At 39.7% G+C, this 72,089-nt stretch overlaps 1 protein-coding gene across 1 annotated transcript; it reads left to right on the plus strand.

Moving 5' to 3' along the window:
• The first annotated feature begins 3,462 nt into the window (after positions 1-3,462).
• Positions 3,463-27,745, plus strand: STMND1 (stathmin domain containing 1). The gene is made up of 5 exons (XM_063096205.1): positions 3,463-3,549; positions 14,852-15,032; positions 19,818-19,969; positions 26,704-26,841; positions 27,464-27,745. The coding sequence occupies exons 1-5, from the start codon at positions 3,463-3,465 to the stop codon at positions 27,743-27,745; spliced, it is 840 nt and encodes a 279-aa protein (XP_062952275.1).
• The last annotated feature ends 44,344 nt before the right edge of the window (positions 27,746-72,089 follow it).

Consider the following 72,089-nt stretch of genomic DNA (forward strand, 5'->3'; position numbering starts at 1 on the left):
TTCATACAATTTGGTGCTCTCTTTTCTTTTTCCAGAAGCTACAATGCTCCTGTGCTGCATCTCAGATGCAAAACAGCAGAGCAGCACAGTGAAGTTTTGTTCTCCACTCTATGGCCCTCCCATTGAACAGAGTGCTCCAGCAAAGCATGGGAGGGTTTCATCAGCTGAATGAAGCCACTTAATGACATGTTTTACAGGCCTGAGAGTTCTGTTACTTAATGAGATACACTCCATCCCACCCCTGCCCCAGCAGCTATCCCCTAGGAGTTTTTTTGCCCTTCTGGAAGCAGCACAAACTCTTTCAGGCCATTAGGGTTCCATGTAGCTATTTAATACCCTTGTGGGAATTACTTTATCATTTTAAATCAAGGATCAGCAAACATTTTCCATAAAAGGCTAGATAATAAATATTTTAGGCTTTGCAGGCCTATGGTCTTTGTTGCAACTACTCAACTCTGTTGTTGTAACCCAAAAGCAGCCATAGAAAACATGTAAACAAACGAGAGCGTCTATGTTCCAATAAAACTTTATGAGCACTGAAATTTGAATTTCATATAACTTTCACTAATCCCTAAATAATATTGGTCTTTTTTTAAAAACCATTTAAAAATGTAAAATCGATTCTTAGTTCATGTCTCATATAAAGACAGGCAGCGGGTCAGATTTGGCCCATGGGTCATACTTTTCTAACCCTTGCTTTACACCAATAATGGACTGAGAAATACCAACACAGCCATCAGCTTCCCTCATTCACCTAAGCCTCAGCAAGCACTCAAAATGTTATCTTTTACTGTGATACTTAGTCCGTTGGGACATGTTTGGAAATGAAAGTCAGCACATAATTTTCCTGTTCATAGGAAAAAAAATCCTAGTAAACTCAGTGAATTTGGTATTGGGATCAGAACTGATTTCTCTGTGCGACTTTCCACTTCCTAGAAAAGCTCAAAATCTGAACTAAAACCAGAAAGGTATCAGTGTGGAATTTGAAACCCCTGGGCTATGTGCAACAGACCCTGCCCTAATATACTAATGCTCTGAGTGCTGCAGGGAGACGACCTCTGCTCCCCGGTCCACCCTCCATCCCACACAGGTTAACCTTGTATCAGAACAGAGAGTAAGGGGAAAACTGACTCCAGAGCTTGGGTGATGGCAAGTAAGGATTTTCTTTTCTCCTTCTCCCTGACCTACTAACTTACAAAAATGCCTTCTCTACCAGGAAAAGAGGATAAGCAGCTGGCATAGCATTGCGGATCCTAGCTGTAATTTTTTTTTTTTTTTTTTTTTGACTAGTCAAGTGAAGCATCAGGAGTGGAGAAGCAACAACAAAAAAAAATCTATAACTTGTTGTGATCAATTAGTTGTGAACACCACTGCACTCAGACCCAACTCCTAGCTGTAATTTCATGCTCAATGGTCTTCCTAGACTGAAAATACCTTGATAAAATGAGGCCAGTGTTTCTTTTCCTGTGCACTTGATGGTCTTATGAACATCATCCCACTTCTTCCCCATCTTTTTTCTCCTCACTTTTCTCCTTTCTCCCATTTTTCCTTTTAGCCTTGTCTTTTGAAGTCATGATTTAATATTCAGAGCTGTTCTATACTCTTGCTACTCAAAGTGTGTTTGTATTTATTAGCTTTGTTTTTAACACAATTAATTTAATTGTACGTTTATATAATTTAATTTTAATAATGGCTGTATTTAACAAATGGGTCCAAATATTCCTGATAATCAGCTCTCATGAGCTGGTACCAGCTAGACCTAGCATATCCCCAGAAAGAGGACATTTTCACAACTTCGGACTATAGTTTTAGGATGCTCCAAAAGATATCTGCACAGCACATTTGGGTACTGCTCCATTTATTCACAGAAAATCTCTGTTTGTGGATAGCCTTAAAAGAAAATTTAAAAAACAGAACTGTGGTTGGGTTAGCCAGAAATTGTTTAATGGACACAAGGAATGATTATGTTTTATAATGAAGAACATGCTAATTATCCTGATTTGATCATCACACATTGTACACAGATATTGGTATTCAATTCTGTACCCCACTAATGTTTAATTCATTATTGTTCAATTAGAAAAAAGTTGTGTGCAGAATTTCACTCTTACAGTTCTGCAAACATCTGTCAGACTTTCCCAAGAACATTTTAGAAGTGTCCTTTGTGTTGGATGACTCTAGTTGAGAATTTTCCAGTTTCTGGTAGGAACATTTCATGTTTCCTTATTACACCCATGAGTTAATTTTTTCAGAGATGTTTCCCAAACACCGTTTTAACTTTGTTTCAACTCTTCATTCATAAGTCTTTAATGTTTGTTGCTCCCTAATTATAATGCTTTGACTTGAGTTTCATCTCATCTTCTGTCTTGTTCCTCAATTTCAGTAAATGGAAGACTGTTAAGCAGCAACATCCAGCAGTCAGGGGCAGAAAGAGTGAAATAAATTGAAATGCTATCAAGTACATAATCAGCTTTCTATAACAAAGCTGACGACGAGTTTCCTTGGAAGGATTCAAGATTTTTACATTTCCGAGAATCCTTAGTTGTATTTTCCTGGTGTTGCGGATACATGGAGGGACTGAGTCAGGCCACCTGGTTCCTCCTCCCAGCTCCCGGTTGATCTTGGGAAAGCCATTCAAGTTCTCTGAGCCTAAATTTGCAGCCTGTAAAATGAAGGATTGGTCGAAGATCTCTAAGATCCCTTTCGGCTTCTTTTTTAAACCTCAAAAAATAAAAAATAGTAATTGAGAATAGCATAAAATTTAAAAATAATCCAGGAAAGACAAACCGGTTGCTCATTTGAGCCGTCTGCCTTTTTTGATGGATCACACCGTTTTCACTTAATTCTCTGATACCAATGCTCTTTCCTTAGGACACAGCTCATAAAAATGATTCGCACCACCCGTTTGGCGGCTGCTGAGCTGTTGATGGTCCTAAATGTCCGGGTGTCTTCCCTGGCGTGACCATCCTTTCCGAGGTCGCCCTGTGACACTGCCCTCTGGTGCTGTCCGGGCGCCTTCGCCGCACCCACCTGCCCTCCGGAGCGGTCTCCCGGGTCGCCTTCCACACGGTCGCCTTCGACACCGACCCCACAGCTCTGAAAACGACTCGAGTGCGTGGCCCCGGCACCAGGGGTGGGGGGCGTGTCTCACGGTTCCTCACAAAGGGAACAAGCCAGAGGTCCCCGCGATGCTTACGACTCCGGCACTTTTCAGACCAACTCCGCCAGGCAGCGGGGCCGTCACCAGCACTCGCTCTGGAGCGGGCTGTCATTTGCATCGCAGCTGTGACTTATGTACACGCCTCCAATTTTCGAGTTTGCATTTTCAAAAGGCCCCTCGCCGCCCAGGTCCCAGGACCTCGTGACGCGGCTTATTGTGGCAACCGCTCCCGGCAACTGCCCCGCAGCCGGCGCCTCCTGCCCAGCCCGGGAGTGCGGGCCGCGGGGCGGCTGCACCGGAGCATGGGCTGCGGCCCCTCCCAGCCCGCCGAACGCCAGCGACAGCGACGCGTCCCCGCGCCCAGGAAGGGCTGGCAAGAGGGAGGCGAGGTGAGTAAGTAGGTAAAGAAGTGGAAAAAGAAAAGAAAAAAGAACTAAAAAACAGACAGACAGACGTCAAACCTTTGGCCCGGAAGGCGTCACGATTCCCACGCTTGCGGGCGGCTGGAGCAGGGTCTTCCGAGGTCCGCAGCCCGCCTAGCAGGAGGGTAGCGGGGTGCACCCGGTGGGAACAGCTTTTTTTTCCTGCCAGCGTTTAACTGCTGTCTGCACCAGGACAGAGACAGGGACAGAGAAACAGAGGCAGGAAGAGAAGGTACGATGCATATACAAGTATAGAGTGAATAGCTTTTCTAGGAAGTGGAAAGTACACAGAGCAATCAGTTCTGATCCCAATACCAAATTCACTGTATATGTAGATGTTGCTATAGGTCCAAGTGTGAGAGCCGTTTGTTTAAGGAGCCTGGGAAGGTGGTCACCCCCCAGGGCAAAGGCGGGAGTGACGCATGAGCGGTGCGTTCTGCACGCAGCTGGTGTTGGCCTGATTCTCAGGGAAAGGTGACAGTTCCTGGGAACTGCCATGTATTATTGGCTTCTGGAAAATGGCTTCTTTTGTAGTTACTTAGAACTGGGAAAGATATCAGAAGCCACTTGGCAGCATCCTCTTGCTTCATAGATGAGGACCTTGAGGCCCAGAGGGGTGGACGCTTGCCCAGGCTGCACAGCTTGTTTGGGGCGGAGCTAGAGTAGGATCTGGTTTTCAAGAGTCTCATTCCAATACTCTTTCCACTATCCCTCAAGGTTCCACCCCTGTCATGCTTCTGGAGACATTAAGGGAATTTTTTTTCCAAAGCAGGACATGGAAGGATGAGTTGGTTGAAGCGGAAATGAGGTCCATGATTTCTTCCCATCCTTAAGATCTATACACAGAACTAGGAACCCTCAAGGGTCCATTCCAAAGGGTTGCCCTAAGAGAGAGGGCTACCATATAACTTATCATCAAAATCGTACTTGTAAGAGTGAATATTAGGTATACGTTTTCCCAGACAGTCTGGCTGAAGCCCAGCAAACTGGGACTGATGGCCATCTTTCCTAAAGGACATTTTTGGAGCTCCTCTTTGAAAAGCACACACTTTGTCTCAGCAGGCACTGTTCAAGACACTGTTAGGTGCCACTTACCGCACCTAGGACATGGGAGGCTCTTCTGCTGGGTTCTTGGGTACATTTGAAAAACAAACACAAATGTCCCCCCCCCCCCATCTTAACACTGTTTTCTGCTTTCTATTCCTAAACTGCCACTGTCTGCATTTAGGCCCCATTACCTGCCCGTCCTGTCACCACCCTAACTAGTGTACTCCCCACACTGCCACCTACCTTCCCAAGAAAAAAAGTCTTTGCAGTGTCCAAAACCCTTTGCAATTTGGTCCCATCCTTTCCTCTGATGTGTCCCTCTTCTCTCCGGCAGGCCCTCTCACTAGAGGACTGTTGAGTCTGCCGAACAAAATGACTGGGGTGCTCAGTTCTTCCCGGCTTCCTCCCACCTCCAGGCCTTTACCCCTGCCGTTCCTTCGTCCTGGAATGCCCTCCATGGGCCCCATCCCCAGTGGGCCTGGAGAACTGCTGTTGACCCTCAGTACTGAGCCCAGTACAACTACAATGATGCTCTCTTAGCACCGGGTAAAAGTTTGTTTAGAAGTCCTTTTCCCTTGTAGATTTATGGGCTTCTTGGGAACACTTTGGTCATCTTTGTTATTAGTCATTATTGCCTTGGGCTAATATATAGGAATGCATTTTACATAAATACTTTAATGTCATTTTTTTTTTTTTTTTTTTTTTTTTGTCCTTTTCGTGACGGGTACTCAGCCAGTGAGTGCACCAGCCATCCTTATATAGGATCCAAACCCGCGGTGGGAGCGTCGCTGCACTCCCAGCGCCGCACTCTCCCGAGTGCGCCACGGGCTCGGCCCTTTAATGTCATTTTAAAGTATTAATCCATTATTCTTTTTTCCTTTTTCGTACAAAAATCTTACTTTTATTTTGTATTTATTTTGTTGGCATGGTTACATATAAAACTTCAGTGGGAGAAATTTTTCACTATTTCTGTTTCTTTTTTGGACATTATCAACTATTCCATCAGGTGGCTCTTACCGAAAATAATTTTGTTGTATAGAGCAGGAGGAAGTGTTAAAAAGTAATTCTCTACAAGTGTCAAATCTGCTAGGTCCCTCTGGGTCATGTCACCTCAAGGCCTGGGTTTCTTCCTGAACTTCCTGGGTAAGATAGTCATTAGCTTTTGCTTGGATTTTTGTACAAGTCTTCTAACTGTTCTACCCTGATCTTTTCACCACTACCCGCTCCCACCTGCCCTCCTGGCTGTAATCTTCCACATGATCTCCAGAGTGATCTCTCTACAAGAAAACCCGATTATGTCAATCTTCTGTTGAAAAAAACTTCCCAACCCATTTGGTGGGCACATAAACCAATGATCAAGAATATGATAACCTGGGTTTGACTGTTGGATTCATTACTTATTAGCTGTGTGATCTTGGTTATTTAACCTCTCTGCGCCCTAATTTCCTTATCTGTAAAATGAGGGTCATAACAATATTTATTTCATAGAGTTGTTGTGAGGATTAAATTAATTTAGTTCATGTGAAGTACTCATACCAATGCCTGGCACAAAATATGTGCTTAATATAAATGATTACAATGATTACTATTGTAAGATAAAATCCCAAATCCTTAGCATGCCATCCTAGCTCATCCTTGAACTGACTCCTGCCAACTTCTGCAATTTCAACTCTCTCCACACTCATATTCTACCTTACTATTTGCTGCTTCTCAAGCTTATCTGTTTCTTTCTCTTTTGTACCTGCTTTTTTCTCTTTTCAGACTTTTCCTTCTCTCTCTCACATTTTTCAAGACCACTCAAGGCCACTCCTCTCTAAGCTCTTCCCACCCCCGGTGCTGCCACCATGCCAGCAGGGTTGCTCTTATATCTTCTCCTATAGTATTTCAAAACATTTTCTTGTATTTATGTTTCCATGTTTGCCTCCCTTCCTAAGCTGTTGCCTCCTTGAGAACAGGAACTGTTTGGGATCTTATATTTCAGTGCTTACCATATACCAGGCACTGATGAGTATTTCTTGAATGACTGCATGTCCCTCTGGTTCCCTGGCTTCCTTAGTGTCTTCTTGTCTCCTAGCAGCATAACTAGACTAATGACAGTCTGCAAGGAGAAAATTTGATATGAAAATAACCTGAAAATAGACTCAGAGTCGACTCACTCATATACCTTCTCTTTCTCTGCCCCAAGCACTTGACTTTGGAAATCTGATCTGTGAAAGGTATGATTATGATTAATTAAGCACCCTATAGCTATCAGAATAGTAATGCTTTCACTATTTCATAAATGCATCAGGCTGAGAGTTCAGTAGTTCAGCAGTGTCTTTCAAATGCAATGAACATGTTTGCTTGCATGAAATATTTATTTATTAGCGGTACAACTTTAAAATATTCTGAATTAAACTTCTTGAGACCTGTCTACAGACTTTCCACTTTTACCTTAGTCTAAAGTGGTGAGAAGACACTGTAATAAAATAATGCATAATAAAAAAAAAAAAAGTGTGGGAAGCTTTTCTTCGTTAGAGAAATGTTATATGAATAACTTGAGGATCCTTGCCTGTTACAAAGGGAAGAGGTGAGATCAGAATGGATGATCTCCAAGGACGCCTCACAGTTTTCCCCTAACATCTGATAAGATAATTCCTGTTGATTGTCAGTAAAAGGAACCAAATTACTTCTGAAAGTCCAACTTTTAAACAATCATATTTCTGAGTGTTTTTTGGAGAGCAGCTATTTTTTTACTATATTTATTCAAAATGAACTAGAAAAAACATCAAATTTTGAAGAACAAATTCTTCGTATATGTCTATAGACAAACATAAAAAAGAAGTTTTTAGCTCTTAGAGAGTCTGGACAAATTATTACCTCCAAGCTGTTTGGCAAATATGTTTCCCAAAAGCTTTAGAACACATGTAGTACCTCCAGACCAAAAAACAAAAAAACATTTAAAACACCCCCACAATAAACAAACAAAAAAATACCTGTCTATACTTAGAAGAAATACCTTTTTTGAGATGCTAATGATTCCCATTCATAACTGTTAGCTTGAAATGAACAACTTTTAAATTCTGTCTAAAATTGATATAATATTATCCTCAAGACACTGAGGTATAAAATACAGTTGATACAAAATGTAGAAACACATCAAGTCTGTTTTTCTGCTACAACTTCATCTCAAAGAAAAGATAAAACCTTCTGCCCACCACCCCCTCAGTATCATTACTTACGTAATGCAGATAGATTTCTTATTGGTAGGAAAATATGAACCCTGTGTGCATAGATAGAACAAGAACACTGTTTGCCATAGCCCTGAGAGGCACAGATCTAATTAATTTGTAAATATCTCTAGCCTTTGAACTATGTCTATTCTCAAGTCTAGATAATGAAATTGGGTTAAAATTTCCAAAATGTGTTGCACATAGATAAGATATTGGAAAGACGTTCTTAGTTTTCAAAAGAAAAGAGCTGTAAATTTCTACTCTGAAAATGGAAGGCTAGTATATGTTATTTTATGCTAAAAGGTTGTGTTTCATCTGCTACAATTTAAGTTTTGGTCACTAACAGTGCTCAAAGGCAGACTGTCTCTAAATAAGCACAAGTGGGTAGATCCTTGCTAAGGCCTGGATTCCAAATCCAAGTAGTTAGAGTGGCTTTAATGAAACAATTGTGAGGTAATTCAGGATTGTGGAATTTATATCTATTCCAAGATGTAGTTTATAGAATATTTTTGTGAAAGGCCAAATTTAGACTGAAAATATTCATATTTGCTCTCAGTTCCAACATGGGCATTTTGTTGTTGTTATTGCTACTGCTGTTAAATAAATTAATTTTTTCAGGATCTCCACTTGGAAATGTTAAATGACAAAATCAGTCCCTGTCTTTATAAGTCAGTGTTTAGCTAGATTTAAAAAATGATGGGTCTGCAAAACAAAAAGAGACTGTGAAAATGTTTGTCTTACTATCACCGCAGATATTGGTTTTTAATATTTTTAAAATATTTATTTGGAAAGTAGGGAAAGAATGCTCAATGTGATTTTTGCATCTTTACCCTCAGCATGAACTGCAAGCCCCTGAAAGAAAAGCATCAGAGATGGTCTCTTTTTCCTTTGTTATATGTAATAAATATCCTAGTATGTGCATATGTGTGTGTTATATGTTATATGTGAAGACTTTCTTCCTGGGTCCATTACTCTACGGAGACCTCATGGTCAATAGCCCTGTCTATGAAGAAAGAAAGATTCAGGGAGAAAGAAGCACATAGTTGCTTTCATGCTTTCTCCTTGTGCCAATAGCTATCCATTGAGTTTTGTTTGCTTATTTGTTTGTTTGTTTGGTTGGTTTTTCATATATTTTCCCATATAGTCTTGAGCCAAAGAACTCAAGTCAGTGTTTAGCTAGATTTATTTTATGCTCAAAGGTTGTGTTTTGTCTGCTACAATTTAAGTTTTGGTCACTAACAGCGCTCAAAGGCAGACTATCTCTAACTAAGCACAAGTGGGTAGATCCTTGCATCAAACCAATGAATGTTGGTTTAGTTGGAGTGATCATTTTATGTAAACACAGTGATGAAGAGCTATGAAAGTCTCCCTAAAAGCACCAAGATTCCCTAATTGAATTATAAGAACTTCAGTGTGACCAGCACCACCACAACCTAGCCATTGTGATTCCTAATTATCCTCTAAGGGACTTCAAACTTTGGAGTGTTTCCAGAAAGTGGTCAAATGTATATATATATATATATGTATATTAACTTGTATGACTTTTACTGTAAAAGTACCAAGAGTTTCATGCCTATGTCCTATTTTTAATTCAGTTTTCCTAAAGGAAAACTATATATTTTCTATATAGTTCCTAGTCATAATTTCAGAGGGAGAAGGGACCTCTCTCCTTCAGACTGAAGCTCTGTGAGGTCTGTATCTACCTTTCTCATATTTCTGGACCCACCTCTTTCCCCCATTTTCACTGCCAGTGTCCTACTCCACGTTGAATCAGATCTCACCTTGACAACTGCAATAATTGTAACTGGTTGCCCTGTCCTGTCCCTTCCTTTCTGTCTCTCCTGTCATTTGCACTAAGCCAAGAGTAATCTTTCCAAAAAACACACCTTATGATTTTATTGCTCTTACATGGATAAAAACCCTACAGAGGATTCCTACTGCATTCAAAATAAATCTATCTCCTTCACTTGTCACAAAAGACTTCCCTTTCCCACCTCAGTGCCTCCCACTCTCTACCCCAGTCTGTTTCTGCTGTGCTGTGGAGTAATTAATGTTCCTGGACACACAATAGAGTTTCTTATCCTGTCTTTGTACATGCCTTTCCCTCTGTCTAGAATGTCCTTCCTCCTTGCTCGCTGGAAACTTATGCAAGAGCCAATTCAGGCATCTTCTCCTCTTAAACACCTTTTGCTCCACCCAGCAAGACACAAACTTGTATCACAGTACAGTAGGCCCTTCAAAGGCTCAGGGGAAAGGTAGAGCACCCTTTAGGCCAAAAAAAAAAAAAAATATATATATATATATATATATATATATATATATATATATATATATATATATATATATATAAGAAGAATCATCAGAAGACAATACTCAGTGGAAGATGCTTCTGTTCTTATCTTTTCTGGGGACACTGGGGAGGCTTCCTCTGGTAGGTGTCTTAGATGGAGAAGAGGTTGATAATGTCCATTGAAATGAGAAGTGGGAAAGTTGCAAACCAAGCAATGAAAGAAGGTCCAGCCCTGAGAAAGAAGAGACATGGCAGTTAGAGGGGATGTGAGAAAATTTTTCCCGAACATATTATATTTAAAATACACTTACTCTCAAAATAAATGACAGCTCTTGAAACTGAATTAATTTAGCTTTATGGAAAACTCTGTACATTTTTCTTACTTTTTTTCTTTTGCTGTGGAACTATAAAAAATTTGACATGGACCAGCATTGTGCCATTAATAATTTACTAAATCATAGACCATATTTACAAGCAATGGAACTATGGTATGAAGAAATAGACAACCTTGAAAAGAGAAGGTAGGATTATAAATTAATGCAGTATTTGTGAAGGGCCCTCTGAAAACACATATTAATATCAAATGTGCATAGCTTTTGGCCCAGCACATTTACATCTAGGAATATTCTCTCATGAAATGATCAGATAGGTTTATGGTGATGTATATGAACAGATATTGTTCCAGCACCATTCATCATATCGAAAAGTTAGAAACAACCCAGATGTCCTTCAGTAGGAATTTATTAGATAAATTATGATATATAGTTGTCCCCACTTATCCACAGAGGTTAAGTTCCCAGAACCCTGGTAGATGCCTGAAACTGCAGCTCATACTGAACCCTGTATATACTATGCTTTTCCCATACATACCTACTTATAAGTTTAATTTATAAATTAGGCACAGTAAGAAATTAACAACAATAACTAATAATAAAATAGAATAATTATAACAATATGCTAGCATCACTACTCTTGTGCTTTGGGGCCATTATTAAGTAAAATCAGGGTTACTTGAATACAAGTACTGCAATACTGTAACAGTCAGTCTGAGAGCTGAGATGGCTACTAAGGGACTAACATGCAAGTGGTATCTACCGGACAAAGGGATGACAGAGTGGGACAGCACAAGATTTCATCACATGACTCAAATGACTAGCGATTTAGAACTTATGAATTGTTTATTTCTGGAATTTTCCACTTAATATTTTCAGACCAGAAAATATTAAATGGAAAAATAGCATTTTTAATATTAATATTTACCAGACAGTTGACTGCTGCTAACTGAAATTATGGAAAGCAAATCCACAGATAAGGGAGTTTACTGCAATTACACAATGTACTCCAATGTAATCTCTAAATAAACAACTACTCCTCACTTTTAAATAGAATGAGGTAGACCTATGTATGTGGACATAGGTAAACGTATTCAATATATTGTTAATGGAAAAAACAGGTTATAGAAATAAAGTCTCATTTAATAAATAATTGAATTTATTTTATATTTTAACCAGCTTTATTAAAATATCATTTGCATATCATATGATTCACTCATTGTCTTTGTTTGTGCTGCTATACCAGCATATCTGAGACTGGGTAATTTATACAGAACAGAAATTTTTCTCACAGTTCTAAAAGCTGGGAAGTTCAAGATCACGGCAACAGCAGGTTTGGTTGTCTGGAGAGGGCTGCTCTGCTGTGTCCTCACATGGCACAAGAACAGAAGGGCGAGCTAGCAAGAAATCTAAATGCTCCATCCCTTAACACTGTCACATTGGCAACATCTGAATTTTGGAGGGGACACATTCAAACCATAGCACCCATTTAAAATGTACAACTGACAATCATCACCACAATCTAATTTTAGAACATTTTTGTCTCCTCCCAAAAGAAACAACTGCTCAACAGCAGTCAAACCCCATTCCCCCCACCCCACCCCACTACCAAATCTATCTTCTGTTTCTATGTATTTGCCCATTCTGAACATGAATGGTTTTTGACTGGCTTTTTTCGCTCAGCGTAATGTTTTCAAGTGTCATCCATGTTGCAATATGTGTCAGTATTTAATTCCTTTTTATTGCTGAATAATATTCCGTTGCATGACTATACCACAATTTTATTTATCCATTCATCAGCTAATAGATGCTTGGTTTTTTTCTACATTTTGGACATTATAAATAATAAGTGAACATTTGTGTGCAAATTTTTATGTGGACATTTGTTTTCATTTTGCTTGGGTGCATACCCAGGAGAGGAATTTCATAGAGTAACTCTATATTTAACTTTTTGAGGAATTCTCAAACTGTTTTCCAAAGTGGCTGAACCATTTACATTTGCACAGCAATGTGGGAGGGTTCCAATTTCTCTACATCCTCACCAACATTTGTTAACATGTGACCTTCTCTTCACAGTCATGTGTGTGAAATGGTATCTCACTGTGATTTTGGTTTGCATTTCCCTAATGACTAATGATACTGAACATCTTTTTATGTGCTTATTGGCCAATTTCAATTTATTTTTAAAGGTTATATTTATATGAACAAACACATGTGGGAAGTGATAGACTAAGATGTTAATAGTGCTTCTGTCTTCAGGATGTTATTTCTTATTTTCTCCTCTGTTTCTGTATCAGTCAGGGTTCTGTTGAGGAACAGAATAAGTAGGATGGATTGATAAGATAGATAGCAAGATATTGGCCTATGCAATCATGTAGGCTGGCTAGGCTAGTCCAGAATTCATAAGATAGGGCAGGTGGTCAGAAAGGGCAGGCTGGAGTTGAAGCTGCAGTCCACAGGAAGAATTTCTTTTTTCTCAGGGAGACCTCAGTTCTACTCTTAAAGCTTTTTAACTGATTGGATGATACCCACCGAGATAATCAAGGACAACCTTCTTTGCTTAAAGTTAATTGATTGTAGACATTAACCACATCTACAAAATACATTCACAGTAACACCCAGATTAATGTTGGATTGTATAACTGGCCATTATAGCTTAGCCCAGTTGACACAAAATTAACCATCACAATTTCCTTCTGCATTATTTAATTATTTAAATACAATGAGTCTCTATTACTTTTTAAATGAGCAAAAACTGTATAGTTTAGGTTTAAAAACATTTTTTATACCATAGCACCTCTACTTTCATACTTGATGATCATGAAGCTGTTTATCTCAGTATCCTCCAGAATGCTCAGCATAGTAGATTGCACCTGGCAATTTACTACTATTCATAGTAGATGCTAAATTAGTTTTCTATTGTTACTATAACAAATTAACACAAATTCGGTGGCTTAAAACAACAAAGATGTGTTCTTTTACAGTTCTGGAGGTCAGAAGTCCCAAATCAGTGGCACTGGGCTAAAGTCAAGATGTCGGCAGGGCTGGTTCCTTTTGGAGGCTCTGAGGAGGGAATCTTTTTCCTGCCTTTTCCAGCTTCTAGAGCTATATTCCCTACATTCCTTGGCTCATGGTCCCCACATCCATCTTCAATTCCAGCACTGTATCATCTTCAAGTCTGTCTATGCTTCCATTGTCACATCACCTTCTCCTTTTCTGTAGTCAAATCTCCCTGCACCTCCCCCTTATAAGGACATTTGTGATTGAATTTAGGGCTGTAAAAGCTCCCAATGGCAAGACGAAGTCACTTATGTCAGACCTAAACCAAAGCAGAGCCAGCAAGTCATGAGGGAGGGGATCTCATGCTTGTATATCTGAGATAAGAACTATTGCAAAGACTCTCTGAAGGCCCTTAGGCATATATGCCTGTGATGAGAACTGTTATAAACTCTCTACCAGCACAAAAAGTTCCAGATAAGTTGTTTCTATGAAGATATCTCCCCAGCAACAATCAAGTTACCAGTGAGTAATCTCCAGCTCCTACAATGAACCTCTGTGACTAATGAACTTTGTTTCAAAACAGCTTACATTAATGCATTTGTTTGTTTCTGTTGCTTATAACATAAATACCTGAAATTGGGTAATTTTTAAGAAAACCAAATTTATTGCTTACAGTTTTGGAGGCTGAGAAGTCCAAAGTCCAGGCAACCCACCTGGTGAGGGTCTTGGTGGTGGTGACCGTGACCCATGGCAGAAAACAGCAGAGCAGAAAGAGACTAACCGCTCATGTGCTCTTCTTCTAAAGTCCTGAGAACCATGCCCCTGACCACCATTATTAATCCATTCTCTTCTGCATGGTCCTTCAATCTAATCACCTCTTCAAGGCCCCACCTTTCAATTACCATAATAGGATTTCCCACCCTCAACAGTTACAGTGGGAATTAAGCACCTAATGTATGAACTTTGGGAGGCACAATTCAATGAATCCACAGCAATGAATTTCTCCCTTTTGCCTTTAAAAGTTTCCACTTGCCTCAGCCTCCCTGGACATGCTTATGATCCATCAGCCATTATGATCCAATCAGCATGTCCTGATTATAATACCCTGATCATTCCTGAATAAACTCATTTATTTTGGGATTTCTCTCCATTGTTATTTTATGTGGATAGGGCCCACCTGAGTGATTCAGGATACACTTGCCATCTTGAGTACCAAAATTTAATCAATCTGCTAAATCGTTTTGCCATATAGGACAACATCTACAAGTCTCCGGGTACTCAGTCTACCACAGATACTGGGTGGTTAAATAGTCACAAAGCAGACCCTGCAACATCGTTCTCATTTTTCAGGAGATCTTGACTCTCACAAAGCCATGCCCTTTTCACAGGCTAATGTCATTCTGACTCAGTCTGGGGAAAATTGCTACTCCCAGGTTGAAGCTGCACTGCCCAAGGACACAGTGGACAATGCAGAATGCCTGGAACAACAAACGCAGGTGGGAAGCTTACCTGGAACCATTCTAGAAAGTTCTCCATCTCCTGGTGAAAGAAACAGAAGAGCAAATTCAGGTAAAAGACTCTGTTCATGTTGATCTTCACAAAATCCCATTTCTCTAAATATATTATGTGAGGTATATCTGGTGGCCTTTTTATCACTGTTTTGTGGGCCATGATGTACTTTAAATGGCGAGGTTCTTATCTCTAAGACATTAGAATTTAGCTTTAGGCCTTCATTACATGAGCAAATAGTGTTAACCATTGATCTGCTTGTCGATGAGGTAATTAAAACCGTCTTTGTTTGTTTTTTGTTTTTTTAACTAAGAGCTTTTATTGGGAGTTCGAAACAAACCTTAGGAATAGCACTTGCACAGTTTAAAGGAATTTAAACTCCCTCTCTGCTAACATCTTTCAAGGGAAAGTTCTACATTTGCAAAAAATAAATAAAACCTCCATCAAACTGTGTCCCCTTGTCTCTCTCCATCCAAAGTCTCAGCAAATGTACAATAAAAGAATCTTTCAAAAACATGAAAGAAGTAATTACGACCTAGTGTGCTATTTAGAAACTATTTGTGGTTCTTCCTATGGTGTGTTTTCCTTTTCTTTGAGTTACCCTCTGGTGCTGATATAAGACATCTTATTTGTATTCAATCAGCCTTTGGAATAAATTGAACTTCACAGACCTCAAGGAAAAGTACTCTTTTATTTTGAGGGAGGACATTTATTTTATTCCTCATCACTGTGGTTTTTTTCCCTCAGGTACAAGTGAGGATTGGAAAACAGATGGGTTAATAAATGCGATTCTTTTTCTGGGACTATCCTGCCACACTCTGAGGTTATCACAGATTTTACATCCGTGTGGTTCTGTTGCGGTGTGGGCATGATCTCTGAGAACGAAGTAGGAGAGAGGAGAAGGAATGTGGTACAGGGATGGTCCCTCCCTGTCTGCTACATATGGGGTCAGCGCGAACATTTTTTTTCTCTCTGATAATTCTTCCATCTAGACTGCAATGTGAATGCTAAGTATCTGCATTCTTAACACACTACAGATTATCAGGCAGACAGGGGCCTGGAGTGCCCTGGGACTTTCAGTCCTGGCCGCTGTACACTGTTACAGGCAGGATGAGAAGGGTGATAGGTAAGTAGGACAGTGCTAGGAAAGAAAGTGTGGGAGGGAGTCCTCTACCACGGCAGAAGTTTCTAAGCTGTAGTGCAAATGAGCTTCCAGGAAGCATCTTACCACAGAGTGGGGAAGACCTAGTGCCCGAGACTTTATCTTTGTTCTCTTCCTGGTCTCCTCTGTCTCTCCCATTCCTTGGCATCCTCCTTTCTGCATCCCTGCTCTTCACATCTGCACAGTATATTTGTTAAGAATTTCAAGTTTCACACTCACATTTCCCAAGTGCTTCCTTTTTTCAAAAAATTTTGTATTGAATAATTTCAGATTCCAAAAAAGGCCAAAGAACAAAGAATGCCCATATTCTTTCACCCAGATTCCCCAAATGCTAATATGTTTCCACATTTGCATTATGATATTCCCCCTCCCCATATACAAGTTTGTTTTTTCTGAGAATAAGTTACAGACACAACGATAACTTGCTTCTAAATACACCAGTGTGTGCTTCTCAAAACAAGAATATTTTTTGCATAATTTCCAAAAGAGGAGCAAAATTAGGAAATTACCATTGATGCAGGACTATTATCTCATTTTTAGGCCATATTCAAATTTTGTCAATTGTCTCACAAATGTCCATTATAAATAAATTTCAGATTTGGGATCTAACATTTAATTTAGTTATCATGTGTCTTTAGTATCCTTTAATCTGAACTCCTCAGCTTTTCTTTGTCTTTTATAACCTTGATATATTTGAAAAGCACCAACCACTTATTCCATAGAATGTTCCTCAATTTGGGTTTTTCTGAGATTTCCTCATGATTGGGTTCAGGTTATGCATTTTGGGCAAGAATATCAAAAATTATACTGTGTCCATCTTCATACATCAAATTAGAAGTTATGTGATATCTATATTTGACTCCCATTATTTCTTTTTTTTGGCCTTGCAAAAATTTTTTTTAGTAGATTAAAATTTATCAACCTTTTCTTTCATTGAAATTGCATTTTTAGTCATAGTTAGAAAGCGTTTTCCTATACCAAGGTTAAAGACGAATTTACTGGTGTTTTCTTCTGTAATTTCACTTTTTACACTTATACTTTTAGAGAATTTCTAATGACATAAGGAAATGCTAATGTAAATGTTAACCACATGGGAAACAAAACTGTGTGCTCAGTATGATGTCAAATTTATTAAAATAAAGTTTTCTATATTAACAATGGTAATCTCTGGATGGTGATGGTATGGACATTTTTATTATATCTTTTATTCCTTTCTGTATTTTGTAAATTTACTATGGTAACCATGTAATACTTTTATAATCAGAAAGAAGCACAATGTTATTTTTAAATATTCCCCAATATTCTCCAATGCCCCAAGAAATCATGAAAATTAGTTGAAATGACTGACATGTTCCAGGAATCTCTGTATAAAGTTGGCTACTGTAAATGTCAAACCAAATACTTCAGTGGACTCAGAAAAGAATGGATTGGAATGGCTACAATAATTTTATTATGTTAGTGACAGATGTCAAACATGACATTCCTTTTAGAAACATCCTGGGAGAGAAATGGCCCAAGAACAGTGGAGCCATTTACATGACATACTTGAGAGGAAAAACAGTGAGACAGTGAGGATGTGGGTGTTGAAGTCAAACAGACTTAGATTCATTCCTGGGTAATGCACTTGCTACCCATGTCACCTTGAGCAAGTTCATGAGCCTCCCTCATCTTGGTGTGTTTATTTATAAAATAGTGATAATATCTCTCTCACAGAGTTTATGTTTGAATTAGATGTTATGCAATATATAAAGTACTCAGAATAGTGCAGGTGCATAAGTGCTCAATTGATGCTTTGTTGCTTCGTCCCCCACGGATTTGTCACCCCATTTCCCCTGGGTGACAGAGATGCAAAGGATTACTCAAAGCCCATCTCTTCTGAGCAGTGAGAGACCCTGAAGTGGTGAAATTCCTTTGGGAATGCTCCAGAGAGAGGCATCCCTTCCTCAGGAAATTAACCCCAAGTTGGGGTTCTCTTCCTTCGTTTATTTTCCAGACCAGGAAGTTACAGGAAGAGAACATAGGTGGGGTTATAGTTTAACAATATAGGCTGGTAACTTTCAGCGAAACAAGCCAGATGACATTCCAGTAAGGCAATTAAGTGGTCCTATCAACATAAGCTTGATCTTAGCAAACATTCCTTCTCCCTTCACAATTTTCCAGTATCTTTACATTTCAATCAGTAACTAGTCTGTCCTTGAGTCAGCAACCTTGCTGTGCCACAAACCTTTATCTTACATGAGAGACTTTATAGCCTGAAGAAAATTTCCAGTCCTCCACAAGGTCAATATTTGAAACAGCAAGGCTTTGGAAAACCAGGCCCTGTGAAGTACATATGCTTTATAGTATATTCCACACTCAATAAATAGTAACTGTTACTATTTTGACCTTTCCAAATAAGTCCACCTTCTAACAAGAACAAAAAAAATTACTCTAATTCCTAGAAGAGGATTCACCTCTGAAATTTTTATTGAATTTTTCTCTTTTGTTTTGAGTTTCTAGTTTACCTGCATGGATGGAATGTTTTACTACTCTGTATCAAAATCTGTATAGATTTAAAATGAGAATTAGCTCTGTTTCAAACACCTGCGTGGGTAGAATAAGCAGCACTGGAAAGGTGCTGAGATCTGAGATGGCAGGTAATTTGTTGGCGTTACCTGCAGGAGCGGTTAGAGAAATCTCTTGCAACAGGCAGGTTAATATTCTGAAGTGAGAGGAATCTGATTAATGTCTGTATGTGCCTGTGTGTGTGTTTTCTACCTTCCTAGCACAAATTCATGAAAGCTGTCTTTGTTAACCATTGAGGTTAGAAATCTTCATAAAAACACTGCATCCACTAAGTGGAATGGACCTGGTTACTATCAGGACTTCCTGGTTATTATTAAATAGAAGATAGCTTGCTTCTGAGGACTCCGCATTGCACTGCCTCTGATGGGAAAAGCAAAACTGTCTTTGGCCCAATAAGCCAGCACCCTTTATTTTCTAATGTGATGACATAAAAGCGGCTGCTTATTCGCTTATTTATATAATTGGATGATTTGTAATGGAGGAAACCTCTCTCATCAGTTCAGGCTCCCCTATAAACTGCTTCTGTGCTCATTTTTAGCCTCACTAATAAAAACTTAGCTGATTTCATTCTAACTCCAATTTTTATTTGGTTCAAAGAGTCTTTTCAAAAAGGCTTACTTTTACTTATGTAGATTTAGCAGATGGCACAATTATAAACTCAGGGTTGCAGAACTAGAAGTCTCTTGGCAACAGCACGCTGTTTATCCTTTGTATACAAAGCATAGAAACCAAACTGCAACTCATAAGAGTCACCAGAAGAATATCTGATTCTTAGCTGTGGTTTAGCTTCATAATTAGTGGGTTAGGCCCATGTTGTTGTATCCAAGTGTATAAGTGTTGTTACAACAAAAAAGTAGTACATGGCAGCACATGAAAGACTTTTTGTTATGTTAATATTTGACCTGTTAAGTAAACAGTATATTATGTTGATGTATATCCTCTGTAAGAACATTAAGAATTTGAACTTCAAAGGGTTTCAAGATTTATAATAGAAACAGATATTTAGGCAAAAGTGTTGAGATTAAAATTTAATTAAGTGGCATAATGTATAAGGCATTCATTTAGCATTTGATTGGTAATTAAATTTTGTTTTCTTTTTTTTCTTTTTCCTTTGGAAGACCTGGTAACCAAGGGACTAATCAATAAACCCCAACCCCTAGAGAATCGAGAGCGACAAAAGTCATCAGACATCCTGGAGGAACTAATTGTTCAAGGAATAATACAAAACCCCAGCAAAATATTTAGAAATGGAGAATCGTATGATGTCATGGCAAGTAATTTTGGAATTAACTTAGCTTATAGTTAAAAGTAGCAATAGAATATGATCATGATTCATTATTTCCAGCACATGCGAGTTACAGTACAAATGACAATATTTGTCTAAGCCATTTTTTTCTCCTGTAAGTTCCCCCACACTTTTGCATGAATTCAGGAATTGCTCTAATCATTAATGATTAATGAACAGAATAAAACATATCTTGGGTTTTGCTGAATTTGAGACTCAGTAAGCCCCATTAAATAGCATGCCTTCATTCTTTCAGCAATTTTTATTAAGCATTGGCTGTGTACTTTAGGCATTGTGCTGGGCATTGGGAATATAAAAATGATTTCAGATTTATCCAATAATGCCGAAGCTTAAACAGATAGGCTTAGACATTTACACATACACACCCCTACAATCAAACATATGGAAACAAATACAATTTTAGAAATTGTTATACTATTATTTTTCTTGTTGATTAATCTTGACTAATCTGTCATTGTTTTTCCTTAGTGTGGGTAATATTTTTATACCAATTTTAACTGTTTTTGCTGATGTCTAGAGTTCCAAATTTTTTAATAAGTTCTGTATAAACCCATGAAGAGGATAGCAGCTTTTGTTTTTGTTATTTTGTTTTGTTTTCTCGTTTGTTTGGGCTTTTTTTTTTTTTTTTTAAGCCAGTGCTCCCAGGCACCACCAGTAGTCCTGGAAGCATAGGAGAGAAGGTGAAACAAAGAAATGATAATGAAAGGAAGCCTGAAGAAAAACGAATGGAAAAGAAAAGAAAAAAATGGTAGAAGTGGAGACCAGAAATGACATCAAAGTCTCCTTAATGGTTGCCTATCTCTGTGTTGTAGGGAAAACAGTGAATTGGGAATAAAAAGATTCGTCACGTAAGTCAAGTTTGCCACTTAGACCAAGTCACTTATTGTTTGAATAAAGTTAATTTCCTTCTCTGTGTTTAGGAAATGATGAGAACCCATGGATAAAAGCCAAAATGGCATTTTCTTTTGAAAAAGCAAAATAAGTCCTGCAGAAAGTATTTGGAGAAAGGAAAAGAGCTTGCCATATTTTATGAATGATATAATCAGGCTGCCAATAATAAGAGGATGTGGGGGAAAGAGGAAGGTAAAAGCAGATGAGAATTTACATTTGTACAACACTATCACAATACAAGGCAGCTTGGAGTACCCTATCTTATTTCAAAGTAGTAGAAGAAGGATGGGTCTTTAATATGGAAGGAGAGAGCAGAGGTTTCTTTCCAGCTGTAAATGAGTCTCAGGGGTCGGCAAAAAAAAGAAGGCATGTCAAAAGATAGATTATGGAAACATTCAGTAGCTAAGCAATGCCTCCTTAAGGGAAATGCTACAGCCGCCTCATGCTCCTGCCAGTAGGAATAACACTAAAACATTTGTCAGTGATTCAGTTTCCAGAGATGAATGAGTTCTGACTTAGACCTTGCAAGGGATCCAGCAAGTTTAATTAATACAAGCTCCATTGTGAAAGAAATGTATTTGTTAAAAAATGTTAAATAACAGCATTAAGTGAACCAAAGATAAAGACTGTTTTCATTTTATATAGAAGTGGAATGGTTGTTAGGAGCATAGTTGGAGTGTTCTCAGAAGGATTTAAATGTGACAGGCTGCAAGAATAACACAATCCTTTTTTTTTTTTGCTTTGCTTTTGGGCCAAGATGTCCCAACATAAGCCAGGCTTGCAACAGACCAGAGTAGCAACACACTGCTTTTTGTTTTATTGTCTAATGCAGTGGTCCTTAACCTGGTTGTACACTGGAGTCACCCAGGGAGCTTTTAAAACTCTCAGTGCCCAGGACCCACTTCCATCCAATACCTGCGCATGGGGATTTGCTTTTGTATTTTCAATGGGCAGCCCAGGCTAAGGATCACTGCCCTGAAGTTTCAACAAACCTCTGCACAAAGCTCTCAAAGTCATTACCAAGCTGGGAAGGGTTAAAGCTTTTGAAATCCTAGTCTGTTCCCTATTCATTGTGAAAGACAATTCTAAAATATTCCTGGAAATATGACATTTCAGGAATAGGGGCTAAGATTATACCCAGGAAGCCTATGGAAATGAAGAAGAGATACAACTGATCAACGTCACACATGAAGCTTCTTTGAATTCAGGTGTAGCTGAGAACCTAAGTGTGGCAGACACCAGGTGTCTTGCATATTTGCGGAAAAGTTATGAATGAGGCCGATGTAAAAAGATGAGAATGAATATTGAAGGAATGAGAGGGGAACCTCATAAAAAATGGAAATATTATTAGACCAGTAATACTCTGAACTATTTAATACTTAACTGTATAATATATATATAGTTAAGTATTTATACAGTAAGTATATGTGTGTGTTTGCGTGTGTGTGTGTGTGTGTGTGTGTGTATTTAAAAACCCCAAAAATAGACCTGACAAAATTGGGTAAAAAACAAACCAAGGAGTTAGGGTGTTACTGGACGGCAGTTTCAGGTTCTTGGTCAAACTGAGTAGGAAAAAAATCTTTCCTGGGACTAAGTGGAGTCTGCATCATGCTGCTCAGTGAAAGAAAAGGAAAAGAGGGACAAAATATTCAAACAATAAGACTTTATTGTAAAGCAAAAATACGCACAGAAAGGTGCACAGGCGTCTCCACGAGGGAAGAACGCACCATGGATTCCTAAAGAGAGGATTTGTATGTTGCTCTGGGATGGGAGTGTTTCTCTGTCCCAACTAAGGAGAGGAACATTTGGCCAGGGGGGAGGATCCAGGGTGACTAAGGCCTAATAGGCCAATGGGAGGAGGTTGCGTCAGAGTTTCTGAAGTTTCTGGTCATGTGCAGTGAAGTCACTTTCCCCTTAACTTTGTCCTTTCTGATCTCATGTCAAGGTCGTCTGCACTTTTGTTCCTCCTAGTGTGCAGGTGCTTTGGTTTTTGTCATCTGCAAAGTTCCAGGTGTAGCATGCTGATTGGTAGGGTGGTTAAGCGGTCGTCCACGCATTATGGGTTCATGAACTACCAGGCAAGGAGACAGGTAGTGCCGATCCAGTCTGAATATGAATGAGCAGACTCCCTGGGGCGTGTCTCTATTCTGTCCTGCCTCAAAGGGAAACAAAAGGACGTGGTCAAAAAAAGAAAATTAATGTCAGCAGTTATGACAATGTGATGAATAGAATTAGACCTGTAAACTCTATTTCATCATTGCTCTGGAGAAAATATTTATGTTAAATAAAATATTATAGGAAACATAGAATAAATGCTAGAATATTTTTAAAATAAAACTTTTCATGTGGGCTAATAGAATTCTTAAATAAAGAGGAATTCGGGACATAGATCTGTCCTCTTAGCTAGGTCGTTTAATTGAGTTATCGTTTAGAGTACATTATGGAATTGTGCTGAATTAAGAATAAAAGAAAAGTAAGAGTCCCCCATTCATCTTCTGAGTCAGGGCGTCCCTTGTGAGCCACTGTCTCCCTAGACATCCATGGAAGGGTCTGTGTCCACCACAAGGCTACTTTTGTCTTTTTCTTAATTTTTACTATGAGCTTGCTGGTGAGTCCTACTACAGCAATTCCTTAATTCTCTCTGTATAACCAGCTTTCAAGTATATTCAAATATATTTCATGCCTACTCAGGAAGAGTTAAAATGACATGTAAGAAATATATTAAGAAGCTAAATATCAGATTGAGTGAATTTTTCGATGTATTTTAAAATATTCTTATGAGACCTAAGTGGCTATATTATAAATGTGTATTGGTTGTATGTACACATGTCAATATGTATATGGATTGGTATAGACCCTTTTAGAGAGATGTGATTGGCTCTCATTTACCCACACAGATATTATCAAGTTTAGTGTCTTTTATCCCAAACTCACTTCTCCCTGCCTTTTACCACATCCTGGGTCTCCCTACATGGGGCTCTGCGACTTCTCTATTGACTCTTCCTGTGTTTGTGTCAAAGTTTATTTTCTTCCCAAAACAACTTCTGTACTTGGTAACCTTGAGTGTAGTTAGGAAGTTTGTTCATGTCACATCAAAATCTCTAACATTATTTGTTGAACCTCATGGGGAGTTTTTATAGAAGGAAAGTGGGTTAGGACTAAATAATACCAGTTAATGATCAGAGTGACCTTCTCCAGAAGGTCTAAGGATGACAGAACTAGAATAAGCAGATCTTTTGCAGGAAGCTTTGGCCTATTCTATGCACAAGACACCTTTAAGGGAACAAAACCAAGGTAGGTTCATCAGTAGGTCAATAGTCTATTAGGACAGCTCTGAAGAATACACAGTAGAAGGAAGAAGTAACATGTACAAGTTAGGTTGGGTACAAACAAGACTCAAGGCTTATCACAGCATCTTCAGCCTTGGCAGTCTTCTGATAGTATTCCTAAAGAAAGTAATTGAACTGGTAACTTCCATAGGTTTTAAGATTGATTTTTTTTTTTTTAAGTTTCTCCTGTAGCATCTCTCTAAGCATAATGTTATCATGGTTGTCATTTTTCATTGCCAACATTTGACAAATCCTGATTTCATAAAATTCAGTGGTAAAGAATACAGATATCTTTTCACAGGTCTTTGAATTATTTTACTTAAAATGTGAAGCTCAAGAAAGGACTGACCTGTACAGCTAGGATTAGCTTCCTCCAGGGGAGAAAGAACATGATTTCACAGGCATTGTTTTGGGATAAAGCCACAGCAAGAATACACCCAAATGGGAAAATCCAAAGGTCTCTCGGAACTACTGATCTTATCATTTCAGTCAAGGTTCAGACTCCTGTGTATAACCTAACTCGCCTTTTCTTTATCGGACTCTGGATTGCTATTGAGTTTTCTTTTAGCCCTCTGAGTGAACATCCCTAAAAAACTGTTTTCATACTAATTTCAGAGGATGTCGAGTTGATCCACCGTAGCAAGGAGGTCACTCATTTCAGCAAATGGCTTTTACCAGTGGAAAGCCTAAGAGCCAATTGTCATAAAAATAATACAGAATGATGAGGGAACTTGCTTTGACGAACATCCCACCGTTTTCAAGTAGTGAAAAACTTCACACCACATGAACCTGTCTGATGGCTGTAACGGAGCCAGAGCTTCAATAAATATTTTCCCTTGAGAAGACTTTTCGAGAAGCATAGATTATAAATCTGGAAGAAATCTTAGCCGTGCTCAGTCCCCTCAGTGTTTGACAGTTGAGAACACCAGGTCCAAAGCACAGAGGTGCCTTGCATCTGGTCACACTTGGGTATCTGTGTTAGACCCAGGGTTGAAGCTCAGGCCCCTGCTTCTGTTCACCTTCCCCCCCTTCAGGATATTTCTGCATCCTGCTGCCTCTGATTTTGTGTGTTGTCATTGGAAGGAGTCACTGCCTTCACTGAATGAAAAGTAGTTACCATTTACTGAGTGGCCGCTATATATTTTTTTCCTTTTTTTTTTTTTTTAACCAATCCTGTGACATAAGTATAGTATTATTAAACCTATTTTACAAATGAGGAAAGCAAAGCTTACAGTGTTTAAGAATTCATGGAAAGTCACTCCAGAGCAAAGCCAGCATTCAAAGCCAAGTGAGTCCCGATCCGGTGCCCTTTTCTACTATACTAAACTGCGTCTCTTTGACTGGTTGATTCACTTTCTCAGTACCAACAGCATTATAGTCTGAATAGACAGTCTTTAAAATTACAATGACTATTAATAGCTCCTTTATTTTTAAAAAAAGTCTTTAGAGAAATTATGTAGAACAATACTCAGTTCATTTTATAATGAAGCCTTGAAGTTCATTAAAACCTCCCCTACTCACGATAAATCTACATATACTGACCTAGAAAGATGTCCATATTAAATTAAGTGAAGAAAGCAAATTTCAGAGTGTCCTGTATGGTGCAATCTCATTTAAGTTTTGTTTAACATTATAGATGTACTGCACATGTATGTGCATTTAAATATGTATGCAGAGAGAATATTTGGAGAGATGCACACCAAACTTTTCTTAAAGGCTCATGCTGAGGAGCAGGATTGGGAGCCAGGTGGTTAAACAAGATTAGGATATTATTTAGGTATCGTTTTAATTTTTCATGATAAATATACATTCTAAAAAGCGAATTTTTAAAAAAACCATGTAAATTAAAACTTTCTTTATAAGCCCTTTACAACAATTTTACTTTTTTTGTAACTAGAAATTATAATTAGAAAGCCATTATTACTACTTTGAACTGTTGAAATGCGATTTTTTTTCTGTTGTCATGAAAACATTTGTAAAGTACCAACAGCAAAGCCCAGTAGAGAGACGCTGCTCAGTAATTGGCAATTATCTTTCTCTACTGCAAGACCAAAAGTAGTAAAAACTAATCTCTATCCAAAAAGAAAATAATCTGTAGCTTGCAGGATATTATAAAATCATCAGGTCGAACTTTTTACCTTGAACTGCAAATTCATTCCTCCTTCTCCACCACTTTCCATCTTGTATTCATTCTCAAGATTTTTGTCTTTTCAGGAGCCCTTTTCTAGCCAGTTACAGATCACCTTGCATTCATAGCACCTTTTTTATCATAGCCTGCTGTTTTTAAGGCATCTAATAGATTTTACCTTTAAGAATTAATTCTGTAGTTACTGGCTTTCATGTTTTTTTTAATCTGCCGCTGGAAAGCTTAGGTTTTTAGGATTTACATTTTAAATTGTGTTTATTGGATCTCTCCTGGATTTCTCCTCTGCCAGTGGTTATGGTCGTTTCTGAACTTTCAAATGTGTCTTCTTCCAGGTGAGCACGACTGAGAAACCACTGAGAAAACCACCAGCCAGACTGGAAAAACTTAAGATCAGAAAGGAAGTGAAGGATTTCACAGTGCAGGACATAGAAGAGAAGATGCAGGCCACTGTGCAGGAGCGCAGGAAGGTAGCTGAACTCTCAGATGCTCAGGGCTGAGGAGCTCCCTGCCTGCTAGAAGGACCTCATGTCAACCTTCCCTATCAGCAGCTTTAACACAAATTGCATGGATTTATATTCAGTATTTTAATGATCTATATGCCTCCTATGCTATATACATTTAGTGTTTTAAAAATTTTCTTTGTGTTGTGAAGGAATACAGCAACATCTTAAAGTGAGTTGAAAATTACAGTTTCAGCCATAGCCTAAGTAAGCAATAGCCAATCCTCAGAATTAGACAAAGTATGGGGTTTTCTTCATACGATGAAAGGAAAACTTCAATTGGGGCTAAGGGTAGGAGGAGAGGCAGGGTGGGGGTGGGGGTTAAGCTGAGAGGAGGCCTGCAGATCATCAGACAAATCCTGCGGCTTTTGCCCTGGGCCCCCATAACCAGGCCAAAGCCTCCTTTTCCAGTGTCTCTACTTGGCCTCTCAGAGAGCAAGGACTAGACTGTAAGCTCCGTGAGGGTTGTCACTGAGTCTGTCTTCTTCAACAAGGGTTCCTCAGCAAGGGTTTGTCGGTTGAATAATGAAATAGAGAAGCCATAAATGGTCATGATGAGCAATATTGATGAGAACTTAATACTGCTTTTCAGACTAAAGAAGAAATAAGAAAAAGGCTACAGAGTGACCGACGTTTGCCCCCAGCCAGTCATTCAGATTCAGCTGAACCGGGTGGGGCTGAGTTTGCATTTGCCAAAGGACATCATGCTCTGAGTTCTGCCTCCTTTGAACTGTCCCACCTGCAGGGAGGAAAGACGTTGAACAGAAAGAAGAGTAAAAGTGATGCCACCTCGATTGACAGAAACTACGATTATGAAAGCATTGGGGGCGTGGAGTCAGACATGTCCTACAATCAAGCAGATGACATATTCTAATAAGCCGCTTTCTGTGAATTTCATAAATAGGCACCCGTTCTTCCCACTCATGACATTCTTCCTAGGTCTAATGTTCTTCCTGGACTTCCTGACCTCACTCCACTGGGATTTCTGCCCTGAGCTTAGGAATGATTCTGCGAGCTGCATGGGCTGAAGATTAGTTGAGTAAATTAAATGGCTATGCTAGCTTAAAAAAAAAAAAAAAAAGGAAAGATGTGACCAGCTTAGGTATTAGGAGGTTGGCTTCTCCTTCAGTGTGGCTTCAAACAACCTGAAGATGTCTTATTTCATGAGTACCTTCCAGCTTACATTGATATGTTTGTGCCAAATGAAATCTTTCCTTTTTGCTCCTGCCCCATGGCTGTGTCCACCCTCTGCTGGTCCTTTAAGGCAAATTGCATGGATTTGTATGAAGTATTTAATGATCTGTAGGCTTCTTATGCTGCATGGTTAGGTTTCTTAAAAGAATTCTCTTTGTGTTACAAAGGAATAAATCAATATCTTGAGGTCTGCTGAATTACAGTTTCATCTGTATAGTTAAAGTAAGCAATATCCAATTCTCAGAACTATGTAAAGTATGAAGTTTTCTTCAGGTGAAAAAAGAAAAACTTCAGTTGGGGCTGGGGTGGGAGGAGGGGTTAGTAAGCTGAGATTGGCCCTGCTGCGAGCTTCTCTCCTCCCTGCAGGCGCTCTGAGCCGGGGAGTTTGCTGGCCCTCATCTTACTTGAATTATACCTTGGTTGTTCCTGCCTTACCAACCACATCCAATCAATTTTCAGGTCTCATGAGTCTACATTCAAAAGATCTCTTGCATCCATTTTTGTAATTCTCCCCTGGCACCACCTACTTTAGACCACTTTACCATCTTCAACTGGTTATGTGCAACAATCGTCTCATCTATATTCAACAGTTGTCTATTTCAAACCCTTGTTGGCCCCCTTTTATTGTCTAGATAAAGCCCAGACTCCCTTTCACTGGTAAGGATCTCAGCTTTCACAGTTCATCCGACCTGAATGTCTTCCAGTTCTTCAAACTCAGCACACCCTCCCCAGCCTCTGGGTCTTTGCACCTGCCGTTCTCTCCTTCCCCCGCTCCTTCTTGTTTCTTGATTTGATGAATGCCTTCTTGTTTTTAGTGTCTTAACTGAGACATCACTTCCTCTAAAATCCCTGGTCCAGGTCAGTGCCCCTCGCTCATAGTCACCTTTTAGCACCATGGACTTTGCACTTATTACCTTGTGTAGGAATTGCCTTACACATTTCTGTGTTTATCATCAGATATTTTCAGTTGCAGCAGGGCAAAGGAGTGGGTCTGTCATGATCATGGTTGCATTTTTTCACAACCAGACAGTAAATGGCACATAATAATTGCTGTGTAAATATTGCTTTCATGGTCGAATCCTTATGCCTGCACATTTCCAGGAGGAGGACAGCCCCAGGAGATGGCTCGTTCTCCTGGGAACCAGTGACTGGGGGCAGCGCCGATTTGACCTAAGGGCCACTCAGTATCTCCTGTTTGTACTTTTCCTTTGGGATTTCACAAATGGACATCTTGTGCTTCTATAGCCTGCAGGACTTTAGATTCCTACACAGTGAGGTATGATGGTGGTAAAGAGGAAATAGGGTTTTCTTCCAAAACTCATTTCAGATCCAAGACCTTTAGAGTTAGAGTCTACTTCTTACAGTGTGACTTTGGAGAGTCATGTAGGCTCTCTGTGTCTTAATTACCTTATTGTTAATTTGGGATAGCCACCATCAGAGTTGAATCTAATTAAATAATACATTTAACAGTAATATGTAAACTAGAAATATGCCACAATATTTATAGCATATTAGTTATATAAAATCCCATGTAAACAACATATTTTTCATCCATCCCGAGGTTTTTCTATGGAGGTTCCCATGGTGGTATATGTCAATTTTATAAAATATTAACATACTAAAATAATTGTACAAGGACACCTATAAAAAGACTTGGGTATCATTCACATCTCTGTAAATAAAAAAATTTAAATGACCACAAAGTATATTCAATTTAGTATTTGTTGTAAATTAAATTTCCAAATTTGACAAATACTGAAATAATACTTCCTCTTAAAATCTTACGCTCTTGCCTATGTATATATGGTGGCATGCATGACATGCTTGTTGAGTGAAAATATATATAGGATAGATGCGAACACTATCATTGATGCCCTGGCTTGAAAACCTCTCTACGTATATATAGAATTAAATATGCAAAAGAGTAACACAGCCTGATGGATAATCTGTGTATTTCCTTAGTGATATCCACGTTAACAGGATGGGAAGAGAGAGATTAGAATGTTGAACACCTGGATCCTGGGAACTTCTCTAAAGTTCTACGTATATCATTGCTTTCGGAAATCCTTTCAGGGGTTAGAGATGAGGAATGAGACAAGCAGAGACTTTAGGCAACTTCCCACAGTCACGGAGCCTCTACCACCAACCAGGAATGAAGCTTGTATTTTTGAATCTTGTTCTGCCTCCAAAGTGCTATCAACTCCATCCCCGCCTCATTTTTTAAAAACTTCAAATGTAAATGTGACTTTTTCCATGATCTTCTTTCTTTTTAAAGGATGATTTGCACTAAAGAGTAATCAAAAAGAAAGTTGGTAATTTCTAAAATATAGCCTCTGGGATAATGTTAATTTTATGTGTTGAAATAACATAATTGGTTTTCTCATTCTTAAAACATAAAGTTTTGAGCAACCACCACCAGGGTATTTCAACTAAAATCAAACCACAGGCTCAGGAAGTTATGAGCTATGGAACACAAGATTAGGCCAATGTCTCCATAATCATCTTAATTGGTGACAACTGAAGAATGCCCGTATAGTTTTCCTTGAGAAAAACAGCCTTGCTGTATCTAATAGGAGGTAATTTGATAGTTGGAATCCTCTAATTTTCTTTTTGGGGGCGAAACCTTATGCATAACTCATATTTAAAGTAATGTATTTAAAATAATATTTAAGAGGTATATTTAAAATATTTCACATACATTTAAAGCAATACACATTGTAGGATACTTATGTCAGTGAAAATAATTTTGTAAGCACAGGGACAAAAATAGAATTTATTATAGAGTGTTGCTATAGTGACTACCAGTAATTTATGACTGTGCCTATTTCTGTGTTTGCTATTCCATTATCAGTAAATAGCTAGGATTTGAAGGAGTGATTATATGTAAATACTGCATTCTAGAGATGTGCAAGGCAAGTTGTGTCAGCATATAGATCACTTTTGCATCTACATAACCTATATACACAGCGCCTTCACATAGGGAGTAGTGGAACTTATATGTCTTAGGCAGGTCAGTAGAGAACGCTATTTTAAAATAAACTGTGGGAGACAACAGATATGTTCTGTCTGTGTCACTTGTATTTGGTTTTTTAAAGTCTTAGCTGCCTCTTTTTTTTTAATTTCATAAGTAATATGTAATAGGAAATACTAAAATCCATAAGGAGCAGAAAAACACCACTTTTCCCTCCTCTTGAGATAAATGCTGGTAACATTCTGTTCTATGCATTTTAATACTTTTTCCTTACAAAAATGGACTTATGCTAAGCTGTTTTGTATCTTGCTTTTTTCTCTCAACAACACAATATCTTTCCATGTAAATAAATCTATTTCCACAATATCATTCTTAATGATGTAGCATTGTTTAGTTTTCCTATTATGTTTTTAAACTTAAAAAATATTGTTAAAGATACTCATAACATATGTTTCTAATTCTGTTTTTAAAATGTTGATAAGTAAAATAACTTGAACATTGTCCCTGCCAAAGCAGAATAGGGTAAGCACCTTGGAGAGCAGAAGCTGCTATTCTGGCTCTGCCCAGCATCCCACTTTCCATTGTTTTTATTCTTTAAAAAGTTTTTTTCGTTTATTTTAAATTGGCACATAACTGGACATATTCATGCAGTACAGTGTGATGTTTCAATACACGTACACAATGTTTTTATTCTTGATCACTGCTCTTGGGCGAAAGACCACAAGTGCAAATAAACACTGAAAGTCAGATGCAACCAGTTTTGCAACTTCACCTCCAGACTGTTCTGTTCAGGAAGCTGAATTCATCTCATGACAGTTTTTATTCAGCACACCGAGATCTCAAGTATGCTTCAAAAGCCCATGTGGTAAAGAGAAATAAAAGAGTGACTGTTATATCCTTATATCCCAGTTGGCTTTTCATTGATCAGGAATAAAGACTAGCCGCATTTGCAAAGTGTTATTGGCAGAGAAGTGTTTGCAATTAAGGGTCTGAAACCTTCTCTCTCATCATTTAGAAACAAGAAGTTATAGTCATAAAAATCAAGTGATCAGCTATTACACAAAAATCAAAATGCAATCATTCCAAACATCAGGGTCACAAAAGCAGTAATTCAATTCCTAGTGATTTCCAGTAATTAATATGTAAATTTCCTCTCTATGTTAATATAATTTAATCACGAAACCAAACACATTAGAAAAATGTATATGACAACAGTTCATGCTTTCCTGCTTAATTTAAAATAAGCAGCAGTGTTCACTTATTAAACCGGAGAAAGACTGTATGGAGAATTATCACTTAACTGACCTCTACTTAGCAGCTTGCTGGATTGGCCTATGTAAGTGTTTGTCAGAGTGTGGCCCCTGACCAGCAGCATTGGCAGCATCCAGGAACACGTTATAAATACAGGTTCTCAGGCCCCAACCCAAACCTTCTGTTGCAGATGGTGGGGCCCTGCTATCCAGGTTTTAACCAGCCCTCCAGGTGACTTTCATGCATGCCTGCCACTCACTCCCAACTTATTGAGCAATACCCACAATAAGCTGCACAGACAAGACTAGAAGGCAATTTCCCAGTGTGCCCAAGTACCCCTGTATCCAAGGGTCTGGTGAATATTTGCTAAGTCAGTCGTGTTTATCCTAAGACCTATTATGCTATTTGTGCTGGCTATTACATTAAATTTTGAATATCTTTTGTAAAAATGTGGTTGGAAAAGGGTTTGTAAAAAATCTTTGAAGGATTCTATGCTCGTATCACTTTGTAAATGTCCACATTTCACCCTCTAATTTAAAGGAACTAAAACTGTAATTATAGATAATGCATCATGGATGTGGTTTATGTAAGAATTGCAATCATGGACTGGTGTCACATCAAAGTATTTTCAAATGAAAGTGTATGTAAGTGTTTTAAATTAAAGTAAAAGATTTAGGGTACATATGCATTGTCTCTTAAGACTCCCTTATTGACTATTACAGGACAGGAAAAACCAAGGTGTTTTTCTTACTCTCACACACTCACTACAACACAGAACATTTCACCTCTGGTCACCAAAATGTGTGTGAGGGGGTCTCTCACCACCACCAATCAATCAATTCTCTAGCTGACACCAGCTGGATGTCCTCTAATTCAATTCAATTCTGACACTATCTACTTGGAGATGGGTTCAGATCCCACAGATTAAGGACTCAGTCCCACAAGACTGACCCCCACTTCAGCTGCCAATCACAAGTAATAGGTTGTCATCTCTACTTCTGACCTACCTCCCTGATCCCCTTTTCAGGTTTGATTAACTTGCTTGGATGGCTCCCAGAACTCAGGGAAACATTTTACTTACATTTACCTGTTTATTACAAAGGATATTGCAAAGGATACAGACAAACAGCCAGGTGGAAGAGATGCACAGAGCAAGTTCTGGGAAAGGGTCTTGAGTGCAGGAGCTTCTGTCCCTATGGGGTTGGGGTGCACCATCCGACCAGCACGAGGGTGTGCTCGCCAACCTGGAAGCTCTCCGAACCGTATGGCTTAAGTATTTTGATGGAGGCTTCATCACGGTGCATTGGATTATTACTCCATTTCCAGCCCCTCTCCTCTTTCTGGTAAATGGGGGCTGGGGCTGAAAGCTCTGCGCTTCTAATCATGGCTTGGTCTTTCTGGTGACCACCAAGAGTCATCTCATAAGAACAAAAAACACTACTATCACCAGGGAAGTTCCAAGGGATTTAGGAGCTCCCTGTTGGATGCTCCTATCACTTTGGAAATTACAAAGGTCTAAGGAGTTCTGTGTCAGGAACTGGGGCAGAGAACAAATCTCAGAACAAAAGATTCTCCAAATTTTCAAATCTCAGAAAAAAGATTTTCCTAGAACTCAGGAAATTGCAGTGTGGTAGGAGCTCTGTACCTAGGCCTGGGGGCAGAGAACATTATATATGTTTCCTATTATTTTGCAACTTTTTTATTAACTAATAATTGCCCAAACCCAGTTATATCTATTGTATTTTTAAAAATTTTTAGAACACAATCTTTAATATATTGATTAGAAATTTTAAAATATTTTTTAGTTAAAGTCAGTTTTTCCCCATGTGCCATTCAAAATTGCTGAAAATAGTTTAAAAACCACTTAAGGGGATTTGCAATTCTAAAAAAGTTGGAAGATGCTATTATTATTTAACTGATCCCTGTTGTTGGAAGTTTGGGATATTTTAAATTTATCAATACTATAAATTATTGTAAATGATTTTACTGTCAACATAAAAAAGCAGGTTTGCTAAATTAGTCCTAAATTTCATTTCATAAGTTAAATAAAATGGAAATTTTCACTTTGGATCTAGTCTATCCATTGCAGAGAACTTGACAATGCCAGGGAATCGCCATATCCACAGAAATAGTGTGATGAGTGACTGCTTAATTAGTCCAGATGACTTGGAACCATTTGTTTGAATTCTCCAAGGAGGGATTGTTTATCCTTCCAAACTTGTGGAAATCTGTGCAGCTTGAATGCTGAAAATTCAAAAACAGAAAAAAACGAGCAAGTGATCACCAGTTGCGGTGGAGATAGAAAAATTCGTCTGGACTCAAGACCTCAGTCCCCAGTCCAAAGTGAACAATTGCTGGCTGCAAAGTTTCTAGAAAAACTACTATCTCCAGCACCACACACTGTATAGCAAAAAAGTGATGTCCTTGGAAGACGGACTCAGACTATTGGCTTGGTTGAAGTATTGCATTTCATAGTCTTTGATAATTTCATGTTGCTTAGCCTAATCAAAGCCTGATCTTTCATACGATGAAGGAACATTTCAGGGTCTGCATCCCCATGCAAGGGTGAGGACAGTAGGGAGAGGGCGAAGCTTGTGTTCTCCATGAAGGACACCAGGCCTCTTGAATTGCCCTTGAGCCAGCTCGAGCCCTCCCAGAGATAGTTGCTAATTACCTGTTTCTCCCCAGGTCCCCACATCACCTCAATAAAATCAGTGAATATTTCTCAACACATTTTTTTGCCTTCTTCCCCTGGTCTTAAGTGGAAAGTTTTAATTACCACCCCTTCACTCCAGTCCCAGTTTCTCTGAGATAATCTAGTACTTTGGTTTTCCTATTGTTAAGTTACCCATAAAGTATGCTGTTTTATTTCTACAGTTCAAATTTGCACTCATATTACAGATTTCCTGATAGTCTACCCTGATTCATTTAGGTAGGTAGATTAGATTGGATAGATTGGATAGATTGTAGATGTAAATATCCCCTTTCATTGCTCATTCCCAATTTCTTCTCATATTCCTCTTGTCAGATCTTACTATCTGTTTGGGTTCCTTTGTGGTTTGGTTAGGGTATTTCCTTGAGAAAAATCCCCCACCTGGGGACATTTACATGTATAATCTCTGAATTCTTGCAGGCCCTCAAATTTCTCTTTTACCATGTGAGCTGGGATATCTTGGCTGGGTAAAGGATTGTGGCCGACAGTTTTTTATTTCATTCAATGTCTCCTTCCATGGCCTGAGTTCTGCTACATTCTTTTTAAAAATATTAATCTCTCTGTAGATTTCCTCCTTCACATCCTGGATAGTTTGGCTCAGTTTCACTGTGTCATCTAACTGTGAGTTTCCTTAAGATTTTTATGTGGAATTCCTTTTCAGTCATTTCAAGTGCTTCCTTTTCTATGGGGTCTGGCTCTTGAGAGTCATTATATTCCTTTGGTGGACTCACATTTTCTTGTTTTTTCATATTTTTAGTGTCTTTACGTTGATGTTTAGTCATCTGGAAGAGCAGTTGCTCCTTCTATTACTCTCTTTCCCTGTACTCAGCTGGTGGCCCTCTTTGTGTCAGTTCAGATGAGTGGTTGGCTGTCCACCTGCACAGCTGCAGTGGTTGCTATGGCTGCTGCTGTGGTAGCAGGCGACCCTCGTGGTGGCAGTGATTGTGGCAGTGGCTTGGCATGTTGCCTGCATTGCAACAGTGGCTCCAGTGGTGGCAGGCTGCTTGCACAATGATGATGGCTTATCTGGCAGTGCTGGTGGTGGCAGTGATGGTTGCACTAGTTACCAGCTTGGCTAAGGTGACTTCCACAGCTACAGTGATGGCAGCAGCAGCTGGGTTAACTCACTGAAGTGGTGACTGCACCCATGGCTGTAATTGCCTCCCTTGTGTCTACAGTGTCCACAGCTGTAGTGGGGTTACCTTGTGAGGGTGGCAGCAGTACTGGCAGCTGCAACTGCCTCCCTCGAGTTTGCTGTGTCTGCAGTAGCAGTGGGGTTACCTCATGGAGGCAGCAGTGCTGCCAGTGGTTGGAACTGCCTCACTCTCATCTTTGGTGTCCTTGGCGCTGTCCTAGGTGGGTGGAGCTACCCTGTGGTGACAATAGCAGCTGCAACTGCCCCACTCCTGGTGGCTGCAGGGTCAATTCGCTGCAGGGGCATCTGCCTCGTGCACTCCCTCAGGGGCTTTGGCAGCTGCAGGATTAATTCAGGGTGGGATCAGCAGTGCTGGACAAGTCACTTCCCCGCTCACTCCCTCAGCCCCCGCCGGTCCTACTGGTGTCATGGCTACGGCACAGCAGCTGCAGCCTGAGTTCTTTTCTTTCAGGAGTCTATAGATTCAATTCCACTAGCTTCTGTTTTTGCGGGGGTGGGGAGGATGATTTGCTTTTTTTGCCTGAATATTTTATTATTTTCTCTTTCTTTTTTGAACTCAGGCATTTTATAGGTATTTGCCTAGATTTGAGTCTTTTTTCATCAGTGTTGTCTGGAAATCAGTATACCCTTCTGGTCTATGGCCCACCAATATCTATTTAACTTTTCTTTTATTGTGTGTTCAAGTATTGCCTCCCCTCCTTTCGAAGCTCTATTACAGGATTAGATTTTCAGGCCTATTCTCCAAGTCTCTTATCATTTCTCTTGATAGACTTTTTTTCCTCCAGTCATTGGGATAATTTTTGAACTTGTTCTTCCAGGCCACTAATTTGAATCTTCACAGTAAAACTTTTCTTCTATTTATCTTTGGAATTGCTGAATTGGTTAATTGGTAAATTATGGTTTTTAGCTTTAGAAATTCTTTCCTGTGTTGCCAATATCTGCCTTACTTTTGTTTTCAGTATCCCCTTATTTGATCTTTTTTTCCTCCACTAAATCATTGTACATCTCCTCCAGCAGCTGCATTTCCTTGGGTGAATATTCTGTTTGTTACAACTTATCATCCTGTCTTTGCTAGAGTCCTTTAGCTGGGAGTTGTTATTGCTGGATGTTTGACAGGAGTCCCCAGATGACGTTGTGAAGTACCCTAAAGACAGCAGTCACAGGAAGAGGGAGGCGAATCAGTCTCCATCCCAAGGAGTTTCCATGTAGAAGTCCGGCTGCAGATCCCTGCTCACCTGTGTAAGGAAGGCTCCGTGATACTGGTCTCTACATACGTCACCAATCTCACGGGCAGGGAGAGCTTCCGTGACCCATTTAGCTGCTTCTGGCCTTTATGGAAGCCCAGTGACCTGGCCTGCTAGATTTGGGTCTGATAGTCTCCGAATACTGCTCCTACCAACGATGTAGGTAGGAGAGGTGGATAGTGTCAGGGTGGATAGTGATTTTTCCTCACAGGCTTCTTCTATCTCCAAATGATACATTCTTCCCAATATCCACCATTGTCAGTGCTGAGCTCCCTGAAACTGGTCTCCAGGCAGCATCCAGCCCAGGGAGAGAAAGCCCTGTGCTGATGCTCTCTGTTACCTGAGGCATTGCTTTCCTCCAGCTTTCTGTAGACCTCAGCAGTTGCTTGGCTCAGGAGACCTGTATAAATAGGACTCAGGAGTCAAGGGGAAGAGATGGTCACATTCGGATGGCTGCATTCCCAAAATGCTGCTGCATCCTCTGAGAGGGCTTAGGAGTATTTTTCTATTCATGGTTTAATAAGAGAGAACCTCTTGCTCACAAATGTAGTTTGAGTTTTCCCAAATGCTTCTTCAATATTTATCAACATGATGGTGTTACTTTTCTCCTTTGACCTATTGATGGCATGAATCACATCAGCATCCAATACAGAACAACACCTGCGACTCCTAGAGTAAACTTCCGACCAAGTCCTTTTATCAGTTAGGATGCTTCTGCCTAAAAGTAATAAAAAACCCAACTCATACCAATTTAAACAATAAAGAAACTTATCAATGTCTATCACTACAATGCAGAAAGTAAGGCTGCTTCATGGCTGGTTGATCCAGCACTCAACAGGTAGCCACGATCCAGGTTTTTCTGTCTTTTGGCTCTTCTGCCCGCAGCATCAGCTTTGTTCTGAGGCCTGTGATCATGGGATGACTTTCGGTAGCAATCAGGCCTACATGCTTACTCGCTGACCTCTAGCAGAAGAAAGTCAGTCATTCCCAGAAACCCTCCCATAAAAGCAAGGAGGACATTTCCTAAGGGACCTTGAAAATGCCTTCTTGCATTCCCTATGCCCAGATTGTGTCCCTGCCAATTCCTAAACCAGTCATTGTCAAGGGAGTGGGAGTCGTCTTTAGAACAATCAAATCTCCCTTTGGAGCTGGGGATAGGATGGCTTTCCCTGGGGCAAGTTGGGAAGGGGTGGATACCCGAATGAAATTGGGTTTCTTTCAGAAGGCAAAAGGGCAAATGGATGTTGACTAAGCAAGGAACAAAATAAAACACAATCATGAGGTGTTATTATTTCAAGAGATTGCCAGGTTCATTTTGCTAATATCTTATTTTGAATTTTGCATCTTTGGTATGTAGTTTTCATTATGGTCATTTCTCATAAGAAAGATGTCTTAGGAATTTTCTACAACAGACTTAAAAGTATGCAGCCCATTCTCCTCCTCAGTTGCTAGATTTGGGTCTGATAGCCTCCTAATACTGCTCCTACCAACTATGTATCACCAAGGGATTCAAATAATTTGCTTTCAACTTTGCTGAATCTGAGAACGCTACACTGATAAGCTTTAGATCGTCCTTTCAGTTCTACTAATATCGAATTTGCTCATGCTTCTGGTCTTTGACCAGTTTATTTTTCATGCCAAATCATATTTTATTATACCTTTGTTGTTTTTTCATTAAACTTTTTATTTTTCAGTTGTAAAAGATAACACAGAGAAATCCCATATCACATTTACCCAGTTTTCCCCAGTGGTAACATCTTGCAAAACTGTAGTACAATATCACAACCAAGATATGGACATTGGCACAGTCAAGATATAGAATATTTCCATCATGACAAGGATCATTCCTGTTGTCCTTTTAAAATTATTTTTTATTTTTAATTGTGGTTGAAAAAATATATACCATAAAATTTACCATCTTAACATTTTTAAGTGTGCAGTTCAGCAGTGTTAGTATATTCACATTGTTGTATAACTGTCTTTATCCTTAATTGCTTCTTCTTACTTCAATCTTTGGTACATATTAAGTATCTTCTCCTGGCCCCGCACAAGAAACAGTGGTCAGGTGAGCATGTCACAAGTGTTTAAGATGAAATACCTGACTACAGAAAACTTTAACCAATTTTGGGAGAAAAACACATGTAAAATAACAAAATAGACAGTATATTTCCTGAAAGACAAAATGCAGAATAATTAGACAATTCTGCCATCTCATTCCTGCTTTTCTTTTATCCCCTATAGTGGATTGAATTATGTCCCCCCAAAACTCACTGTGCCCCCCAAGTTTTATGTATTAGAAACTTAGCCTCCACTGTGACTATTAAGAAGGTGGGAAATCCTATTATGGTAACTGAAAGGTAGAACCTTGAAGAGCTGATTGGATTGTAATGGATTAATGATGCTGGTCAGAGGCGGGGTTCTGCGGGCTTTAAAAAGAGAGTGAATGAGGAGGTTGGTCTTTGCTCTCCCTGCTCTGCCATTTCACCGTGTGGTACCCTGCATCACTGAAGTCTCCACCACGACCCTCATCAGATGTGTTTCCTGGACCATGGACTGCCCAGCCTCTGAAACTGTAAGCAAATAAATTTCATTTTCTTTACCAAATATCCAGTTCTGTGCATGTTTGTTATAAGCAACAGAAATGAACTAATACATCCCCTTTGTGAACCTATTTTTTAGTCTTACAAACTCTGCTTCCCTGTTTACGTGTCCTTCTTTTTCCTCTATTTCTTGCCTAGATATTTTGAAAACCAAGCTTTATGAAATTTTTTACCTCTCATGAAATTCCAACGTGAGTTTCTAATTAATCACCATTCACTGAACGTTCCTATTTGTCCCCACCCTCCAGGAAATTTATTAAAATCACCAGGACTTTGTCCTCAGAGGATTTATCTTTCTTACAGTTATTTGCTTTGGCTTCTTTCCAGCAGGTGGCGCCAAAGGATAGTTAATAGAAATCAAAGGCATCTTGATCGTAAACAGGATAAACATTTGTTGGATTTTACAGCATTTTGAGTTTTTCTATTTGATTGCATAACAATAAAACTTTGATAGTCTATCCCTTGAATAGTTTGGCTTCTGGATCACTATTACACCCTCCAACACTTTCTTGTCCTATTCTTGGTGATTTCAATATTCACGGGTGATCCTTCCAAGTCCTTACAATCTAAGTTCCTTGATTTTCTCTCCTCTAGTTATCTCCTCTGAAGTGTTACCCTGTGATGACCGACCTCAAATTAAATTCATGATTACTAATATCCAGTGGGCTCTTAATGAGGCCCGTCTGCTTCCCTAGTCCATTCACTCAACCCTACCCTAAATGACTCTCAAATTCCTTTCTCCTCTGTGCCAAGCTCCAGGACCTGCTCCTCCTTAGACCCATCAGACCTCAAGGTGATGATGTTACTTTATGTTTCATTGAGAAAATAGAAGCAATCAGAAGAAAACTATCTCGACAACCCCACCGTCCTCCCTCCCCCGTCGCCGCATTCACTCACCTGCCTGCATTCCTGCCCACAATCTGCACCTTTCTTCCTGGGTGTGGATAACCTGTTCAAGCTCCTGGTTAAAGTCCATCCCTCTTAGCTACTCAGGGATGTCAGTCCTACAAGTCTCCCCCTCTCCTGCACCATCAGTTCCTCTCTCTACTGGACTTTTCCCAGCTTCTTGTAAATACGCTCTTATTTCTTTCTTCTTGAACACCCAAACTTCCCTAAACACCTGGACTCTTTCTTGCCCACACTTCTCCCTCCAGGTTCCACCCCATTTCTCTCCTTCCTTTTACAGCCAAGTGCATTGAAAGAGCTGTCGGTGCCCACTGTACCAGTCTCTTTTCTCCTGTTCGTTCTCCCTTTAACTCATTTTAATGAAGGCTTCACCCCATTGTTCCACTGGAACTGTTCTTGTTAAGGTCAAGTCTTGCTAAACCAATTGTGCAATTCTAAATCCTTATCATACTTAATCAACCACAGTATTTGACATGGTTGATAGTTCCCACCTCTTCCTCTAAACTCTCCCTCCTCTTGGCCTCCAGGATGCCACGCTCCCCTGGGCATCCTCCCACCTCACCAGCTGTCCCTCGCACCCTGATCTCTTCACGTGGAGAGCCCAGAATGTCTTCCTTTGGACAGCTTCTTCTTTTCTATCTACATACTCACCTTTGGTGATCCATCCAGTCTGATGGATAAAATACCATTTATACGTGGGTGACTCCCAAATTTTTATCTCCAATGCAGACACCTTCTCCTAAGTCCAGGCTCCACGTGGATGTCTCATCAGCATCTCAACTTAATGTGTCCCAAATACAGTTCTCTCTGCTTCTCTCAAAGCCTCTCCTCCTTCTCCCTCAATGAGTGGCAACTCTGCCCTCTCCAGGGTTCAGGCTGATAACCTGGAAGTCCTCCCTGACTTCTCTCTTTCTCTCATATTTTCTACCCAGTCTTTTAGTAGATCCCATCAGCACTTCCTTCCAAATGTATCAGACAGAGAGTGTGACCACTTCTTACCCCCTAAGCACAAAATCGTGCCCAAGCCACCACCATCTCTCACTTCTAATTCATCTCCCTGCTCTGCCCTGGTCCCCCTTCAGTCCATTCTGAAGACAGCAGCCGGAGTGATCTGTTAAAAGATGATCCTATCGCTTTTCTAGTCAGCATCCCAAAGATTTCCCATCTCACACCAAGTGAAAGCCAGAATCACTGCAATGGGTGACAAGGCCTATACGAGCAGCCCCTCCTGTTCTTTGGACTTCACCTGCCCTTCTTCTCACTCACTCACTCCAGCCTCCTGCCCCTGTTCCTCCTCACACATGCAGGCATGGGTCCCACCTCAGAGCCTTTGTCCCTTGTGCTCATTCTGCCCAGACAGCTGCCGGGGCTGCTCTGCCACCTTCTTTGGTCCAGTGAGCTCCCCCCTGACCACCTGGTTTGAAACCACAATCTCCCTACTCCCATCACTTTCTAGTCTGCTTCGAGCTTCATTTTTCTCCTTACTGATTTACAGTGGCTTACAGCCTGTCTCCCCCCAACCAGAGTGTAATACCCATGCAGGCAGGACTTGGGTCTGTCTTATTCATTGCTGTGTCCCCAGGGCCAAGAAGAGCAGCTGGCACATGGTTGAGTGAGTGAGTAAATGAATGATGACTCTGCCTGGGATTGGCAGTCGAATCCCAGAATACTCCTCAGTGCACAAATATCACCCATCACTCCTGACATACAGTGCTTTGCCTCTGAAGTACAGACTCGGGCAGATCTCCAAGTCCTTGGTCAATGTTTTATTGAAAGGGAAGATTAAAACTCAGAACAAAATAACGTGTGTGCTTTTGGGAAGCATTCACCAACATATGCTCTGCCAACTATTTCCTTCCCGTGAGCCAGCTCTTAACTGAATGTACAACTCTCAATGGCATAAATTCTACAGGCATATTTTGAACACAATGGCATATTTTATAAAATAGCAGCCAGGGACAGAAAAACACCCTCACCCTTGGAAACATCTGTAAATCTAAGGTTTCCCCAGCCCTAGCCAATATTTTAGAAACCTGAGAATGGATGGCTGTAATTTCCTTTTTGAACCATGCTGAATTTCTCCTGTGACCATGTAAGTGTTTTTAGGCCTTAAGATACCTGCATTCATCCTGATAAAAAGGAAGGACTTTGAGTCTCCATCCTGCAAATTACAGCATGTCCTGTATTTCAAATGTGAAGTTTTATTAAGTCATTTCTCTGGGTTTTTTTTTTTTTTTTTTTTTTTTGTCAGGTGGAATAATTCGCAGTTTATTTGCTCAGAAGAAAGGGATCACATCCAAACTCTCTTTTGCATCAATCAGATTTAAAATATTAAGGTTTTTTGGGGGGGAGGGTATAGGAAATGGGAAAAATGACATTAATTCCTATGTAGAGAGTACAGTGGTCTAAGGAAATTTTTCTGGAAATCTCTATCTTATCCATTGTGTTCAGCCTTGAAAAGGGTCTCCAGGTACAGCTAAACTGATACCCAACCCCCATCTAAAGAGTGATTTTGCCTTTTCATTTTAAGTGCCTTTTTGCTTTAAGGAAAAAGTCGACTGACTTTTTCTTGACCGTCCAGTCTTTCATGCAATAAATGTTTATTTAGCACGTATTCTCTGCTGAACACTGTGCTAGGTCTTAAGGATGCAGAGAATATGGGGATGTAGAGAATAAAATTTAGCTTTATTTTTAGGGGCTCAGGATCTCCCAGGAGAGAAGAGAGACACGCAAACAGGCCATCAAAATGCATCGAGACATGTTCTAAATTAGAGCGCAGAGGAGAGAAGAGAGAAACTCTGTATTTCTGAAAGGTTCTGTGAAGGTTTCGTGGGGAAAGTGACATTTAAGCAGAATCTTGACTGACGAGTGGGAGTCTACCCAATATAGAAATAGGAGAAAAAGACTCCAGGGAGAAAATTGTCTATGCACAGGCTGAGGTGTGAAAGAACATGGTGTGATGGCAGAACAGGGAAACGTTTGCGTGCCTGAACCAGAGAGGCAGAGGGCAGGGAGATGTTGCTGGAAAACTCAAGGGCTTGTGTGCCCTGCTCACTGGTCAGGGTTTACCCTGTAAACATTACAAGATCTTAGGCAATGGATGAATGCACCAATCTGTTTTGGGACAATCACTCAAGAGCTTCTCCGAGTGTGGCCCCAAAGAGCAGCAGCAGCAGCATCACCTGGGAACCTGAAAGAAATCCAAATTCTCAGCCCCGATCCCAGACTTCAGAATCTGAAATTCTGGTCCTGGGCCTGGGAATCTGTGTTGTAACAAGGCATCCAGGTGATTCTGATGCACACTCAGGTTTAAGAGCCACCTCTCTAGTAACAGTGGAGGATGAATTGGGATAAAGGCAGATTGAAGCTCTGTAGATTGTTCCAAATAGCTCAGCCCTGCAGAGAAGAAAAAAAAAAAAAAAAAATCCAGGGGCATGTGTTTGGGCAGGACAGGACAGATTACAGTGACCTTTCCGAAACCTCATGTTTGGCAGGAGACAAGTAAAGGATATATGGAGCACCAGTTCTGAAATCTCATTAATTACCAAAATTATCTGGGTGGCTTTTTAAAAATAGAACTTCTGTGCTCCACCCCCAGCTTATCAAACAATCAGCACATCTGCTCTGGGCATCTTCCTTTGCTATTCTTTGCATTTTGTCTTTTTCATTCACAGAATATTCCCACTTGCTAAAGTTGTTCCACTCTTGCTCTTTTGGGGGATTTCTGGTGACTACCATCTCCCTTCTTTATGGAGATACACAGCCTCCTGACATTAGAGCTGGGAGGATCAGTCACCACACAGAAGCCGGTGGCTTTCTATTCTGGTCACTCATTAAATCCCCTGGAGAGTTTTTTAAAACATCTGATTGCTAAGGGTCAACCTCAAGCTAAAGACATTAGAATTCCCGGGAGTGAAATATTTCTAAAATGATCCCTCGGTGATTCTAATGTGCAACTAGCACTGAGAACTGTAAACTAGTTCAACACCTTCATATTAGTGAGAAGAAGGAGTCGGAGAAAGAGAGATCCTAGGGTCAAGGAGGAAGAGCATAGCATGTAACTTGGGTCAAATAAGGGCATCGTCAACTATACTAAAATGCTCAAGAGGTGGGGGGATGAGTACCAAGAAAAGGTCATTAAATTTAGTAATGAGGATGATACTGTTGGACCTCCAGGCACAGATGGCAGGACAAAGCCAGCTCATAGAATCCCTCCCCAATAGCTAATGCAATGAACAAAACATTGTAAACAAACACAAAAGCCAAAAGGAAGCAATAAAAATGTATCAGTTGCAATTAAACAAGAAAAAAGGAACACCTTCATGTTACACACTCTGGAAAAGAGGCATCAAGAAAAGACCAAAAGATTCTGGAGTGATACGATATGGGTGGCTCCTGCCTGCTTTTCCTCCCCCGAAACACCACTGAGGAAACTAACAAGGTAAGCCAACAAAATTTTGAGCCTTCTCACTAATGCCTTTCAATTTGCAGAGAAGTGGACCAAAAGTGTGGATTGACATCCCTAGGAAAAACTGTTTAAAAGTCTTCCACATTCAAAGGCCTTCTCTCCCTAGGGGTCCTTGAGACTCTAGAAAGGCCACCAGGACTTTTCACCCTCCAAGGCATTGTGTTGAGCTGGGGTAATAAGCCAAACCTCATGGGAGTTGGATGTATCCCTTCCTGGGTTGAGTGGACCCTGTTATAGTTGACAGAATCTCAAAGAACTTTCAGAACTCACATGCTCTAGGCTCAGACACCGTCCCAGCTGGGCTGTCCCTCTACCCTGTTCACATTACCAACCTACATAAAGTGAACTAAAGGCAACACCTGGCCTTAAAGCTGGAAAGGTGAACTGGTCTCAAAAGAGGGTAGAGACCATGTCAAGAAGAATGCATTACACTGTATAAGAGCAACAAGATACCCGAGAGGAGCTTTCTACTTATGAGTAATTTTTGTCTGCTCTACAGGTGTTCTGTGGCTAAAACCAAAACTCAACTGAAAGAAAATTAAAGGTGAGAAGAAGAAAACGTGCAAGAAGTGGGCAAAGCACCCAATCTGGAAGAAAAGGTAAATCAAGAAATAGATTTCTTATGAGCGCATCATGCTATAAAAGCATTTAAAACAAAACACTCTATTTAAAAACAATTTTTTTTATTTAAGAAGATTCTAATACTCTTTGAGGAAATAGTTTTAGTAGAGTGCTGAGGCAGAAACCAGATCACAAAAAATAAAGAACTGAGTACAAGGAAACTAGGACTTTATTACAATAAGGAGTAAAAAGGGAAAACAGAAGTTTGAGGGTTTATTAAGAAAAGAGAGGGGGATTTTAATATTTTTGTTATTTTTATTATTAGGAGACAAAACCATTGAGCATATTCATAAGCTAAAAAAAACCCAGCAATCAAAAATAGAGAGTCTTATCAGTCTTAAAAAAGAAGAAAATTCTCTCACATGCTTCTACCTGGATGAACCTTGAAATCATTGTGCTAAGTAAAATAAGGTACAAAAAGACAAACGCTGTATGATTCCACTTACATGAGCAGTCAAACTCCTAGAAACAGTAAGTAGAACAGTGGTTTCCAGGGGCTGAGGAGAGGGGAGGATGGGAAGTTACTGTTCAACAGGTACAGAGTTTCAGTTTTGCAAGACGAAAAAGTTCTAGAGAGCTATTGCACGTTGATATGAATACACTTAACACAACCGTACACTTAAAAATAGTTAAGATGGTAGATTTCATGTTGTGTGTTTTTTTACCGCAATTGAAAATACACGTAAATAAAGGAATAAAATAGAGTCCTGAGGTCCAAATAGCTGCATCTTTTAACACCCCATTCTGAAGGTTGCTGCTCATCTGTTTAGAATGATTTCCACCCTCTCTGATGGAAAGGAATCCTAGGGGACCCAGCCTGACTTTTATTACATCCTAAGGCCACAAGGTAGACAATAACTTGGAGTAAAAAATTTTTTAAATAGTAGTTTAATGACTTTTAATAATAAGTTACAAGTACTCTACCACAACTTAATCTGTGTTTCTCTCAATCAGTGTTAATTAATTGGCCGTGGGTTGGCTGTGGCACAGCTTGCTGTACAATCTACAAGCGTTGGGTGGATTCGTTAGCAGGAAAATGAACTGTGGCCTCTGCACTGAGTGACAGCTCTGCTCTCTCACACATGACTGTTTGAATTCTACTCCAAAGCTCCAATATCCATGTAAGTTCTGGAAATGTCACCGATGGATTTTTGAGATAAATTTTATTCATTTTGTAACAATTCCCCTTCTGTAGATCCACTTTCTTGTATGGTTATTTTTAGCATGACTCAAGCTGGAGATTCTAGTCTGTAAAGAGAAATACCCTCAAACTGCTTTTTAAGGCGTTCAGCAAGGCTCTTTAAGAATATCTGGAAATTTCAGTTGGAAGGGATAAAACCCCAGGAATAAGTTCACCTGAAAGATGAAATAAGTGGGCTTCTCATTTTTCCCATGTGCAATATACAGAGAGAACTTTCATTGGATTTAATTGACTCCACCTCTTCTGGCTCTTATAAGATAGATGGCCAAAAAATAAAAAAGTTTCTGTACCATAGCTGATGAAAAGGACCAATAGCTATGTCCAAGTATAGACAGTTTAAAGACCTGAACCTACTATAGGTCAACCAAGACAGAGAGCATATATGTGGTAACTAAGAACAGTGGTCCTTACAGGAGAGAAATTTTTTGGAATTGGAAAATATCCCAGGCGGCCTTTTAAAAAACCCAACTGACATCAAAGTTTACAAACAACATTATATCATTCATTTAGCATTAGAGCATAAACATTTCTACTTGTAACACGATTTTCATTTCTATTAATTTTCATAATGGTTGCATAAAATTTCACTTAGTGGATATAATTTATATTTTTAAACCTTTCTCATGTTGTTTAATACTTGGCTGTTTCTGATACTGCATATTAGATATAATGATGAACATCTTCATCCATGTAGATTTTCCTCTATTGTAAATTGTTTTTGTTTTCTTTTTCTTTTTGTTTGCAGCTGGCTGGTATGGAGATCTGAAACCTTGACCTTGGTGTTATCAGCACCACGCTCTAACCAACAGAGCTAACCTGCCAGCCCTTGTAAATCATTTTCTTATAAAAGACTCTCAGAAAGGGAATTATAGAGTCAAAAGATAAGAACATTTTTACAATCCTTGATCCATGTTGCCCAATTGATTTGCAAAATGGATTCACTGGATGGAAGGTCAACGCCACTCTATCCCCGTTAACCCTGAATATCATTAAAATAATTTTGATGGTAATTAAGAGGGAGGAAATGTTAATTTGCACTCAGATGATTATTACTAAAGCTAAACATTTTCCATGCATTCTTTATTAATTTAATCTCCTTTTGTGAATTGTTTACTTATATAGTAGTTTGAAAACCAACAGCAGAGGTGAAGTTAAGGTCTGGAGCTTTCTAATGCCCTCAGATGCTTCCTTTCACTCATCTCAACTACCCGCGAACAGCAGGCCAGAAACCTTCCCACGACGCTGGACTCCAGCACCAGGTCCCTCACTGGGGCTGCTCACACCGCCACATGGTTACAGGCAGACCCCCAAGTGCACCTGCATCACCCACTTCCTTCCTCTTGCTGCCCCCTAGGATCTCAGAGAAGTGATACCGCCATCTCTGCCCTTGGAGAATTCACTCCTGAAATCAGTGTTTCCCGGGATTGACTGCACATTAGAATCATCTGGGGAACTTTTAAAATTCCCAGTACCTCAGAACATTCTACACAGCAATTAAAACAGAGTCTCTGGGGGTGGGAGCTGGGCATCCGTGTGTCTGAAAGCTCATCCGAGTATTACGGTGCGCAGCCAGGTTGAGAACCACTGCTTGAAATCCATAGTCGTGAGGAGCTTGGGCTGGGCCCTTGGGGTACAAGGTGACCCCTGCCCTCAGTTGGCTAACTGGGAGTTAGAAAAGTTTGGGTAGCAAAGCATTCCATATGAGGTAAAAGGCAGTCATTATACGTATGTATATACATATACATGAGGATACTTCAAAAAGGTCATGAAAAAATTAATTAAAATACTCATATTTTCATGAACTTTGGGAAGTACGCTCATGTGTATGTATTTAACTATAACTTGATCAATTTAATGGAATTTTTCTGCACTTAGTTTTTGTCATTAAGAGATAGATTGCATAAAAACAAAGAGACTTGTTAAAAGCACACATGTAGCAAGGGCTGAGTTTATTAAGATTGCTAAACTTTCAGCCAATACTAACCTACAAGATTGATTCTCTGCACAGGGAACTGGTTTTTCAAAAGGATGATCTTAAAACACTTTCAGATTCTCACTTGCCTAAGAAATGGTTGCTTATGTTCACCAGGCTATATTTACTAAGGCAAAAAAAAAAAAAAAATATATATATATATATATATATATATGTATGCAGATTAGAAAAATCGTTCAAAAACTGGAGATAAAAAGGGTTTTCACTTTACTTCTGTCAAAAAAATTAACTCCTAGCACTGTCTATCGCTGAGCCTTCTGCAGCAGTATCTACCTATTCACTAGGTGGTGCTCTGGACAAATTCAAGTGTCGACATGGCCACAGTAAATGTCCCTAATGTTCATTAAACACACTTAAGTCCCACTCTGGGGCAGAAATGGTTATTTATTTAATACCTGGATCAAAATCTGTCAGAAGTGGTTTTCTTACCTTTTGCTAATTGAGAAAGAAAGGTAGGCCCTCTTGAACAGTATTTGTAACTATCAATCCAAATATTGTCTTTAGAATTAAAAAAATCTACCTTATTACTTTATTGAATTCGACTGCATTTTCCCCCAATTATCGAGAAATTATAAGCTTTAAAATGGCTTCACAGGCTTTATTTTTATAGACATGTAATCCTTGCTTTTTCTATTAAAGCCAATAATGAAATATAGCTCTCATTGTCTATATATAAACACCCAGACACACATTAGGCTCAAAGAATTGGATTTATTTTTATGGGTTAAAGCATCTGAATGTTATCTGAGACAGGATTAAATGGAAAGTGTTTCTGACTCTTCTCAACAGAAATAGAATCGTCTCTGGCCCTGGGCCTGTGGTAGAGTCTTCAGCTAGAATAACATACAGTGTTCAGCAAAAGACAGCTTGAGCTCAGAAGCATCACCCGGGGTGTAGCTGCTGCCCATAGCTCTTGTGCAAATTCTCAGGAAGCTAGATCAGAGTTTCCAGAGGCAGCTGGCCACCGCCATTCCTGCACCTCTCTGCAAAGGGTAGGCTTCTTGACCATCTGGGAGGCCCAAATGTCAGATTGTATCCAGTGTCCCTCCTCATCTGACCCCAGGCATCTCTTCATGGATTTTTCTTTCTAGCATCTATGTTGATATTGATAAGACTGCTAGAATGACTTTGGGCTGTTCTGTTGTAAAACGAAGCTTGATTCCAAGAACCAGAGACAGCCAAAGATAGGTTTGATTCCCTCTAGCACTGGGAGAAATAGCACCACATAAAACTCAGATATTAATGAAGAGGGGAAATAGCAGCAACATTTTATCCTTCTCTTGGCACAGCCTGAGGGTGGCTAGTCTTGGGTCCGGCCTCAGCAAATGTGATCACTTAATATTCACAACAATTTCAAGGATGAGGGTATTTATTGGTGCCTGAGAGTTTTCATGGCACTATTCCTGATTGCCAGTTGACTGTCTTTCCTGTCACCCTCTAGGGGCCAAGCCAGCCGTGGACAGGGTAAGCCAGCTGTGGATAAGGTTAGCCAGTCCCTCAATCCAAAAAGCAGTGCCCCTCCATCTGTGCCTGTGCTTTTACATGAGTGCTCTGTCCTCTTTCCAAGAAACGTTCTCCAAAGAAAATGGAGTACTTGGGATGAACACACAATTAAATATGGGAGGTGAGAGGAAGAACTGGGACACCTACCAAGTCATAGCCTTTCGAGGAGAGCATTCTGCTCAAAACAACACTCATCTGGAAGGGTAATCTGGGCACATGAGACAGGTGGACATTCCATATCAGATGAGTGCTGGCATGAAGCCAGCCACCCAACATGACCTTGTGTGCCTGGGAAACCAGTACATGAGAAGGGGACCTGTAGGTTAAGCAGCATTAGCCTTACTTCTAGTGGCCAACTTGGGTGTAGGTGTGGCTCCTCCTTGTGCTAAGGGAAGGGAAGGGGACCAGGAAGAGAGCTTTGACCCAGGAAAGGGAATGAGGTCAGACTATGGTTGGACCCCAAATGAACTCTCTCCAAGCAATCATGTGTCAAGCACTTATAAACATGACCTCCTTTAATACTCAAAATGACTCTGTGATATTATCAACCCAATTTTACAAATAGGAATATCAAAACTTTAAAACGTTGAGTACTGTATTCAGCATCTCACAGTAAGTAAACGGGTCTAAATTTGAATCCAGGCCTCTCTGTCTCCAGTTGTCACACTCCATGCTACGTCCCAGCAGGAGGTCTAGTTCTTCCCGCCTTTGTCTTTGTAGTGGATTGAACTACGTCCCCCCCAAAGCTCACTGAAGCTTGAATTATGTCCCCCAAGTTTTATGTATTAGAAACTTAGCACCCACTATGACTATTAAGAGAGTGGAAAATCCTATTATGGTAATTGAAAGGTGGAGCCTTGAAGAGGTGATTGGATTGTAGGACCGTGCAGTAGTGAATGGGTTAATAATGGTGGTCAGGGGCATAGTTCTGAGGGCTTTAAAAGGAGAGCATGAAGAGTCTGTCTCTCTCTCTCTGCTTCCACCATCTTGCAGCATGAAACCCTTGGGTCACTGTCACCACCACCAGATGGACTTTGGACTTCCCAGACTCAGAAACTGTAAACAATTTTGTAAGAAATTTTGTTTACTTTATAAAATACACAGTTCTGTGTATTTTGTTACAAGCAGCAGAAAGGGACTAGTACAGTCTTCATCCTTCAAAAGGGGCAAATAAGTATTCCTGAATGAAGTGCTAACTACCCCAGGAGAAGAGAAATGGCGAATGAAAAGGGTAAGGGAAGAATTTTGCTCTATTAAATGATGATTTAGTGCAGCAAAGCTGAGCCTAATGGAACCTGGGTCTGCTTTTCTGCCACAACCAACATTTATCTTCTTGAAGGAAGGTGACACACCACTGATGCTCACTCTTATTTTACAAACATGGGAACATAGCCCAGAGCTGCTTTTATCAATTTTTTTCCTAAAGCCCTAAGCTGTAGTTCAACAAATGAGAAGTATATTTAAAGCAGAACAGAACAGTTTGTCATGCTAGACACAATATTATAGTGTTTATCACATCTATACACTATTCATAACACTAAATATCCTTTACACAATAGCACTTAACACAGGATTTTAAGCTGAATACCCAACCCACTTTAATAAACTTGGAATTGAAGACTTTTTTGCTGAGATGGATATTGCCACTATTCCGAGAAGGTCTGTCAAAGGAAGCAAACACTATATTCAAAGCATCAATTTCCTCAAAAAGAGACAGTACACAACAAAATCACCAAGATTTGCATTACACAAAAGAAGAAATGACTTAGACTCAAAGATTTCAACATAATTTGATAAAGGAAACAACTTCAGATGCCTGAGGGCTCTTGAATTCAGAAGTGATTCATTGCCTCAGTGGGACCAATCACAGCCCTCCCCTGGCATTTTATTTTACCTTGAGACCAGAGAGAGAGTGAGTCAGTATCTTAGTCCATTTTCTGCCGCTTGTAACAGCATGCCTGAAACTGGGTGATTTATAAAAAAAAAAGTAAAATTTGTTTCTTACAGCTTTGGAGGCTGGGAAGTCCAAAGTCAAGGCAGCACATCTGGTGAGGGTCTTCTTCCTGGTGGAGACTCTGCAGAGTCCCAAGACAGCACAGAGCATGACACAGCTCTCCTTAAAAAGCCACCAGTTCCCCTCCCATGATAACCCACTCATCCACTAACCCATTAATACATTAATCCATAGTCCTCATGATCCAATCACCTCCTAAAGGCCCCACCTCTCAACACTTCCACATTGGGGATCAGGCTTCCACATGAGCTCTGGAAGGGACAGATATTCAGACCACAGCAGTCAGTCCTGTTCTAGGTGCTGGAACAGCAAGATATAAAATTTGGGCCAGTCTCTAGTGCTACAGAGATGAAAAGCAGAGACAAAGAAAAGGTAGAGGAAAAGGAAAGGAAAGCAAAGACAAAGCTTCTCCTGGTGACGCTCAAGACTCTCACAGTTTTTGCTTGAGTAGAGCTGCGTCCTTGCCCTTCTTGCTATTTGGCTGTTTGTCCAAACTTTCTTTGATTATATAAGAAACCCCAATATCCCGCTAAATCCCTTCGTATGCTTAAGCTCACTTGAGTTGATCTTTTATCACACCGAAAGAAAGAAAAAATAACTCATGATTAATGCACCATCAGACTGAAAATATATGAACTATTTGTCTCAAGGAATTTCAGGGCTATGTTAGAATTCTAGATCTTGATATAAGCAGGCCAACTTCTTCGATAAAGCTGCCAAATGATCCCTACCTTAAAAGGGCTCTGCAAGATCTGAGTGAGATGAAAGCAGTCAGAGGATAGCCCTGGTGTGGATCAGACATTTACATAAAAGGAAAGCATTTGCACATCTGCAGAGGAGCATGCCTGGCTGGCGGGAAATGCTAAGAAGCCCACTCCACTCCTGAGCTTGCCAAGTTGCCCATAAAGGAGCTACACTGATTTGCCTGTGAGACCCAAGCCTTTGAATGTAAAGATGGAATCTTCAAAATAGTTCTCAGTAGGGAGGTTGGGGGGATCCAGTCACATACGAGTCATGTCAATGACTAACAATAACTCTTGGAGAATTACAGAATGCCATTTTTATGAGTGAATGCCACTAATAATTTATTTCCAGGACGGAAACCTCAAACACCAGGCTATCACGTTCAAAACATTCTACAGCCCAATTCCTATGAAGCCATCCTAGGCTCCTTAGAATCAGGTCCTTCTGCAGGGAAGAGCAAGGGGGCAGGGGAGAAGGCCCAGGGAAAGCGGGGAGGCAAAGAGGGGAAAATGTTCTGCAGTTACAGCAGGTCTAAGGAATGTAGGTGAGCTTGGCTTCCTAGCTCAGCATCTGCAGGTGCCCACCCTACCCCCTTGTACCTCATTTTCTGCTAGAAGTCATGTTCCACCTGGCAAGAGAAGAGGAAAAAGGAACCATTTTCGAGAAGGCATTTGCAGCTCGTTCCATCTCCTACTCGGTACCATCTATTGAGTCCCCCTGCTCCTTCTCCCACTCTTGCAATGCCTATATAGTGGGCTGAATAGTGTCCCACCCACATTCATGTCCAACCAGAACTTCAGAAGGTGACCTTATTTGGAAATAGGGTCTTTGCAGCTGTCTTGAGATGAAATCATCCTGGATTTAGGGTGGGCCCTAAATCCAAAGGTTGGTGTCTTTATAACAAGAGGTGAGGACACAGAGAGACATGAACAGGGAAGAAGGTCATGTGAAAAGGGAGAACAACCCTAAATACAGTCACTGACATTCACTGAATGCTTAGCAGGAGCCAGGCACTGTGCTCAGTGCTTGGACACATTTGAGCAGTTCGTTCACTCTGAGATATAGAAATCCTCTGTTAAATTCATGACATATAAAAGAATGTACAAGAACAGTCCATTACCAAGAAAGAAAAAAACGGCAAGAAGATGGTGCAAAACATTTCTTTGCCTTCTGAGAACCTTTTAGCTCATCAGCTCAGAAGGCATCTGTGTGATCCTTCTCATTCTGGTCTCTTCCTCTGGCCTCCTTCACTCGGGATCCTTTTGGCCTTTTCTACTCTTTGTTCTTCCCTACAAGTCAGTTGTGGGGCAGGGGTTGGGGAGCACTGTGAGATCCTCAATGTTCCAGGTATCAGATCTTTCGTGGGTCCAGGGAGGAGTGTGTTTATTGTGGAGCTTCTACAGGAGAGACCCTCCTCTTGCTAACATGACCACCATGCTCAGCAAAACTTCAGGACTGCTGGTTATGCAAACGAAGCCTTGCTCTACCTCCTGTCTTGCTCTGGACCCATTTGGCATGTGGATTGAAGATGGTCACGGAGAGGGGAGAAAGAAGAGGGTGAGCAAAAGCAAACGCCATCCTGCCACGACAGATGCTGTTGCAACACCCTGTTTTACAGGTAAGGATTCTCAAGTTGAGGGAGGTGAAGTAACTTGACCAAGACCTGGAAAGTCAAGGGGTCAGCTTCAAACCAGATCTGCATTTACCTGCTTTGCCTCATTTACTCTCCAGGGAGTTGAACTGTAACTCTCCAGAGAGCTTGGCCCTGGGCCTCTGCTTTCTCTGTGGTTGGAGAAGCCACCTCAGCCTCAGCTACGCCCTTGCCAGGATCCATCTAGAATCAGGATTCATCCTGGAAGTGGGGTGAGCTCTGAGCAGCTGGAACATTGACCCTGCTTATGTCTTCCCCCAGCCCTTTGTTCTACTGCCCGCATGGCTCGGTCATTATCATTTATAACTCAGATTTTGCAGTTGTGTGGCTTACATTTCCCAGTTCTCACTAGCCTGGAGGGAAAACAAGGCCGTGTTAACAATAATAAAAAAATATTTCTCTGGCTCTGAAGTCCCTTCCCCCCAGGGCCTCCTGCTCTCTCTTCCAGCTCGAGCCTTCACTCCGGAGTGTTTCGCAGGTGCTTATTCGCATACCCTCTGCACTGCCCCTGCTTGCATGAGAAATGGGGGAACTGTAGCTTCCTACTGCTGCTGCCACTGACCGAAGCTGGCACAAGCCCTGCCAGCTGGGCACTGCCTCTGGTCAATACCCCTGAAAAACATCACACCGAGGGTTCCTCTGAAGTAAGGAGAATCTCCTCCAATACAATCACAGAGAGCTTTGGGTACACCAGTTATTTGGGGTTGATAACTGAATACCTTTATTTCTTGAGCACTTGGACACAGCCACGTGCCTGTGCCCCTTCTTCTCTTTTGTTCCTTCCTGCTAGATGAAAAAAAGGAAATGGTGGCTGGAACTGGTATAACCAACATAGACCGTAAGTGGCCTTGGAAAGAAGGCCACAGGTTGCTGATCACTGAGCTAGAATGAGCATCTGGTGACTGTACCAACTAAACTGTGGCATCCAGACTCTTATATGAAAGAAAAACAACTGCTGTCTCCTTTGACCTGCTGCTATTTGGGAGTTTCTGTATCTCACAGTTGAACCTCATTTTAATAATATCCTCTAGCTTTGTTTGTACTAAATGGTCTCAGTTAAATGTGCTTAGTTGCAAGTATAGAATACCAGGCCAGTGGAGATTTGAGCAATAGGGCATTTAACTGTCCTCCACTCTAAGAAGTCTTAAGGTAAGGAGTTCCAGAATTGGTTCTATGGTTCAATAGCAGAAGGACACAAGGGCAGTGTCTTGGTGGTGCTCCTGGACTCCTGGTCACAATCTGGCTGCAACAGCACATCCTCACACAACAGCATCCGGAGCTAGAAGAAACTCTCCCCCTTTTCAGTAAGAAATTCTTTTCCATAAGCCCCCAAGCAGATTTCCCTTACACCTCACTGCCCACCCCTAGACCCAGTCACTCACAGTGGGGAGGGGGATTGCCAGAACTGGTTAGCCTATGGTCACTTATTGCCTCTGCACCTTAAGGCACATTATCATTCAAACAAAACCATTGTTCCATTAGCCAACATGGAAGAATGGCTATTGATGAAGCAACCAGCAATGTCTGCCCCATGAATTAAAAAGCTTACACTGCACGGATAAAGGCATTTTGATCCTTGACTTGATTTCATTCTACAGTTGGGTCGACGTGGTTCTGAAACTCCAGAACTAATTTCGTTCACTTGGAGCTTATAGCTTTTCCACTTAGACTATCTGATTATGTAAAGCTAAAGAAGAACTAAGAGAGAACAATATTTAACTAACATAACAATTAAAAAAGACTGATTTTATCTTCTATGCTCTCAGCCCAAATCAACCTCAGAGAGAAATAAGAGCTGTTTATTTTAAGAAGCACCAACCTCGGTGGCTCCCGGCTATTCCTTCTCATTCTGCCTCCCTGGATTGCTGGTTCTAGTCTTGGATCCTGTGCCCGCCCTTCCTCCGTAGAGCTCTCTTGCCCTCCTCCCTTCTCCTGAAATTCCTTCCTCCTCTCCATGTTTGCCCTGTGCCCCTCCTTTGTTACTGTTCTTTTTCTCTTTATCCTTGTCTTTTTGCTCTTTCCTCATCCCCCCACCTTCCATCTGCTCCTGATACTGAAGTATTCCTGCTAGGATGCATTGTATCATTAGATTTGCTTCCATGTTCATTATTCCTACTTTTTAAAGCAGGTGAGTTAAATGTGTGCGGCCCTTGCAGAAAACGCTTTCTCGAGATTAAACTAAACGACACACAAGAAAACAACCTGCCCCTTTCTGCCATGTGACTGATTAATTACATTCGGTACTTGGGCTTGTGATGGAAAGGACTATCAAAAGGCAATATCCTATCAGGCTCTCTTCTTTGATTTGATCTAATTAATTCAGCCAAGCTCTGGCAGACAGTGCAAAGCCATGTGGGCTGTCATGGAGTCCAGCAAATATTCATGTAGCTGGATCCTCTCAGGTACTTGGCTATTAACAAAGAGATCTGGCCTGGACCCAGCACTGAGCAGGAGAATCCTGCATGGGGGTGCTATGGACTGAATTGCATCCCCCTTAAATCCATATGTTGAAGTGTTGACCCCCAATGTGACTGTATTTGGGTATAAGGCTTTTAGGAGGTAATTAATTTAAATGAGGTCATAAGGGATGGGCCCTAATCCAGTAGGACTGTGGCCTTATAAAGAGGAAGGGAGAGAGAGATCTCTTCCTCTCTCTTTCTGCCACGTAAGAGGACAGCCTTCTGCAAGCCAGGAAGAGAAGCCTTCACCAGAAACCAAATCAGCCACACCTTGATCCTGGACTTCCCAGCTTCCACGATGGTAAAAAAATAGATTTTTGTTGCTTAAGCCATCCAGTCTGTGGTATTTGTTACAGCAGACCAATACTAATAGGGGGGCCATGGTGTCAGAGCCAGGTGATGAGGGACAAGACTAAATCAACATGGAAAAAACTCCCTACTCAGTGTCCCCCCAGCTCCTGTAGCTGAAATTCCAGTCTCCTAAGCAGGCTCAGTTTGTCCGTCCATGAATCAATAGATTAAACTCTGACTTCTGGGGAGTAGGGAGGGTGAGGAAATGACACTTTGCTGAAATGAATGACATCTTTTCCACATCTATAGTGATTTCTCTCCTATTTCTAGGGTGATTTCTTTCTTCCTTTTTAAATTTCATTCATGAAATTTTAAGTATATATCTCTAAAAGTAAAGGCCCTTCAAAATAATCATTATTATCACAACTTCCCTCAAAATTAACAGTAATCCCACAATAACATCAACTGTTCAATATCCAGTGTTCACACCTCCAATTGTTTCATAAATATATTAATGTGTGCATTTTAATTTTTATAAATTGTCTGTTTGAATCAGGATTTAAATAAGGCTCATCAATGGCAATTGGTTACTGTCTCTAAGTCTCTTGCAATCTACAGGATCCTCTTATCATTTTATTTCCTTGAATTTTTGTTGTTGTTGTTGTTGTTGAAGAAACTGGGTGATATGTTGTACAGAGTTTCCCAGTTTGGATTTGCTCATTATATCCCCACAGTGTTTTGACATGTTACTCTCTCCTCTGTAATTTCCTGTAAATAGGGTAGTTGGATCTAGCGGCTTCATCAGAAACAGGAAGATTTTTTCAAGACTGCTTCGTAAGTGGTGGTGTGTTCTTCCATCCGGAGGAATATAATATCTAGCTGTTTCTCTTTGTGTGATGTTGGCAGCCACTGCATAGACCCTTTAATTCATTAAGGGATGCACAATGATGATATTCTATCAATTCTTTCCATTTATTAATGGAATAATTCTATAAAGAGAAAATTTCCTATCTTAATCAGCTTGGACTGCTACAAAAGAAAGACCATAGACTGGGTAGCTTACAAACAACAGAAATTTATTTCCCACTGTTTTGAGGCTGGGAAGTCCTAGATCAAAGTGCCAGCAGATTCAGTGTCTGGTGAGGGCACTTCCTGGTTCATAGATGGCTTCTTCTCAGTGAGTCCTCACATGGCAGAAGGGGCAAGGGAACTCTCTGGGGCCTCTCTTAAAAGGGCACTAATACCATTCATGAGGGCCCAGCCCTAATATCAAAGGCCGTCATAATGGGGTTAAGGACTTCAACATGTGAATTGGTGGGTGGGCCCGAGGTGGAGGCATGTAGTCTACAGCATTTCCTTCAACTACCATTTAGTTATCCAGCAGTACATTTCATATAGAAACAGAATAAATGCTTGATTGTTTTCCTTTGTTTATGGGTTTTTACATTAATGAGTTGGTTCACCAGCATTCTCCAAATGTGACCAATTGACAAGTAGTTTGAATTGTTTTTTTGTGAGCGTATTATTGCAAACTTGTGGATTTAATGTATTTTATGTGCTTCAGTCCACTATAATTATTTTTCTTAGTAATGTTCAAATTGTTCAAACTTTAGCCAAGGGGACCCTCTTCACGTTGGCTCCTGAGTCCTTTTGACATGATTTTGCAGTCTTTGAGATCTTCCTTTCTTCTTTACTCTCTGATCCAAAAAGACATCCTAACCCAGAGCTGGAATCAGTCATTTCTCCTAGAAACTCTGTTTCCTTTTAGAGGGAAATGGCCTTACAAGATCACAATGTAGTTGCTGGGGAATCCATTGCTATAAGGGTGATTATTGTTTTCTTGGTATTTCCATAGACTAGAAAATAATTTTCTTAAAAGATAAAACACATCACAGGAACATATTGATAATACTAATTCAAATTCAAAAGTAAAGGGTTTATTTAACCTTTTCTATCTTAAATATGTCCTTTTTTCCTAACGAAAAACCTGATTTTGACAGTGGGAATAATCAAATGAGAATATCACACCACTATTTATTTGCTTTATCCCACAATACACGCACAACAGTCTTAGAGGAATAATGCCAGCACCCATCAACAATATGAATACTGTAGCCAACGTAATATTTTTTCCCATTATGTTTTTCCTTAAGATATATCTTTCTAGGAATGAACAGTCATATCATTGCGTTTAAGGGCTCCTGGAATAGTTCTCCTTCATGTGGCCATCTTCCAGAATGTAGATCTGAGAGGTCTAAGGAGGACCAAGCCAGAGTAGAGGTAAAGGACCAGCCCAAGGAAGAATCGTTATCCTTCCCAAGAGGATCAGAGGCACTCACATCCAACTTCACTCTACCTTCTGCTTCTTTCATTTAATTCCCCTAACTCCTATCACCTCACTTCATGCCAGCTATGCCAGCACTACCTTCCAATGCCCTGAGGGTCAAGACTCTGTGGTACACTTCTCTTTACCCATATATGTTAATATGAATCAAGATTTATTTAAAGTGTTCATATACCTTTGGTGTGGGAATTTTATTTCTAATTTATAAGTAAATTACCCAAAGAAGAAAAAAAAAAATGCTACAAAGATTTTAATAATCCATGGACTTGAAGATAATTCTTAAATTTTAAAATGAAAAAAAAAATTCCTAAAGCACATTTTCCTGACCACCAGTTAGTTAGGTTGGGCACTTTTCCATATATCTATTGGCTATTTTCTTTTCTTTTCTGTGAAGTGCCTGTTTACATGAGAGTTTTTCCATTTTTTCTACGGAATCTCAGTTCTTGCTTTATTGATTTGTAGGAATTTTTAACATAATCAAGATTTAGCCTTTTTTGGTAATACATTTTGCAACTAATTTTTTCTACTTTGCCATTTGCCTTTTTACTCTCTTTATGATGCCTTTTCATGAACAAACATTAATTTTATTAAAGTGAGATGTATCAGCTTTTTCCTTTGTGATAAAGAAATTCTTTCCTACCGTTGGGTCATTGAAGTCTTCCTATCTTCTAGATAATTGTGTAATTTTACCTTTCACATTTAGTTCTCTTATCTTCCTGGAACTGTGTTTTTATGTATGATATGAGGTAAGGGTCCACTTTTGCCTTTATTCATATGGATGACTACCAGTCCTAGCACTACCATTTGAAAAGTCCATTTCCCCCCATTGATATACAAAGTGATCCCAGCCACAAATGAAATTTCCACATAAGAATATCTGTTTCTGGGGTTTCTATTCTATTTCATCAATATGTTTACCTCTCCCTGTATCAACACACTATGTAAATAATATGGATTTATATCATATGAGAGGACAAATTCAGCCCTCGTATTTTTCTTCAGAAGTGCTATTTTTAACTATTTGCATTTCCAGGCATTTTAGGGGCAGTGAGTCAATTTCAATAAATAAAATGCTGTAATTTTTATTAGTATTGAAAGGAATGTATAGCTCAATTTAGAGAGAATGGGCATGTTTAAGTAATATTAAATCTTCCAATCTATGAACATGGTAAACCTCTCCATTTATTTAGGTCTTGTTTGATGTTCAACACAGTTTTACTATTTTCTTCACAAAAGTCTTTTGCACACCTTTTATTAGATTTATTCCTAGGCAAGCTTAGGTATTCATGTTAAAAATATTCTTTTTCTTACTTCATTTTCTTCTTGTTGGTGGCTAGCACACAAAATATAAGTAAATATCGCATATTAATTTTGTATCTAGCAACCTCAGTAACCTCTTTTATTCATTCTCATAATTTATCTGCATAGGATTTTGTATTTTCTACGTACATTATTATATCATTTACAAATAATTATAATTCTGTTTATTCCTTTCCAATCTTAATACCTTTTATTTCTTTTTCTTGTCTGACTATTCCAGCTTGAACCTCTGGTACAACAAAAGTGATGATAGAGAATGTGCTTATGTGATCTCATGCAAGGGGAAAGTTTTTAATTTTTTTTATCATTAAGTATAACATTTGCTATAGATTTTGTATATGCCCTGAAAGTTTCATCTACTCTTAGTTTGCTAAAAGTATTTTCTTAATCATTATTATGAATAAATGTAGAATTTTATCAAATGTGAATTTTAAAAAATCTATCAAGAAAATAATGTCTTATACCTTCTGTAAGAATTTAACGTGCTGGATTACATCAGTTGACTTTTTAAATGTTAAGCCTTGTATTCCTAGAAGAAACCGAACTTGGTCATGATGTATTTCCCTTCTAAAAATATTGAAGGATTTTATTTTTATAGTGATTTGTATATTTCATTCTTTATTTTCTTAACAAACATTTCCTGAGCACCTACAATGTGGCAGGTACAGATCCACATCAACAAAACAGACAGGGTCCTTGCCTTCATAGAATTTATATTCTAGCAAAGAGATTAAAAAAAGAATAATTTAACATAATTTGTAAGTCTTATTCAATGTGTTAGGAGGTGAAAAGTGAAATAAAGAAAAATGGAGCAGGGATGGAGTATAGTGAGATCCAAGGGTAGGGTGGGAGGGTGCAGTAAAATAGGATGGAAAGAACAAGACTTGTTGCAAAAGTAACAGCTAAGAAAAGATTTGAAAGAGATAAGGACATTAGCTACGTGGATACCTGGTGGATAGTGCTCCAGGAATAGGTAAGAACAAGAATAAATGCAGAGGCCGGTGTAACTGGACTGGATTGAGCAATGAGAGGACCAAAGGAGAAGGGGTTGGAGAATTCAAAGGGCTAGATCATGTGTGGTCCTGTAGACCACTGACGGATTTTGGATTCTCTTGAGTTGTTGCTTTGTTGCTTTGCCCCCCACAGATTTGTCACCCCACATCCCCTGGGTGATGGAGACGCAAAGAATTACTCAAAGCCCATCTCTTCTGAGCAGTGAGAGACCCCAAATTGGTTAATCTCCCAATGGAACCCTTAAGCAAGAGGCAACCCTTCCTTGGGAAATTCACACTGAATTGGGGTTCTCTTCCTGCACTTATTTTCCAGACCAGGAAGTTACAGGAAGAGAACATAGGTGGGGTTATAGTTTAGCAATATAGGCTGATAACTTTCAGTGAAACAAGCCAGATGACATTCCATTAGACAATTGATCTTACAGCAATTTCTCAGTATCTTTACATAACAATCAGTAACTAGTCTGTCCTTGAGCCAGCAACTTTGCTGTGCCACAAATCTTTATCTTACACCAGAGACTTCATAGCCTGAGGAAAATTTCCAGTCCTCTGCAAGGTCAATATATGAAACTACAAGCCTTTGGAAAACCAGGCCCTGTGAAGTACATATGGTTTATAGTATATTCCACATTGAGTGAAATGGGGAGTCACTGAGGATCTTCAGTAGAGGCATGGCACGATCTGACTTGCACTTTCAATAGACCACTCTGACAGCCATGTTAACAATTGACTGTAGGATTGCACAGACAGAAAAAGGGAGACCAGTTAGAAGGCTATTATAATATCCAGGTGTGAGACGATGGTGGTTCAGGTAAGATAAGCAGTAGAAGTGGTGAGCAGTGGTTAGATTCTGGATATATTTTGGAGGCTGAAACAATTGAATTTCCTGGTGGAATGGATATGTGGTGCGAGGGGGGAAAGGAAAAGAATCAAAACTAGCTCCAAAATTTTTTCACATGTGTACCTAAAGGAATGGTTAATGCCTATTTGGCAGATGAAATCTCAAGTTTATTTTGGTGCACACTGAGTATGAGATTTCTATTGGCAAGCCAAGTGAAGTTGTCTACTAGGCAGTTAATCTTGAAATTGGAAGGAAAGTTCAGGCTGGAGGTAGAAATTTGGGAATCCTCAGCATATAGGTGATATTTTTTAAATTTTAATTTATTTTAGATGGTATTTAAGGTTAGTACTCTGGATGAGATTACCAAGGAAATAAGTGTACATAGAAATATGAAGAGGAGAACCAAGAATTCACCCTGGTGAACTCCAACATTAAGAGTTTGGAGAGAAGAAGAGTAATTAGCAAGAGACAGGGAATGAGCAGACACCGCTGTAGGTGGAGAATTGGACAACTGTGCTGTCTTGGAAGCCAAGGAAAATGTATTTCTAGAAAACAGGAAAAATTTACTTTTACTCTGTCAAATGTTGTTTATGGATTAAGTAAGATGGGAACAGAGGTTGGCCATTCTTCTCAGCAAGGTTATTGATGCCCTTGACAAGGGCTGTTTTTATGGAGTGTTGGGAGAAAATGCATGAGTGAGTGGAGAGAATGGGAAGACAGGACGTGGTGAGAGAATATAGATAACATTTAGAGACTTTTTGCTGTAAAGAAGAAGTACAGAAATGGGTATCTGGAGGAAGAAGTGGAGCCAAGGGAAGATTTTTCCTCCTAGGATGGGAGAAATAAGCTCCTGTTTGTACACTGATGGAAATAACCCAGTGAAGAGTAAAAAATTGAACATGTAACAAGGAGAGCAAGAATTGGTAAAAGAAAGACTTTAAGTAGAAAAGAGAGATGGGATCTAGTGCACAAATGGAGAGACTGTGTTTAGGTAGAAATATGGATAAATTTTTTTAAAAATTATTGAAACATAGTTGATTGTATATATCTGTAGAATACAGAGTTGAATATCAGTACCTGTGTGCAGTATATGATGCTCAAAACAGGATAATTAGTATATTCAACATTATACAATATAATCTTTTTTTGTGGCCCTTTACCAATTCCTCCCTTAATCCCCCCCCCCTTTCCACCTCTGATAACCTCAGTTCTGTTCTCTCCTTTTGACAGTTCAACATATCATTGTCATTGTTGTATCTTTCTTTCTTTTTTCATTTGTTTGTTGTTTTTTTTAACTCCCACATATGAGTGAGAACATACAGTATTTCTCTTTCTGTGCCTGACTTATTTCACTTAACATAATTTTCTCTGAGTTCATCCATGTTGCTGGAAATGGCAGTATTTCTTCCCTTTTTATGGCAGAATGGTATTCCATTGTGTAAATATACCACATTTTTCTTCCCCAGTCATCCAGCAATGGACATTTAGGTTGGTTCCATATTTAGGCTATTGTAATAGAGCTGCAATGAACATGTGGGTGCAGGTATCCCTTCAACATGATGATTTCCATTCCTTTGTGTATATACCAAGCAGTGGAATTGCTGGGTCAGATGGCAGTTCTATCTGTAGTTGTTTGAAGAACCTCCAGACTATTTTCCATAATGGCTGCACCAATTTACAGTCCTACCAACAGTGTAGGAGCATTCCCCTTTCTCTGCATCCTCACCAGCATTTGTTATTCTCTGTCTTTGTGATAATAGCCAGTCTAACGGGGATGCAATAATATCTCAGTGTAGCTTTGATTTGCATTTCCCTGATGCTGAGTGATGCTGAGAATTCTTTGATGTGCCTGTTGGTCTTTGTATAGCTTCCTTTAAGAAATGCCTATTCAGTTCCTTTGCCGATTTTTTAATCGGGTTATTTGTTTTTTTTACTGTTAAGTTGTTTGAGTGCCTTGTATATTCAGGATATTAATCTTTTGTTGGATGTACAGTTTGTAAATTTTTTTTCCCACTCTGTAGGTTGTCTTTTTACTCTGCTAATTGTTTCCTTTCCTGTGTTGAAGCTTTTTAGTTTGATATAACTCCATTTGTTTATTTTTGCTTTTATTACCTGTGCTTTGGGGGTCATATTCATAGTCTTTGCCCAGTCCTACTTCCTGAGTGTTTCTCCTATGTTTTCTTTTAGAAGTTTTATAGTTTTAGGTCTTATATTTAAGTCTTTAATCTATTTGAAGTTGATTTGGGTATCTGGTGAGAGATACAGGTCTAGTTTCATGCTTCTACATATGGATGTCCAATTTTCCCAGCACCGTGTATTGAAGAGGCTGTCTTTCCCCACTGTATGTTCTTTGTATCTTTGTTTGAAGATCAGTTAGCTGTAAGCATGTAGGTTGATTTCTGGGTTCTCTATTCTTCCCCATTGGTCTGAGTGTCTATTTTTATGTCAGTACCATGCTTTTTGGGTTGCTTATAGCTTTGTAGTATAATTTGAAGTCATGTACAGTTCTGCCTCTGGCTTTGTTTTTTGCTCAGGATTGCTTTGGCTATTTGGGGTCTTTTCTTGTTCCATATGAATGCTAGGATTGTTTTTTCCACTTTTGTGAAGAACATCATTGGTATTTTGATGGGGATTGCATTGAATCTGTACATTGCTTTGGGTCGTACAGACATTTTCACAATGTCGACTCTTCAAATCCAAGAGTGTGGAATGTCTTTCCATCTTTTTGTGTCCTCTTTAATTTCCTTCAACAGTGACTTGTAGTTCTCATTGTAGAGATCTTTCACCTCCATGGTTAAATTGATCTCTAGGGGTGTGTGTGTGTGTGTGTGTGTGTGTGTGTGTGTGTGTGTGTGTGTGTGTGTGTGTGTCTACTGTAAATGGGCTACCTTTCTTGATTTATTTTTCTGCTAGTTTGTTGTTGGAGTATAAAAAGACTACTGGTTTTTGTGTGGTGATTTTGTGTCCTGCAACTTTACTGAAATTGTTTATCAGCTCTAAGAGTTTTTTAGTAGAGTCTTTAGGCTTTTTTATATATAGAATCATGTCATCCACAAAGAGGGACATTTGACTTTGTCTTTTTCAATCTGGATGCCCTTTATTTCTTCCTCTTGTCTGATTGCTCTGGCTAGTACTTCCAATACTATGTTAATTAAATAGGAGTGGTGAGAGTGGGCCTCCTGGTCTTGTCTTGTCTTGATATTGGTGGTGGGTTTGTCAGATATGGCTTTTATTGTGTTGAGATATGTTTCCCTCTATACCTAATATGATGAGAACCTTTATCATGAAGGAATGTTGAATTTTGTCAAGAGCTATTCCTGCATCTATTGAGGTAATCATATGGTTTTTGTCCTTGATGTTGTTTATGTGGTGTATCACATTTATAGACTTACATATGTTGAGCCATCCTTGCATTCCTGAGATATATCCCATTTGATCATGATGTGTAATTTTTTTATGTGTTGCTGTAGTCTTTTTTTTTTTTAAGTTTTATTTTGTCGATATACATTGTGGCTGATTATTGCTCCCCATCACCAAAACCTCCCTCCCTTCTCCCTCCCCCCCTCCCCCCCAACAATGTCCTTTCTGTTTGCTTGTCGTATCAACTTCAAGTAGTTGTGGTTGTTATATCTTCTCCCCCCCCCGGTTTTGTGTGTGTGTGTGTGTGTGTGTGTGTGTGTGTGTGTGTGTGTGTGCGTGTGTGAATTTATATATTAATTTTTAGCTCCCACCAATCAGTGAGAACATGTGGTATTTCTCTTTCTGTGCCTGACTTGTTTCACTTAATATAATTCTCTTGAGGTCCATCCATGTTGTTGCAAATGGCAGTATTTCATTCGTTTTTATAGCTGAGTAGTATTCCATTGTGTAGATGTACCACATTTTCCGTATCCATTCATCTGATGATGGACATTTGGGCTGGTTCCAACTCTTGGCTATTGTAAAGAGTGCTGCGATGAACATTGGGGAACAGGTATACCTTCAGCTTGATGATTTCCATTCCTCTGGGTATATTCCCAGCAGTGGGATAGCTGGGTCGTATGGTAGATCTATCTGCAATTGTTTGAGGAGCCTCCATACCATTTTCCATAGAGGCTGCTCCATTTTGCAGTCCCACCAACAATGTATGAGAGTTCCTTTTTTGTGTTGCTGTAGTCTATTTGCTAAAATTTTATTGAGGATTTTTGCATCTACATTCATCAAAGATATTGGCTTATAGTTTTCTCTATTTGCTGTATCTTCATCTGGTTTGGGTATCAGGGTTATGCTGGCCTCATAGAATGAATTTGCAAGAATGGCCTCAGTTTCAGTTTTTTGGAATAGTTTGAAAATAATTGGTATTAAATCCTCTTTAAATGTTTGGTAGAATTCAGCAGTAAAGCCACCCAGTCCTATGCTTTTCTTTGTTAGTAGATTGCTGATTACCATTTCAATCTTGCTGCTTGTTATTGGTCTGCTCAGATTTTCTGTTTCTTCTTTGTTCAGTCTTGGTAGTTTGTATTTGTCCAAAACTGTACCCATTTCCTCCAGATTTTCAAATTTTTTTGGCATACAGTTGTTTATAATAGTCTCTAATGATTCTTTGTATTGCTCTTGTATTTGTTGTAATGTCTCCTTTTTCATTTGTAATTTTTGTTATTGGGGTCTTTCCTCTTCTTTTTTTAGTTAGCCTAACTAATGGTTTCTCTATTTTTTTATCATCTGGAAAAAAAAATCTTTTTTTTTGTTCCATTGACCTTTTTTATCATTTGGGGGTCTCTGTTTGTTTAATTCTGCTATGATCTTAATTATTTCTTTCAGTCTAGTAATTTTGGGATTGGATTGCTCTCATTTGTCTAGTTTTTTGAGGTGTACTATTAGGTTATTTGAAATATTTCTATTTTTTCGATGTATGTGTGTATTGCAATAAACTTCCATCCTACGACTGTTTTTGCAATATCTCACAGGTTTGGGTATAATGCGTCTTTATTTTCATTGGTTTTGAGAAATTTTTTGATTTCCTGTTTAACTTCTTCTTGGACCCATATGTTGTTCAGGAGCATGTTTTTTATTTATTTATTTATTTTTTATTTTTATTTTTTGGTCGTTTTTTTTTCGTGACCGGCACTCAGCCAGTGAGTGCACCAGTCAGTCCTATATAGGATCCGAACCCGCGGCGGGAGCGTCGCCGTGCTGCCAGCGCAGCACTCTACCGAGTGCGCCACGGGCTCAGCCCAGGAGCATGTTTTTTAATTTCCATGTGTTTGTGTAGTTTCCAGAGTTCCACTAGTTTGAATTTGATGTGGTCTGAACAGATACTGGAAATGATTTCAACTTTTAAAAATATGTTGAGACTCAATTTGTGTCCTAATGTGTCATCTCTCCTGGAGGAGGTTCCCTGTGCTGATGAGAAGAATGTATGTTTTGTGGTTGTTAGATGAAACGTTCTGTAGATATCTGCCAATTATAATTTTTCTAAAGTGAGGTTTAAATCCTGTGTTTCTCTGTTGATTTTTTGCCCTGATAATCTGTCCAGTGTTGAGAGAGAGTTGTCAGGTTCCCAGCTATTATTTTATTTGGGTCTATCTCTTTTCTAAGGTCTAATAGTATTTTTGCTTTATATATTTGAGTGCTCCAGTATTGGGTGCATATATATTTATGATTGTTACGTCTTCTTGCTGAATAGATCCCTTTATCATTACATACTGGCTTTCTTTGTCTCTTTTTATGGTTTTTGGTTTAAAATCTATTTTATCTGATAAGAATAGCTACTCCTGCTCATTTTTGGTTTCCATTTGCATAGTGTATCTTTTTCCATCCCTGCACTTTAGTCTATGTGTGTCTTTATAGGTGAGATGAGTCTCTTGAAAACAGTATACAGTTAAATCTAACGTTTTAATCCAATCACTCAGTCTGTCTCCTTTGAGTGGGGAGTTTAATCCATTTACATTTAGGGTTGTTATTGAAAGGTATTGTCTTAGTCCTGGCATTTTGTCAATTTTCTTTTGGATATTTTAAATATCTTTTTTTTTTTTTTTTTTTTGTCTTTTTTGTGACCGGTAAGGGAATCGCAACCCTTGGCTTGGTGTCGCCCACACCGCGCTCAGCCAGTGAGTGCACCGGCCATCCCTATGTAGGATCAAAACCCGCGGCGGGAGTGCCGGTGCGCTCCCAGTGCTGCACTCTCCCGAGTGTGCCATGGGGTTGGCCCTAAATATCTTTTGTTTCTTTCTTTCCCTTTTATTGTTTGTCTTCAATGTTGGTTTTTTGAAGTGGTAAGATTTAGTTTCTTTCTCTTTCTCACTTGTATTTTTGTTCTACCTGTGGGTTTTGATCTTTCTTGTGTATTCATGATAGTGCTTATCATTTTTGGGATTCCAAATGCCCTTGAGGATTTCTTGTAGGGATGGTCATTTAGTGATGAACTCCTGTAGTTTTTGTTTTTCTGGGAAATACATTATTTCTCCTTCATTTCTGAAGGATAGCCTTCCTGGGTATAGTATTCCTGGTTGGCAGTATTTTTCTTTCAGTTCTTTGAATATATCATCCCTTTCTCTTTTGGCCTATAGAGTTCTTTGAGAAGTCTGCTGTTAGTCTGATGGGGACTCCCTTATAGGTGACTTGATGCTTTTCTCTTGCTGTTTTTAGGATTCTCTCTTTGTCTTTGAGTTTTGCCAGTTTGACTATAATGTGTCTTGGAGAGGACCTTTTTGGATTGAATCTGTTTGGGGATCTTTGAGCCTCCTGAATCTTAAGGTCCATGTGTCCCCCTATACCTGGAAAGTTATTCTGCTATTATTTCATTGAATATGTTTTCAATGCCTTTACCTTTCACCTCCTCTTCAAGAACACCCCTGATTTGGATGTTTGTGCACTTAAGGTTGTCTGCTAGCTCTCTTAGATTTTCCTCATTTTTTAAATTCTCTTTTTTGTGTGTGTCTGCCTGAGTTATTTCAAAGAAACTGTCTTCAAGATCAGAAATTCTTTCTTCTACTTGATTTTGCCTGCTTCTTAAGCTCTCAGTTGTGTTTTTTATTTAATTGAATGACTCCTTCAGTTCCACAAGTTCTGCTACATTCTTTTTTAAAGTATTAATCTCTTTGTAAATTTCTTCCTTCACATCCTGGATATTTTTGCTCATTTCATTGGGTTGTCTCACCGTGTTTTCTTGTATCTCAGCGTCTTCCTAAGGTTTACTTGGAATTCCTTTTCAGTCATTCCAAGGGTTTCCTGCTCTATGGAGTTTGGTACTTGAGAGTTATTGTATTCCTTTGGTGGATTCATATTTTCTTTTTAAAAAATATATTTCTAGTATCTCTACATTGATGTCTGGTCATCTGGCAGAACAGTTGTTTCTTCTATTACTCTCCTTCCTGGTCTCCACTGGTGACTCTGGCACTGGTGACCCTCTTTTGTCAATGCAGTTGAGAGGTCAGCAGTCTGCCTGCATGGTGGCAGTGGCTGCTGCTGTTTCTACTGTGGTAGCAGGCTGTACTTGTTGCTGTAGTGAATGTGGTGGTGGCTTTGGCAGACTGCATGGCAGCAGTGGCTCCAGCAGCAGTAGGCTGCTTGCATGATGATGGTGGCTGCCTGGTAGTGCTAGTGGTGGTGGTAACTGCAGCAGTGGTGGTTGCAGCAGCCACCCATTTGGCTGCATGGTGGTGGCCTGAGCAGCTACAGTGTCTGTCGTGGCAACAGGGTTACTTTTTTGTAGTAGTAGAGGCTGCAACTGCTTCCCTAGTGTCTGTAGTGTTCTTGGTGGCAGCAGGATTACCTTGCAGGGCTGGCAGCTGCACTGGTGGCTGCAATGTCCTCCTTCATGTCTGCATTGTTTGCAGTGGAAACAGGGTTAGCTCATGATGGCAGCGATGGGGGCAGTGGTTCTAGCCATTTCCCTTGCATCTGTGGAGTCTGTGGCTGCAGTGATGGGCCATCCACAGGGCTGCTGCTCTGCAGAGAGCTACTCTGTAATGGGGAACAATTCTGGGGCAACAGTGGTGGCTTCAGCAACTATGGCAGTGGCTCCAGCAACTGTGGCAGTGGTGAGCCCATTTTGATCTTCTTCTGTGGGACGAATGTGTCCTGGACACCTCTAGTCTGCCATCCTCCCAGAAGTCCAGATGAATTTATTATATTAACAGGCAGGAAGTATGTGGGTGCAGATGAAGGTACTTGTATGAGTGTGTGTCCTGTGGTAGATGTCTGTGGAAGTTCCAATTGTTTCAAGTTTCTCAGTGAAGTAAGAAATGAGTTCAGTTTAGGGCCTAGAGTTTTCAAAAATTTTAGAACAAAGTTGTTCATATTAGCTATCTTTTTTTATTTGCAAAATAACCACAGTATCTGTAGTGGAAATTCACTTTCATTACTGTTGTTCATTATTTATACCTCTTTTTTGTTGTTGTTCTTATTCAATCTCACTAGACATTTGTTAGTATTTTTTTTCAAAGAACCGTTTTTTGCCATTATTGATTCTCTGTATTATGATGTCTTCTTTTGTTATCTATTTTATTTATTTCTGTATCTTATTTCCTGTCTTTAACTTTTTTGGGGGGGAGGTTATTTTGGTGATTGTTTTCTAACTTGTGACAGATGGTTAGCTCATTAATTTTCAGCCACTCTTCTTATTTAATATATATTTAAGATTTTAAATTTTCCTTTATAAAAGTATGTAAGCTACCTTCCAAGCAGCTAAATATTTACTAGTTTTCAGTTGAAAATATTATCTAATTTCTCTTATGGTT

The sequence above is a fragment of the Cynocephalus volans genome, chromosome 5 (genome assembly GCF_027409185.1).
Source record: "Cynocephalus volans isolate mCynVol1 chromosome 5, mCynVol1.pri, whole genome shotgun sequence".
Lineage (NCBI taxonomy): Eukaryota > Metazoa > Chordata > Mammalia > Dermoptera > Cynocephalidae > Cynocephalus > Cynocephalus volans.

Bases quoted from the DNA above. Each gene is read 5' to 3' on its own strand.
- STMND1 (XM_063096205.1), top strand. From the start codon at position 3,463: ATGGGCTGCGGCCCCTCCCAGCCCGCCGAACGCCAGCGACAGCGACGC. The intron at 15,033-19,817 runs GTAAAAGACTCT...TTCCTTTGGAAG, and splicing joins AAACAGAAGAGCAAATTCAG to ACCTGGTAACCAAGGGACTA. The intron at 26,842-27,463 runs GCTGAACTCTCA...ACTGCTTTTCAG, and splicing joins TGCAGGAGCGCAGGAAGGTA to ACTAAAGAAGAAATAAGAAA.